This window comes from Primulina tabacum, chromosome 17 (genome assembly GCF_025594145.1).
Source record: "Primulina tabacum isolate GXHZ01 chromosome 17, ASM2559414v2, whole genome shotgun sequence".
NCBI lineage: Eukaryota > Viridiplantae > Streptophyta > Magnoliopsida > Lamiales > Gesneriaceae > Primulina > Primulina tabacum.
The window spans coordinates 723,408-795,496 of NC_134566.1; the positions used below are offsets into that span (position 1 = coordinate 723,408).

At 36.8% G+C, this 72,089-nt stretch overlaps 2 protein-coding genes across 3 annotated transcripts; both read left to right on the top strand.

The window, feature by feature from the left end:
* Nucleotides 1–40,141: 40,141 nt before the first annotated feature.
* On the top strand, nt 40,142–41,338 carry LOC142531741 (uncharacterized). The gene has a single exon (XM_075637991.1). It carries the CDS (start codon nt 40,142–40,144, stop codon nt 41,336–41,338), a length of 1,197 nt encoding a protein of 398 aa, XP_075494106.1.
* A 6,389-nt stretch (nt 41,339–47,727) lies between these two features.
* Nucleotides 47,728–51,616, top strand: LOC142531438 (E3 ubiquitin-protein ligase RGLG2-like). Of its 2 annotated transcripts, none has more exons than XM_075637553.1 (12): nt 47,728–47,864; nt 48,649–48,885; nt 49,026–49,110; nt 49,186–49,326; nt 49,409–49,522; nt 49,602–49,699; nt 49,909–49,988; nt 50,103–50,208; nt 50,318–50,445; nt 50,551–50,731; nt 51,132–51,188; nt 51,309–51,616. In XM_075637553.1, exons 2-12 carry the CDS (start codon nt 48,661–48,663, stop codon nt 51,387–51,389), a joined length of 1,296 nt encoding a protein of 431 aa, XP_075493668.1. In that variant the 5' UTR covers nt 47,728–47,864; nt 48,649–48,660; the 3' UTR covers nt 51,390–51,616. The 2 variants fall into 2 exon arrangements, with proteins under 2 accessions (XP_075493668.1, XP_075493669.1); XM_075637554.1 differs by lacking the exon at nt 47,728–47,864 and adding an exon at nt 47,887–48,026.
* The last annotated feature ends 20,473 nt before the right edge of the window (nt 51,617–72,089 follow it).

Sequence of the window (72,089 nt, forward strand, 5' to 3'; positions counted from 1 at the left end):
CAATCATTATTGTCCTTTGATTGGACAATTGTTTTTATACCGTTGTGCAAAATTGTATTCCACTTAGATAAGCTTGTCCTGCAAATTGATCGACTCCTAACTGATGTCTTGAACTGGCCAGTTGAACTAGTCTAGAACTGGTTTGGTGAAATCAGTTGGCTCGTTAGCTAAACTGATTTCACTGCTTCAGTTGAACTAGTCAGCTGAGCTCTTCATCAGTTGAGCTCTTCATCAGCTGGCCGGGCTTCTGAAGGTCTTCTGCTGAACTATTTATCATCTAGACAATCAATTGAACTGGTTCAGTTTGGGCAATCATTTGACGCTTTAAGTTTGTGTCTTGATAGCTTCAGTTTAGGCTCGGTAGCTTTCTGCGCACTTAGATAAATTTATTAGAAACAAAATAACAAGTTTTGTTAACATCAAAATCAAGATTGCGAACATGAAATGTTCCAACACAAGTGTTTATTTAAAATATAAGCCTTAAAACCCTAACCCAAAACCCCTAAAACTCACGCTCCAACCCTAGAAATTAATATGACTCTCCATCAGCAACACACATGAACACACACACGGTTTTGAGAGAAAATTCACGTAAGGTTTGAAGGAAATTCAGCAAGGTTTCATCCCACGTCTCTCCGTCGATGTTCTTCGCATCGCAAGTTGTATTTCGTGCGTGAATTATGCCAAGACACGCCTTTATCTTTCTTCACTCATCGTTCATACCATATTATTTGGTTTGATGCATATTTGCATGAAAAACATGATACACTTCTTATATTTTTGTTTTATGACATAACATGAATAAAAATAGAGTTTTCATCTTTTAAAATTCTTGCTTACGATGTACAAAGGGGCTGCCATCATAGAGCTATGGGAAGGGATGCATTTCAGTATATTTAAGAGTGGTTAAAGGCCAAGTTTAAGGACTGTATATGTAAGACATTATAGTCAACGAAAATTGGGATCAAATGGGGCTAGGGTTTTCGTTTTTAGTCCTAGGAGAGGGAGGCTGCTATCTGCTGTTTGGGATGTGTTCAAGGGTCTTAAGGGAGTCTAGTCATGGTCCTAGATGGGTTGTGCTAGGGCTGGAAAGGGAGCACATAGGCTGCATGTAACGCCCCAGATTTGACGACTGTCCTCACTGTATCAAGACGATTCTTTCCAGCGTGCTTATGTCCTCACTCACACGCACCCTGTGAAACTTCCCAAGAGGTCACTCATCCCAAAATTGCCCCAAGTCAAGCACGCTTAACTTTGGAGTTCTTATGTGATGAGCTACCGAAAAGAAGATGCACATTCGTGATATGAGTAGTACAAATCAAATCTTTTAAACCTTCTTCAACTGTACAGTCCATTACATTGAACAGTCTCGGAATCCATCTTATTCCCGTGTGGGTCGGTTCATTCATGTTCCCTCCACCTAGAAGCCTGCCAGGAGCAGCTTATTGTCCGTGCAACTGATGGCACCGGCGATCACCCCCCGCCCTCTTCGGCCCCGGGCCTCACATGCCCACCAGCTTCCGCTTGGTTCATCCCCGAACCACACCGTACTAAGAGAGGTCGGCTCTGATACCAACTTTAACGCCCCAGATTTGACGACTGTCCTCACTGTATCAAGACGAGTCTTTCCAGCGTGTTTATGTCCTCACTCACTCGCACCCTGGGAAACTTCCCAGGAGGTCACCCATCCCAAAATTGCCCCAAGTCAAGCACGCTTAACTTTGGAGTTCTTATGTAATGAGCTACCGAAAAGAAGATGCACCTTCGTGATATGAGTAGTACAAATCAAATCTTTTAAGCCCTCTTCAACTTTACAGTCCATTACATTGAACAGTCTCGGAATCCATCTCATTCCCGTGTGGGTCGGTTCATTCATGTTCCCTCCACCTAGAAGCCTGCCAGGAGCCGCTCATTGTCCGTGCAACTGATGGAACCGGCGATCACCTTCCGCCCTCTTCGGCCCCGGGCCTCACACTGCATGTCGTTTTGGGTTGGATAGGGCATGCAAGCGACGGGTTTGAGGACTGGTAATGTAAGGGCTGTAGAGGATGGTCCAATAGAGTCCTAAGGGTTTGATCATGGTCCTAGGAAGGGTACATAAGGACTGGTTGGGTCGGCCAAGTGCTAGGTTCGAGGAAACCTAGGGTTCGAACCAACTAGGGTTTTGAAAGATAAGTTCAGAAAATTCAGTAGCTTCCTAGGCTTGATCAAGGGTTATAAATGGTTTGATTTGGGTTGTATATGCTATGTTTAGGTGTTAATAAGCTATTAACAAGTTTGGTAAATTTTGGTTAAGTTTCGAGTCGATTCGGGTTAAAACTGAAACGTACGATTAAGATAGTAAAACGAATTGGGAAATTTGTCGAGAAACGTAAGTTTACGTCTAAGAAATATTTATGGGTGTACTTTAAGGTATTATGTTAAGTTTGGATGGATTTGGGTCATCGTTTTAAGGCCCAAAGATAAATTGGGAAAGTTAGAGTTTCAGGATCAAAACTGTCATTTTACACATGAAAAATTTTAGACGTCCTACCAGTGTCCTGAATGCTATAAGAGATGTTAAAATGTTTATTTTAAATGTTTATGCACTTTTATGATGAAATTTTAATGCTAAAAAAGTTTTGCATGCTTGGTTTAAAAGAAAAATGATATATATATATATATATATATATATATGAATTTTTAAAAGTGATGAAAGTTTGAAGGAGGTGACTTGATTGTGAATAATACAATGATATGCTGATATGTAAGGCCAATGCTCAGTTGACGGGTGAGAGTATCGCTGATGTCCCCGCCACCTGGTACCATGGTTATACGTAGATATATCCATCGAACTACAGCTGATACGAAATTCACTATTAATGATCTGAATTCAATAGAAGGAAAACGTATACATATATGATGATATGAAATATTTATGACGAAATGTTTAAAGTTATACATATTCATGAAAAGCTATTTTATTAAAAATATATTTCATTGTTGCTTATGAACGTATATGTGTTACTTGCTATCATGATTAAAGTGTACTGAATCAATAGATTCACTAAGTATGATCGATGCAGGTGAACATGATGTTGTTGATGATGGAGGACTTGATGGTTGAACTAGCTGGAATGATGTGCACATAACCCGAGAACCTTTGCTAGTATCAGCATTAAGATTACTTTAAAGATTTTATGACTTATATGCTTTTGAGTGGTTTTGAGAGATCTAAGAGTTTATGCTTTATTTGAAAATGTTACGTTTAGGTTTGGTTTGACGGTTTACGATTTGATGTGTTCAATTGCATTTTTGGATTTTCAAGTAATTAGTTGGTGAGTTTATTTTAAATGGTGCAAAAGTATTTTAGAGGTGTATATATGTATGTATCCATTTCGGCCGAAGCGAGTTTTAAGAAGAACAAAAAAATTCTAGCATATCTTAAAGAAAAATAAGTAGTGGATGTTTCAATGCAATTCATAAGATGAATACATGCTCTATCCTCAAAGTTTCGAACAACTCATTCACGATGGTTTCTGAATATTGGAAGCTGCACCCAAAAACTTCCTAAGGTCTGAAGCATCCAGCATCTTGAACATAGAAACCATGGCCTCATATATATATATATATATATATATATGATACGATATTATTTGATAGACATGACATGCCACAAGTAAATATTTCATTAATGTCATTTAAAAAATTTGAAAAGTCAAAAAATGAGTTTTGGCAGTTCATATATTTGTTTTAAATAATGAATTTAAGAATATATAATAACCATTAGGACAATAAATTCAAAGTAAAAATTTAAAAATATGTAAATAATTAAATTTAGACCGTTGAAAAATGATTAATATGTCTTAGGAAGAAACATTGAGAGCATATGATAAAATCAAACTTCCAGAGTTTCTAACCGAAGTGGTTAGAGTTGTATTCTAGTTTGATTAACCCTTTTTGTTAGCTCGACTTTTTTTCCCCTTGAATATATGCATTAACTCAAATCAATTAAACCAAGTACACTAAGGAAATAAGAAAACATAGAGTCTGGTAATTGTTATTTTTAAATATCAGCGGCTTGGTTGCCTATTCAAATGTATTCCAGCCTAATATCATTCTTCATTTTATGTTCTCAGATGAAATGATATTTGATATCAATGTATTTGGTCCAAAATGCAAGACAAGATTTTAGGTGATCATTATGACACTTGTAGTTCACATAATTTCGGAGACTCAACGACTTGAATTCAATAATCTCTTAATTGTAGTTGAATCTAAATTAGTTTTTCACAACAACAGCCAATGGCTAGATTTTCTGCTTTAGTCATTGATGTTGTGAGGCCCAGGGCCGAAGAGGGCGGGGGGTGATTGACGGTGCCATGAGGATGCACGAATAATGAGCGGCTCCTGGCAGGCTTCTAGGCGGAGGGAACATGAATGAACCGATCTTACACCGGAAGGAGAGGGATTCTGAAATTATTCAGGTATGAGACTGTGCAGTTGAGGAGGGCTTAAAATATTTGATTGTTACTACTCATATCAAGAAGGTGCATCTTCTTTTCGGTAGCTTATCGCATAGGTACTCCCAAGTTAAGCGTGCTTGACTTGGGGCAATTTTGAGATGGGTGACCCCCTGAGAAGTTTTCTTGGGTGCGCATGAGTGATGACATAAGCACGCTGAAAAGACTCGTTTTGGTATAGTGGGGACAATCGTTGAATCTGGGACGTTACAGATGTGGCAATATATGTTTGCTTCTTGTTCAACCAAAAGATCAGTCTGTCTCCTAAGAACTGACATGATCCACTGGTGTTTTGCTGATCGATCTTGCCACCTGCATAATCTGCATATGAATATCTAATAAGGTTAGAACTTGAGTATATGGGATAACAAAGACTCACACATAGAGTTCTTTTAAGATAGTAAGTATGTGTTTAGCAGCAATATAGTGATATTGCTTAGGATTAGCTTAAAAGCGAGCACATAAACAAAGAAAAAACATTATGTCTAGCCGGCTGACGATCAGATATAAAAGTGATCCAATTAACCCTCTGTACATTGTGATGTCTACTGAAATTTTTCCTTCATTTTTATCTAGTTTGATTGATGAACTCATCGGATTAGCAGCCACATTACAATTTTCCATGCCAAATTTCTGTAATAAGTCTTTGATATATTTGGCTTGTTGATGAAAATGTCTATTTCTAGCTATTTTACTTACAATCTAAGGAAGAATGTTAATTCTCTCATCATGCTCATATAAAACCATTTTTGCATAATCTTAGAGAATCTCTCACAAAGTTTAGGGTTAGTGGAACCAAATATTATATAATCAACATAAATTTGCACAAACAATAAATGATCAGCTTCAGTGAATCTAAACAATGTTCTATCTATGGTTCAAATTATAAATTCATACTCAAGAAAGAATTTAGTCAATACCATGCACGAGGAGTTTGCTTTAGACCATACACTATCTTATCATGTTTATAAACATAACATGGATGAATATGACTAACAAAACCAGGGCACTAATCAACACACACTTCTTCATTTAATAAACCGTTAAGAAATGTTGAGTTAACATCTATTTGATAGAATTTAAAGTCTTTAAATCCAGCAAATTCAAGAAATATTCTAATGGCCTCAAGTCTAATTGCAAGAGCAAATGATTCATCAAAATCTATGTCTTCTTATTGTCAATAACCTTGAGCTATAAATCTAACTTTATTTCTTAAAACCGATCCATTCTTTTCCATTTTATTCTTAAATAGCCAATTAGTTCCTATAACATTTAGATTGGTCAGTCGAGGAACTAGATGTCAAACCTTAATTTCCTCAAACTGATTAAGTTCTTCATGTATTGTACTTATCCAGTTAAAAAATCATAAGGCCTCATCAATTTTATCAGGTTCAAGTTGGGACACAAAGGCATCATGCATGAATTCATCTATAATTTGTTTTTAGTTCTAAAAGAAGTTGTCGTATTGCCGATAACCAACTCGAGTGGATAATTCTTGTTCCACTGGAGGCTTGGTCCAAATAGATTTGGATCTGGTTGTTGAACTATTGGATTTTCATTAGCTTCAGTGTCATCCTCTTCTTGATGTATTCCGAGCTGGTGATTAATCATTGGCTCGAATTCTTCAGTGGTCGGATTTTATGTATGTTCTTCATGGATTACTTGACTTGCTTGAGGGATGATTCCAACCGTTCTTCTTAAATATATCTCATGATCTCATTTAGAATAAAGGTTATTAGCAACAAATATGTTGCTCAAATCATGTATATTGCTACTACTATTATCATGACAGATAGAAGATTCATCAAATATTACATCCACAGATTATTCAACGATTAGAGTTCTATAATTATGTATTATATAAGCTTTGTTAACAAAATAATATCCTAAGAACATAGCTTAAGAACACACCAGAATAATATTTAGCATTAAAAGAGGTTAAATGAGTTTTTCCATTAATGTTAATGAAACACTTATAAAAAAATATGCGGAAATATGATATTTATGTTGTTTTACTGTCTAGATATCATAGAGAGTATTTTCATTATTAATGTTAATCACTACTCTGTTCTATATATAACATGCAATGTTGATAGATTTTGCCCAAATCCTTTGATAGATTTCAGATTTAGCTAGCATGGTTTGAGTCGCTTCTTAGAGTGTTTGTTCTGAGGCCATATTGTAGTTGAAAGATCATGCTTAATGTCATTGTCTTCTAGATTGGTTGAAAGGAGTCTATTAATGAATTCAGTGCCTCTGTCACTCCTTATCATATTCACCATGATGGTTCTTTCTATTTGTAATATTTTTAAGAACTTGATGAGTTGGGCAGTGGTCTAATCTTTAGAACATAGGAAGATCACCCATGTAAATCGTGAAAAATCAACAATAATTATCAGATTATAATTCTTTCTCCATAAGCTCATCACGGGTATTTTACCTAATATGTCCATGCGTCAGAGTTCCAGACATCAAGTAGTTGAGGTACTTTGTTTGTTCTTGAAAGTAGATATGACCTGTATAACTAACTGAAATGAAGAAAAAAAGCTTATCAATGTAGGCTACCCTAAGACCAAATTTTCTTTCTAAGATTGGCAATTGATTTGAAATTCGAATGATTAAATCGATTTTGCAAAAGACAATTCTTATTTCCATCCAAGGCAAAAAAACTTGTGGGAGCATTTAGGTTTTCATCATTCCATATAAATTTATAAGTATTTTTTTCTCTTAGTCTATTTAGCATAATATCACAATTTTCATATTTAGCAGTGCAATTGTGTTTATGAAATTCGACAGAGTAACAATTATCACAAAGTTGGCTAATACTATTCAAATTGTACCACAAATTTTCAATCAATAAAACATCTTCAATGATTACCTTGTCATGGATAATTTTACCCATAACCACGGCTTTACCCTTTGAGTTATCACCGAATGTGATTCTTTTACCTTTGTGGTCAATGACTCAGGATAATAACATGATGTCACCGGTCATGTGTCTGGAGCATCCAATGTCCATAAATTAGGAAGATTCTTTAAGAATCTTCTTTTTTATTACCTAAAATAATTGAAATAAGATTTTGGTATCCAAATCTAGTTGGGTCCTGAACAGATTAACCCTTTAAGGACCCACACTCTCTCACCTAATGTTGTTCAGGCCGTTCATTTTCCCATTTATTCTATATCTCTTTTGAATAGGTCTACAGTTGTGGTAATGACTAGACTTCACTTTCACAGATTAATGTCTGGCTGGACTTGGTTTTCTGCGAGACCAGTTCGAACCGTTGTGACGGCTTGACTTGATCATGTTTTAAACCATGTCCTATAGGACTTAGAACTCTCCGGTTCTATCTAACCTAAACCACGGTGCTTGCCCCTGTTTTCAAATCTTAAATTTTGTTTGGTTGAGCTTCTGGTTGATTATGTTCATATATCGTGCTAGATCGAACAAATTTTATCATCTTAGACTTGCCTTTGTTTAGACACGATTGAATATTTACCTTAAAAGGACTGCACTCATTGTTTCCGAACTCTATATTTTTGCAATGTGTTCATCTTCTTAGTGCAGGCAGAAGACTTGTTCCAAACATTGACTAGAAGTGTCAATTATTTACTTTCATTTAAAGTTGCTTGGAACACTCTTCGCATATTATCATTTTCAGCCCCTAGCAGATTGATTTTTACTTTCTGACCATCGACTTTTTTTGTGTGCTTCAAACAACTAGAATTTTTTGACTTATCTTTCGGTTTTTTTGCTTTTTAATTTAGCTTCATTGAATAATTACGAAAGCCTTTTATACTCATCTACCATATCATGTAGTTTCGTGACAAGATCCTTTGTGTACATCATTAGAATCAAAATCAAATACTATGTAATCAGAAGATTACAACTTGACTTCAATGGTCTCTGGATTGATATCTGGCATGAGACACTGGACCTTCTCACCATCACTCTCGCTGGTATATGTCTCTGAATTTGATCGTTTTGAGTCTGGATCAGCCCATTTGCTCATACTCTCTTCATCAACCAACACTTTCAGGTCCTTTTTCTAGTAAGATCTTTTCTCGTCTTTGGACCGTCTTCTCTCAAATGGTTTCTTATCGTCTTTCTTCAGCTGTTGCAATCTGCAATGTAATGACCTAGCTTTCCACGATTAAAGCAAGTTTGATTATAATCATATTGATCTTTTTTACGATATGAACTGAATTTTGACTGGTTTTCCTTCATAAATTTTCCAATTTTGTTTACAAATAAAGATATAGCCACATTGCTTATTTTTTCAACATATTTTATACTAAAAGCTTCTTCATTGGCGGTTGGAATTGGGGCTTTGGCGGCTAAATCTTTGGTTGGTTTTGAAGTGAATGACTCCTCTTCTGTCAAAATATCCAGCTCAAACTCATAGGCTTTAAGATGAGCAAACAAGTTGTGAAACTCAAGTTTTTTTAGACCCTTGGGCTTGAGTTTGTTGAGATCCTTGGACTCTCTCATAGCCATCGTCTTTACACACATTCTCTGAGCAGTACTCTCATAACCTTCAAAGTAATTTTGAGGTTAGAATATTTTTTACCAAGAGAATTCAATTCATTAATGATACTAAGAAACTGTTAATCAAACTCATTAAGTCTCGTTGGGTTTCTTCTTGGTATTATTGAACTTCTGGATTGCAACAGTCAACTAGTTCTCCTTGATTTGATTGTTGTCTTCACAAAGTTGGGTCAGCTTCTCCCATATTTCTTTAGTTGTTGAGGAAGTTTTGATTTTGTATTCCAACATGTTCTAGTTTAGGGACTTATAAAAGATGTCTTTGGCCACATTGTCAAGGTTTTCTTTCTTAATGTGATCTGCAGTCCATTCAGACAGTGATTTTCGTCCATCTGTGGTTCATCCTTGATCAGTGAAACTCTTGTATGGGCTTTCAAGATCTTGATTAGACCATCGGTTATGACATATCACATGTCATCATCTTGGGCTCTTAAGTGTGCCTGCATACGTATTTTTCAATCATCGTAGTCTTGTTTAAAAAACACTTAATCTTGTTAAAATATGTCATTTTAAAATGTAGCTATCAGAGTTCAAGAAAAAACCCGCTCTAATACCACTTACTCGGATTACATTAGAATTTAGAAGGGGTGAATAATCTCTTTTAATAATTTCTAAACTTTGAACCGTTCTTAACAAATGTTAGGTTGTAAAGAGATATTATTGAACGCCTAGTTTTGTTGTACAACTGAAAAATGAGTAAGTTTGTAAACGATTCTGCTTGATTAGTGATGAACTATATAAAGAAATTTGGTTATTTAACAAGAAATGGCTTTAAAAAATATTTGCAAGAATGTAAAGTGTTATGCAATAACACAAGTATTTTATGGATGTTCGGGGATAAAACTCTTACATCACTCCTTCTACTTAGGAAGATTTCCATTAAAAGATTTTGATTTTACAACATCTTATAACAAACCACTTCAACTAGAACTTATCACTGCCTAAGATGAAACTCTTAGTGACCACTTTACAAATCTGGATATTTAAAAACCTTCGGTTCACCTGAAAATAATACAATATCCCAACAGTCAGTCTTGACGGCTTGAGTTGTTGGTGTAGCACAAAACAATTGAAACGTCCCTTACTTTAATTTTAAAATCCTAATAATTTTTTTATAAACTATAAAATTAGCACGACTTATTTAAAATAACTCAACATTTAAAAATCTTAAATGCATAAAATTCCATAAAACATCAACCACCAAAATCATGTCAACTTTTAAAATTCTCCAAAACTAAACTGCAAAATAAAGCATAAAATCTCTAAATAAATAATCCTCAAAATCTTTACGTAAACTTTAAAATACTAAGAAAATGCGGAAATAAACGTCCCTCGATAGTGAACTGCCGGACTCGATCCATTCAAGCATCACCGCCTCCCTCAATATCATCCTCACATGCAACCATCCAAACCTAGTGAGTCTAATGACTCAGCACGTTCTAACCATGCGTAACAAATAATACATATACAGGCACATGCATAAAAATCATACTTTTATTTAAAATAAGCTAACATAAATTTGTAAGCGTAAATAAATCATAAACCATTAAATCGTAAAGATTTCCATCATCGTATATCATTTTGCGTTAAGTTTGATCCTTGAAAGTGACTAGATGTAATCACATCATCATGCGGTTGACTGATCAATCTTAGCTCACCAATGTGCATGGGGGCGGCGTCAGTAACTTTCATCACTGGGCCTCGGCCAAAAGTGGAAATACGATCTTCGGGCTCTTTCTGGGGCCTTCTCCCGTAAACAGGCTCTCTCTGGGGCCTTCTACTTCACGATATACCCAATCTTATTGTAGAACCCGTAACTTAGACTACGTATAAACCATGCATTATTGGTGGCTTGGTCCATGGTGCATCGGTTTTTAAATCAAACGCAAGAACAGCCCCTTTCCCCATTTCGGCCTTTCCTTGGTACAGCATATGAGTTTCGGTTTTGGTGGTTTGGTGTTGATCTTGGTTGGCCTATGGCCCTTAGCCATGGTTCATACCATACCCCTAGATGTCTAGGTTGTGCCATGGTCAATGAAATGGCCACTGGAACGACACGAGACAGCAAGCAAAGCAAAACACCACACGCGCATGCAAAGGTGCTCTCGGGTGAATCGTTTCGATTGTTGCTGGAATATTCCGAATTGTGGCTGGTCTAAAGCCCTTAGCCATGGTTCGAATCATTCCTTGGGACGTCGGTAAGAGGTGTTGGTCGGTGGTTCAAGCCCCAATGGCCATTAGCCTCGCAAACGACGCAAGCAAACCAAAGCACGGTTGCTGTATTTTTGGACAGCAACTTGCTGTGTCGGTTCGGAGGTTCGTTTGAGTTCTTGGTGGGCTTTTAGCCTATGGCCTTGGACTGGACAGTGCCTCATTGAGTTTGGAAGGTCATGTCTTTGACCTTTCTCATTCGGATCATTTTTGAGGTCGTACAATAAGATTGGGTATATCGTGAAGTAGAAGGCCTTATCCATGGTTCGAATCATTCACGGTTTTGCTTGTTTTTGTACCTTCAGTTGGTTGGCTCGATTCCAGGCTCCCAAGGCGACATCTAGACATGTTCTAGGATGGATTAGGATCACTTTAGTCCAGTACTTCAACCCCCATGCTTGCTGAAAATTCGAAAATGCCAGCAACTCCATTGGTGTCCATTTGTGTTCGAAAAAAAATTCAGTTTGCTGTCATGAGGAGAAAGGATCTGATCTTGGCTGCCCCAAGGGCCTATAGCCATGGTTAGATCACTTCCCTAGCATGTCTAAGACGTGAAGAAGTCGTCTTTTTGGTGGCTTGGTCCATGGTGCATCGGTTTTTAAATCAAACACAAGAACAGCCCCTTTCCCCATTTCGGCCTTTCCTTGGTACAGCATATGAGTTTCGGTTTTGGTGGTTTGGTGTTGATCTTGGTTGGCCTATGGCCCTTAGCCATGGTTCATACCATACCCCTAGATGTCTAGGTCGTGCCATGGTCAATGAAATGGCCACTGGAACGACACGAGACAGCAAGCAAAGCAAAACACCACACGCGCATGCAAAGGTGCTCTCGGGTGAATCGTTTCGATTGTTGCTGGAATATTCCGAATTGTGGCTGGTCTAAAGCCCTTAGCCATGGTTCGAATCATTCCTTGGAACGTTGGTAAGAGGTTTTAGTCCGTGGTTCAAGCCCCAATGGCCATTAGCCTCGCAAACGACGCAAGCAAACCAAAGCACGGTTGCTGTATTTTTGGACAGCAACTTGCTGTGTCGGTTCGGAGGTTCGTTTGAGATCTTGGTGGGCTTTTTGCCTATGGCCTTGGACTGGACAGTGCCTCATTGAGTTTGGAAGGTCATGTCTTTGACCGTTCTCATTCGGATCATTTTTGAGGTCGTACGAGAATTTACGGTGCGATGTGCCAAATTGACTCTCGAAAGAGCGTTTCATGTTTTGGCCTCCATTCACCTATATTTCGGCCTTCACCATTTTAGGAGCATTATTTTATCATTTTAGGCGTATTTTAATCATGACTACATGACGGTTCAGTGTTGGTTTGGGTTGGTTCGGAGTCATGATTAAATACGAAGTCGGTAGGCATAATTGTCACATTTTAGAATGTTATTGCATAGTTTGGTTCCATAAATCTATTGCATATTTTTCATGACATATTTAGGTTGCAGCGAGCCTGGGAGCGATCCAATCCAAGCAGTAAATTATTTCAGGATATTTAATTGTGTCATTTAATTATATTACATGCATAAATATATAAAATGTTCATTTTTGAGATTATGCGATATTGCTTGTGGCCATTACACTATCATGGGATTATTGCTAAATCCGGTCGTCAGTTACCGGTCAGTTGAGTTTGTTTCACTTAGTATACAGTGGCTACAGTCTGATCAGACGTTTACTATTTTACCCGGTCGCCAGTTACCGGTCATGGGAGCATTTTATTATCCGGTCGCCAGTTACCGGTCAGTTTCAGTGCAGGGGCCACTTGCGTATACCATAATCTCACCAGGAAAATTATTACAAGCTATTTCAGTACAGGGCTCCAAGGAGAAAACATTTTTACCATGATATTTTCAGTTCAGTTATGTACGTATTATAATTAATCATGACACGACACTTTTACGATATGCCTCATGACATGACATTTTTATTCCATGAAATTTTACTATAGTATTTACTCGTTATTTACGATATATGCATGTTGAGTCTTTAGACTCACTAGACTTGATTGTTGTAGGTTCTGATGATGCCGGGGCCGAGGGCGGGGACCAGTGAGCATGCTCGAGGCGGCAGTAGTAGGACCCGAAGACCTCAGTTCAGCATTTATTTTTAATTGATGGCTCAAACATTTTAATTATTGTTGGAAAAACTTTTTACTGTTATTTCAAAAATGTTAATTCTTCCGCTGCCACATTGAACATCAAACTTTATTGATAAGTTTATTTTATGATTGAGGTATTTTAATTATTTTATAAAGAAAAATTTTAAATTTTTCCGCAAATTTCCAAGTACGGATTTTTAGGCTCTTATAGATGGTATCAGAGCGGTGGTTTTGTATAGGGTTGTACTACTACTGACCACGAGAAGCTCATGAAGTCACGTCTTCTGTCTGTAAGTTTATATTTACGCATTTTCTTTAAAGTATGAATTATTTTCTTAACGGCATGATTTCATGAAGCATTTTATGTCCAGATTCATTTTATTTATTCAGTATTTAAATTTAAATAAATTATGGGATTATGCATGTTAGTTACGTATGGGTTATGTATGGAACAGTATGCCCCCTAGACGCACCCTTGAGCGCCCTACTGAGGATGAGCCTCGCCGAGAGGACAGAAAGGAGCCGAGGCAGGAGAGAGACTTACCACCTCCACCTCCACCGGACATGAATGCCCAGATGTTAGCTGGGATGACTCAGTTCTTTGCACAGTTTGCGGGGAACCATGCTGTGGCGACCAGGCCGACGGGGCCCGAGGCTGTCTACGAAAGATTCATGAAGATGCGTCCGAAAGAGTTCTCTGGGACGTCTGACCCCATGATTGCTGAGGGCTGGATCAAGTCCCTCGAGGTTATCTTCGAGTTCATGGAGCTTGGAGATGCAGACAGAGTCCGATGTGCCACATACTTATTCGGAGGAGATGCCCGCTTATGGTGGGAAGGAACATCGGTAGCCCTGAACATGGCTACGCTGAGTTGGGTACGCTTCACGGAGGTGTTCTACTCCAAATACTTTGCTGAGGAAGTGCGCACCAGGTTGACCACTGAGTTTATGAGCTTGAGGCAAGGAGATATGACTGTTACGGAGTTCATCCGTAAGTTCGAGAGGGGTTGTCATTTTGTACCCCTGATTGCAAACAATGCTAGAGCCAAGATGATGCATTTTCTGGTGGGTCTACGGCCGATCTTGCACCGTGATGTTAGGGTGTCGGACCCTACTTCTTATGAGGTCGCTGTCTCCAAAGCCCTAGCCGCAGAGCAGGATCAGTGTGACATCGAGAGAGATCGCTTGGGAAAGCGACCAGCCCAGGTACCGCACCGCCCTCCTCCTCAGCAGCATCAGCAGCAGAACAAGAGGCCTTTTCACGGACCGCCTAGAAACAGAGGCCAGCAGCAGCAGCAGCAGCAGCGGGGACGCCCAGCCCCGAGGGCTCCTGAGCGCCCAGTCTGTCCTAAGTGTTCACGTCGCCATCCTGGAGCATGTTTGTACGGCTCAGGAAAGTGTTATAGGTGTGGTAGTCCAGACCACTTATTTCTGCAGTGCCCTCAGAGGAACCTGCCTACCCAGGGCAGAGTGTTTGCTCTCCATGCTACGGAGACGAACCCCGATACTATGCTGATGACAGGTACCTTATGCTTTGAGTCAGCATTTGGAGCTTAATGTTTTGGGTTAATATTTTGAACATAGAATTGCGATAGGATTGCATGCCCTACTTTGTAATATTTTGGAAATTAAAGTTAGAATAACTTCAACCTTTGCATGTCTATAAGTTTAGTCTTTGTAACTATTGGGTTCAACTTAGAGTTCCGATCTTTCAGGGAGAATTTTTATATCCGGTTTCGCTACGAAGGCCTTGATAGATTCAGGGGCCACTCACTCATTCATTTCAGAGGTCTTTGCTAATTTCCTCAAAGTTAAGACCATTGGGCTAGATATAGCCTATTCCGTAGTACTGCCGTCTGGCGAGGAGATGGCAGCCACCAGTGTGATCCGAGACATAGATCTTGAGCTCCATGGCAACCTTGTTTATGCGGATCTGATCGTACTGCCGATGCCAGAGTTTGACATTATACTAGGGATGGATTGGCTACTGCGGAACAGAGATTTGATTGACTTCCAGCGGAGATCTGTTCTAGTCCGACCGCCTGGAATGACGCAGTTCTTATTTGAGCCAGACAGGTACTTTCCTCTACCACGTATTATTCCATATGTTCAGGCTAGGAATCTCATGCATAGAGGGTGTCGGGCATTTCTAGCAACTTTTGTATCTGTCCCCAAGGCGCCCAATCAGTCAGCCTCAGATGTTCCGATCGTTAGAGACTTCTTAGACGTTTTTCCTGAGGACGTCTCTGGTATGCCACCTGAGAGAGAGGTGGAGTTTTCCATCGAGCTTATGCCAGGTACATCTCCGATCTCAAAAACACCATACCGACTTGCACCGACAGAGATGGCAGAGCTTAAGAAGCAGATTCAGGAACTTCTTGACGAGGAGTTCATTCGCCCTAGTTTCTCACCTTGGGGCGCGCCAGTCTTGTTTGTTAAGAAGAAAGATGGCACGATGAGGCTTTGTATTGACTATCGGGAGTTGAACAGGGTTACAGTGAAGAATAAATACCCACTTCCGAGGATTGAGGATCTGTTTGACCAGTTGCAGGGAGCTTCAATTTTCTCCAAGATTGATCTGCGTTCCGGGTATCACCAGTTGAAGGTGAGAGATGCTGATGTTTCAAAGACAGCTTTCAGGGCTCGTTATGGTCACTACGAGTTTCTTGTGATGCCGTTCGGTTTGACGAATGCGCCAGCGATCTTCATTGATCTCATGAATCGCGTATTTTAGCCATACCTCGACCAGTTTTTGATAGTGTTCATAGATGAAATTCTTGTCTACTCCAAGAATCGGGAGGATCACAGCAGGCATCTGACCACAGTGTTGCAGACCTTGCAGAAACACAAATTATTCGCAAAGTTCAGTAAATGCGAATTCTGGTTAGAGAAGGTGGCGTTCTTAGGCCACATTGTTTCCAGCAGTGGCATTGAGGTAGACCCAGCGAAAGTTGCAGCAGTCAGAGATTGGGTTGTGCCGCAGAATGCATCAGAGATCCGCAGTTTTCTTGGCTTAGCAGGATATTATCGGAAGTTCATTAAGGGATTCTCTTCGATTGCAGTTCCACTCACAGCACTGACAAAGAAGAATGTGAAATTTGTTTGGAGCGAGGAGTGTCAGAAGAGCTTCGATACTTTGAAGCAAGCTCTTATCTCAGCACCAGTTTTGGCCGTTCCGTCAGGTTCCGGTGAGTTTGTTCTGTATACCGATGCTTCGAAGCTCGGTCTTGGCGCCGTATTGATGCAGCATGGGAAGGTGATAGCATATGCTTCCAGAGAGTTGAAGACTCATGAGAAGAACTACCCTACCCATGATCTAGTGTTGGCCGCAGTAGTTTTTGCCTTGAAGATTTGGAGGCATTATCTGTATGGAGAGAAGTGCCAGATCTTTACCGACCACAAGAGCCTCGAGTATTTCTTTACGTAGAAGGAGCTGAACATGCGTCAGAGGCGTTGGTTGGAGCTTGTGAAGGATTATGACTGTGACATTAGCTACCACCCGGGTAAAGCTAATGTAGTTGCGGATGCATTGAGCAGAAAAGTCGCAGTGATGGCTCATTTGACAGTGTCGAGACCTCTTCAGATTGAGATGCAGAGGTTTGATCTTGAGACTTATCCTAAAGTTAGAGTTCCCCGTCTATCTACCTTGACCATTCAGTCTTCCCTTTTGGACCGTAGTCGCAGTGGTCAGTCAGCAGATGAGCAGTTGGCCAAGTGGAAGCAGAGAGATGAGGCCAAGGGCAGTGTCTTGTATTCAGTCAGTGATGGTATTGTGAGGTACCGAGACAGGATGTGGGTTCCCAGCAGTGGTTCTATTCGAGCAGATATTCTATCGGAGGCCCACATGTCCCCATACTCCATTCATCCAGGGAGTACGAAGATGTACAAATATCTGCAGCTATTGTATTGGTGGCCAGGGATGAAGAAAGACATCAGACGATTTGTATCCGAGTGTCTGACTTGCCAGTTGGTGAAGACCGAGCATCAGAGACCAGCAGGTTTGCTCAAGCCTCTTCCTATTCCCGAGTGGAAGTGGGAGAATGTCACCATGGATTTTATGACCGGTTTGCCGAGGTCAGCCAGAGGATCGAATGCCATCTGGATGATTGTAGATCGTCTTACCAAATCATCGCATTTCTTGCCTATTAAGACGACTTTCACCATGGTTCAGTATGCGGAGTTGTATATCCGAGAGATAGTCCGACTTAATGGCATTCCAGTATCTATCGTATCTGATAGAGATCCCAGATTCACTTCCTCGTTTTGGAAGAGTTTACATTCGACTATGGGTACGAAGTTGCTGTTTAGCACAGCTTTCCATCCGCAGACAGATGGGCAGTCAGAGCGAGTCATTCAGATTTTGGAGGATCTTCTCCGTGCTTGCGTCATTGATTTCTCTGGGAGTTGGGAGTCGAACTTGCCACTGGTAGAGTTCACCTACAACAACAGCTTCCAGTCTTCCATTGGTATGGCTCCGTATGAAGCACTATATGGCCGCAAGTGTAGATCTCCTATTCATTGGGATGAAGTAGGAGAGAGAGCAGAGTTGGGTCCAGAGATTATTCAGCAGACTGTCGACGTAGTAACCCGGATCCGTGAGAGAATGAGGACTGCTCAGAGTCGACAGAAGAATTATGCAGATCAGAGGAGGAGAGATTTAGAGTTTGCTGTCGACGACCATGTCTTTGTGAAGGTGGCACCTATGAAGGGTGTCATGAGATTTGGCAAGAAAGGGAAGCTCAGTCCGAGATTCATTGGACCATTTGAGATCCTTGACAGAGTTGGGACGCTAGCTTATCGTGTGGCTCTTTCGTCGAATCTGGCCGGGGTACACAATGTCTTTCACGTCTCTATGCTAAGGAAGTACATGGCGAATCCTTCGCATGTCTTGAACTTCGAGCCGTTGCAGCTTACTCCGAACTTATCTTATGAGGAGAGACCAGTGCAGATCCTAGACAGGCAGGAGAAGAAGCTTCGGAACAAGCTGGTTAAGCGAGTCAAAGTCAGATGGCTCAACCATTCAGAGGAGGAAGCTACATGGGAGTCTGAGTTGGAGATGAGAGATCGTTACCCCGAGTTAGTCGGTGAGTTTTAATTTCGAGGACGAAATTTATTTTAAGGGGGGAAGGATTGTAGAACCCGTAACTTAGACTACGTATAAACCATGCATAATTCTAGTATTTAAATTAAAAATGATTTTTTTGTTGCATGAGTATTTAAAGTTAATTATTTTATTATTTCATGCAGTAGTTTGATTTTTACCATTTCAGTTATTTCAGTGAGGCCGGACTGGAGTTGGAGTTTTGAGATAAAATTTAAGATTCAAGAAACATTTCCAGAATTTATTTTAGCTAGCAAGTAAGTTCATTTAAGTTAATAAGGAAGTTTGAGGATTTAATTTAATTACTTGAGGTGAATAGGAAAATAAGCTCATTTAAGTTACTTAATTAAGAGATTAATTCAATAAATTAATTAAGGAATAGATAAGGCTCTTAAGGTGTTAATATTTAGTAACTAAACAATTTCTCCCCTTCATTTTATTGTGTATTTTCGGCCCTTAATAGATTAAGCATTACCATGCCAACTCATCACCCTTTTGACCCATTCTTTTTGGTGATTAACATGCTAATCTTTCTTTTATTATTAGTCCACCTTAATTAATTAATTATTGAGCATTATCCTAACCTCTCCTAGCCTTGCATGTTCGGCCACTTGCATTCTAGAATCATCCAACATATCATTTGATAGCAACCATAATTCAAATTTCAAAACTAGTAGACTTGGTTTTGCTTGTTCCCCATTATATGGCAACCACTCCCTCACTCCCCTAACCAATATTATCCTCCCCTCTCCACCAAATTCAGAGTGTATGTGAGAAGAAAAAAAAAATCATGAGGTTCATAGCTTTTAAGAGGAGAGAAATCGAGCAAGGTAGACAAGAAAGCTAGATCGCACCACTCCTTCGCGCCGCGTCGTCGTCGTTTCGTTCGTTTTCTTTCAAAACGAAACCAGGCATGCATATATTCTTCCTTGACTCTTCAGTCAAATCCTAATATCAATTATTTTCATTGCATGATCATGTTTTATTAATCAAAAACCGAAATACTTCAGCATTTTCAGAAAACTTCACATGCAGAATTTTCGAATTTCATGATGCAGCTTCACGGTTTTGCTTGTTTTTGTACCTTCAGGTGGCTGGCTCGATTCCAGGCTCCCAAGGCGACATCTAGACATGTTCTAGGATGGATTAGGATCACTTTAGTCCAGTACTTCAACCCCCATTCTTGCTGGAAATTCGAAAATGCCAGCAACTCCATTGGTGTCCATTTGTGTTCGAAAAAAAATTCAGTTTGCTGTCATGAGGAGAAAGGATCTGATCTTGGCTGTCCCAAGGGCCTATAGCCATGGTTAGATCACTTACCTAGAATTTCTAAGACGTGACTAAGTCGTCCTTTTGGTGGCTTGGTCCATGGTGCATCGGTTTTTAAATCAAACGAAAGAACAGCCCCTTTCCCCATTTCGGCCCTTCCTTGGTACAGCATATGAGTTTCGGTTTTGGTGGTTTGGTGTGGATCTTGGTTGGCCTATGGCCCTTAGCCATGGTTCATAACATACCCCTAGATGTCTAGGTCATGTCATGGTCAATCAAATGGCCACTGGAATGACACGAGACAGCAAGCAAAGCAAAACACCACACGCGCATGCAAAGGTGCTCTCGGGTGAATCTTTTTGATTGTTGCTGAAATATTCCGAATTGTGGCTGGTCTAAAGCCCTTAGCCATGGTTCGAATCATTCCTTGGAACGTTGGTAAGAGGTTTTGGTCGGTGGTTCAAGCCCCAATGGCCATTAGCCTCGCAAACGACGCAAGCAAACCAAAGCACGGTTGCTGTATTTTTGGACAGCAACTTGCTGTGTCGGTTCGGAGGTTCGTTTGAGTTCTTGGTGGGCTTTTAGCCTATGGACTTGGACTGGACAGTGTCTCATTGAGTTGGGAAGGTCATGTCTTCAACCGTTTGTCATTCGGATCATTTTTGAGGTCGTACGAGAATTTACGGTGCGATGTGCCAAATTGACTCTCGAAAGAGCGTTTCATGTTTTGGCCTCCATTCACCTAGATTTCGGCCCTCACCATTTTAGGAGCATTATTTTATCATTTTAGGCGTATTTTAATCATGACTACATGACGGTTCAGTGTTGGTTCGGGTTGATTCGGAGTCATGATTAAATACGAAGTCGGTAGGCATAATTGTCACATTTTAGAATGTTATTGCATAGTTTGGTTCCATAATTCTATTGCATATTTTTCATGACATATTTAGGTTACAGCGAGCCTGGGAGCGATCCAATCCAAGCAGTTAATTATTTCAGGATATTTAATTGTGTCATTTAATAATATTACGTGCATAAATATATAAAATGTTCATTTTTGATATTATGCGATATTGCTTGTGGCCATTACACTATCATGGGATTATTGCTAAATCCGGTCGCCAGTTATCGGTCAGTTGAGTTTGTTTCACCCAGTATACTGTGGCTACAGTCTGATCAGACGTTTACTATTTTACCCGATCGCCAGTTACCGGTCATGGGAGCATTTTATTATCCGGTCGCCAGTTACCGGTCAGTTTCAGTGTAGGGGCCACTTGCGTATACTATAATCTCACCAGGAAAATTATTACAGGCTATTTCAGTACAGGGCTCCAAGGAGCTAACATTTTTACCATGATATTTTCAGTTCAGTTATGCACGTATTATAATTAATCATGACACGACACTTTTACGATATGCCTCATGACATGACATTTTTATTCCATGAAATTTTACTATAGTATTTACTCGTTATTTACGATATATGCATGTTGAGTCTTTAGACTCACTAGACTTGATTGTTGTAGGTTTTGATGATGCCGGGGCCGAGGGCGGGGACCAGTGAGCATGCTCGAGTCGACAGTAGTAGGACCCGAGGACCTCAGTTCAGCATTTATTTTTAATTGATGGCTCAAACATTTTAATTATTGTTGGAAAAACTTTTTACTGTTATTTCAAAAATGTTAATTCTTCCGCTGCCACATTGAACATCAAACTTTATTGATCAGTTTATTTTATGATTGATGTATTTTAATTATTTTAAAAAGAAAAATTTTAAATTTTTCCGCAAATTTCCAAGTACGGACTTTTAAGCTCTTATACTTATCATATCATAATTGTCACAGTCAATTCACATCCTTCAAAATATTTTCCTTTCTTTTTATTTATAACTTATCGTATCCTTCAAAACTCGTAAAATAGTATTTTTCCGGAGAAATCGTACGGCTTTATCATATATCGTAAAATACCATATTTTCATCATAAATTTTTCAAAATATCATTTATCATGTACTATGATTTTTCGGGACATTGCCACCTTCGTACTACCCGGGACGTAAAATAACCATTTTACCCTTGGACTCTAAAATTCTCGATTTTGACTTTTTCTCACTTATATTGACTCGAGCCTATCCCAAATCATTTTATAAGCTTAAATTTTACTTGTAATATTTCTTAGAAATCCTCGATTTAATTAGTTACTAACGAAACCATGAAACGTTTTAAACCAGAATTAATTTCAAACTTAATATTTTTTCCCAAACGTTAAACATAAGCTTTTCATACCTAATCTACCCAGTGAGCCATGAACCACACCCCGTGGACCACGGTTCGAGCCACTGTTCACGCTAAGCCATAGCCGAGCCCTTCACAACCAAAAACCCATCGCGCCTTGTCAAATCCCCGAGCCACCTACGAGCCACTTCTGGCCATACCTTGACCAGACCCTGGCCTACTCTCCTAGACCCATTTTAACCATGCCTAGACCACTGAAACTAGTCAGGACCAGCCGTGCGCACACCATCATCATCACGCGAAGCTTGCGGCTCTTCTCCCTCTGACCAGCGGACCACCGGAGCTTAGCCACTCGTAACCTCACCCTTAGCCGCCCCTTCCAGACCCCTAATAACCCTCTAGTTCAAGCCTACATTGTGCGCCCTTTTACCTGCATCGAACGCTAGCTGCACACGCGCACGTACGCTCACGCCCTTAGGGCTCGTGTGGTGCCTACCTTCATCGAGCCATGAGTCCAGCATGTCGTGGACTTCTCCTAACGTCGAGTCAAAGCCAGCATAGGCCCCTGCCCAAGCCCTGGTGTGGTGGCCTCTTAACCGAGCCACCTTGTCACTTAATCCCCATGAATACCCCTAGAAACCCTAGGTTCGACTTCCTAGCCATGCACAGCCCCCAGCCTGAATCCACCCCTCGTCTTGTGCCTAAACTACATTTTTCCTGGCCCTTTAACATTTTATATTGGCAGCGCACCCATTAGAAATCATAACACGACTCATATACGTATAGAAACATCGCAATTTTGAAGAATATATGTCTAACATTAAATAATTTGATCTAAATAAATTTTCATGGTTAAAAACATAAATCATGTGAATTATGGATTGAATGGTGCAAAAAGAAGGATTAGAAGCGTGCATTTGCGTTTAAAATGCTCGAATATTAGATTGTTGGCGTGGGTTGCGAAGAAGGACGAACGGACGACAAAAATCCTTGAACTTTGCTCTCCAATTTTTCGAAAATTTGTGTATGTGTGGTGTGTGAAGTGGCTGGCTGCAATGAGGCTTTAGAACCCTAGGTTTGCTATTTAATTTTTTTCGAATTTTAGGTGTTAACATGTTAGGGTTTTAGGCTTTTAAGTTTATGAGTAATTAGGCCCAATAATATTAGATAAATTAGGCACATTAAGACATATTTATTTGTAAAATAAGAGTTTACAAAAATTTGTTTTCCAAATTATTAATTTTTGGGCCTTTAAAAGTCCTTCGTTTGCCTAAAATCGGCTTCTATGATAAAATCGAGCTCGTCTCGTAAAATAATTTTGATTCTAGCATTTTTAGAAAATTTTAATCATATTTAATCCTATTATCGAGTCTTAAAAACATTTATCGAAAAATATTTTCATATTGGTCGTCGGTCTCCTTTCCCCATCCTATTATCGAATGTCCGGATAAAATCTTTAATTTTCATGAAATCATGCAATCATACCTTCAATCACATATTATGTATCATTTAAGCATTTAAAATTAATTAAATAAATCAATTTAAATAAATTGCATGCATGCGGTTTACGTGGACTGATTTTTGGACGTTACAACAATACTTGATGATCTGATATAAACTTATAAAAGTGTGATAAGTGAGCAGCTTGAGATTGAAAGCTTGAGTGTGCTCGAATGTCTTAGAAAATATGTAGGCTTAAGGTAAATTTGTTGATTCAGATGTCTTCTTCTCTTTGAAATCTGCATATATATAGTTGAAAATCTCCAAGGGTCGGATTTAATTTTCAACGATCATCAATACAGTTACCTGCAAGAATAGAAATGTCACTTCAATCGCCCTACCCATCATTAAATGCTCATTAATGTTTCTTGTCCTTTTGCGATTTTTAAGTTCCTTGCTTCTGACAGATTCTATCATTCAGGAGTTTGTAAGATATTGCGTAATCATTGTAAATATTTCAGTCGTTTAATAGCTTGACTTGTAGTATCCTTTGTGAAATTATTCGATTCTAATCGAATGCAGTGTTTGTACCAAAATTTATGGTAATATAAATATTCTAACAAGGTGCGAGAGGACTTTGTGTCTCACTTCCCATGTTGTCTCAGTCTTTTGAGATCGGTCTAACCATTACCCTGGTGCTAGTATTGTTCCTAACAGAGACAGTTTTACACATTAAGATCTGACATCACTCTTTTACGGTCAGGGATACAATTTTGTCCATTAAGATCTAACATCCCTCTTTTACGGCCCACATGGCCAACATGATCAAATAGCGCAACGACAATAACATGATGCACAAGGGCCTTTCACAGGAGGTCAACCATCCTAGTATTTCTCTAATCCTTGCATATTTGACCCAACAATTCATCCAAAAAGCATAAATATGCTTCTTGGGAGATTCGAACACATGACCTCACTTTGATGCCAGTTGTTAGGATCAATCATTTAACATTGTGCATGTTACGTCTCACTCGTTTTTAAAGTTCTATTGGACATTTTTTTAAAAAATAAAAGCTCGCATTTAAAAATAACATTTAAAATAATCTTTTTAATTGAAAATAAAATTAATGTAGTTTAAAATAACTACCATCATCCAAAATCAACGTAAAAGTAAACGTGTAAAAATCCTAAAATAATCAACGTATGAAAATATTCATCTTCTCTCAATCTCATAAATCGTAATGAGGAAAACATGTGGTCCTCGGGTCGTGTCACCATACCAGGTCTGCCTACTCAGAGTTCGGCACCTCCAGTCTCCTCAACATTTAGCTCACCTGCATCACACACGCCTAGTGAGTCTAAAGACTCAACACGCCTGTACCAGAAATAACAAGTACATATACATAGCACACAGCAGTGAAAAATATCATACTCAACATACCTTTCATGAACTTAAAAACATGAACATAAACGTGTCGTGTAAAATCATGACGTGTCAAAACAGCTCATCGTTAATCATCATTGATCATTCATCGTTTATCATTTATCGTTCATCATTCATTCTTTATCGTTCATCATCTATCATTCATCCTTTATCATTCATCATTTATCGTTCATCATTTATCGTTCATCATTTATCATTTGTGAATTCAATTCATTAGAGGTGACTATCGTACATCTTCATTTACGATGGATCCATCATACATAGAACCGCGGTACCCGGCGGCTGTCGGACATCAGTGACAGGATCACCCATCCACTGTGCCTAGGCCTCATCATTAGAATTTACATATACGTCTTAAACATTTACATATACTTCGATAGCCACAACTAGTTCTCGTCATTCAAAACATTATCATTTTCATCACTTATAAAATTCATGTATAAATGCAATTTCCTTTAAATTCAAGCATGCAACGTATATTTTTATAAAATCTTAAAAATCATGAATCATGATGCGTGAACATTTAAAATATCATGAATTTGTGCTCAGGGCGTTGCCAGGACCAACGTCTCATTCCAGGTGCAAAATGACCATTTTGCCCCTGGAAACCCAAAAATTACCATTTTGCCCCTAGACGTAAAATTTCACGTTTTTTACATTTTCTTAATTCCATTGACTATAACATATCTCAAATAATTATTTAAGCCTACATGAATTTTTCCATATTTTTATTTGGCTTAATTCGACGACTTTTAAATTAATCTTTAACTATAACATATTAATGCGTTTTAATCCCGAATTAAACCAAACCTTAGCATACAATTACCAAATTAAAAACTTAGACTTCTAATAATTATTTGAGGGACTTTTTAAATAAATATTACAAATTTTAAATTTTTTTAAACAAATATAACATATTTAAAAATTTTGCAAAAATATAATAAAGTGTGGTTTCAAACCCCACTTTCTGCAGAAATTTCTGATTTCTTTTTGTATTCTCGAGGAGGTGGGTTTTGAAACCCCACTTTTTTTTTTATTTTTTTGCCTGCTACACTGTATATTTTTTATTATTGTCGTGGAATTATTCCGTGAAATCAATAAAAGAACATGCGTGAATCAGTTGTTGCAATATTATCTAAGAAACACTGCATTGTTTCACCATTTCTCATCCATTTTCAGGTAACAATTTTCTTTCTGCATTTCTTTGCTTCCTTCTCTTTTTTTTTTTGTTTTTTGCTTCTTTCAAGCTATTTTTTTCCTTCTCAAAACTAATTTTTTGTCTCGTATATGATATTATATTTAAGATGATTGTCACTTGATTTCTTAATTGCTTGCAAGTGCAATACGTCAAGTTGTAATAAAATGTATTTTCGAGTACAAGTGTCGATCCCACGAGGAGTACGTATTTAAATGTATATTAATGCTTGCAATTAAAATAGTCTCAATTTTATTTAGAAAAATCAATTGACAGATTTGTTTGCACCAATAACTAAATTGAAAATAAATTTAATTATATTATAACACCAAACTTTTTATAACAAATAACTATGAAATAAAAGATCTAGAGGTCCGATTTCACGCAACTATCCACCATGTGTTATTTTGTGTAGCTATATTATAAATGTCCTTATTATACATTAGCCAAGAATTCTAAATTATCTACTCCCTCTCCCGAGTGCTAAGTAGATACTAATTATCTAACAAAGGATTGTAACGTCCCCATCAACAATCTAATATTAAATAACACAATAAGCAATAACTTCTTTTAATGGCTTCAATAGCAATATATGTCCTCCCGAACTATATAAATACCATCGATGTATTTTTCCCTTTCTTGTTTATAAATTCCATTTTCCAAGTGATAAATTATAAACATAAGAATCATTCAAGATATGGCCAATAAAATGAAAGCATTAAGATTGGAAAAATACAAATGAACAATAAGGAAAACTTATATAGCATAATTCATAAATCCCAACACATGGTGTCTAGTTTTGTTCCACCATTCCTTTAGAAATAAGAATTAGTTCATAATAAAAATAACACAACAACACATGAATCTTAAACAAGACATATCAAATAAAAATAAAGAAAGAAGAACTTAGAACAAGAGATTTGGAGTGCAATGAAATTTCTGTCCAGAAATGTGCAATAGATTTCCAAGGATGATGAACTTGAGCTTCAATCCTTTCTTTGTAGCCTCCTCTCCTTTCCTTTGCTCCCCAATACCCTAGATGGTGAATAATAGAAGTCTTTTATAGTCCAGACAAACTTCCCCACGCAGCACACCATTTTCCTCTTCTTTTATTCGAAGTCCACAAAGTTACAGATTTTTCGGACTCTGTTTTGCGAAGGACCGCGGGTGCGGTGAAAGAAGGACCGCGGGTGCGGTGTTGTTTCGGAGAAACTTTCACTCTCGAAATTCAGTGACCGCGGGTGCGGTGAAAGAAGGACCGCGGGTGCGGTCATGCTTCGGCAGAATCTTTTATTTCTATCTTCAAGGACCGCGGGTGCGGTCCATATGATACCGCGGGTGCGGTCATACTTCGGCCATTTTATCTTTTGCACTACTCCAATTCAACAATTTGCTACTCCAAATTCTATTCTAAGCTTCCAAACTACAACAACAAAAACAACAACAAATCACATAAAACCTGCTCAAGAATAACAAAATTTCAAGTTAAAAACAAGTAATAAAAGTACAATAAATGCACTTATCAAATTCCCCCAAACTTAAGATTTTGCTAGTCCCGAGCAAAACCAAACACAAACAAACAAGTCATGAAATATTTTAAAAAACTTGGCCTCAAGATATTTTAACTAACTCTTCATGCATTCACAATTCAAATCAATCCAACCACTTGTATATCCGGATAAAATCATGCAATCGGTTAATTTTCTTAACTTCTAATCTCTTCAACTCATGTTTCAAAACATTCTCAATCAATTTCAATTTTTACAAACACAAATCAAGAGGTCTTTTCCGGTAAAAATTTGGTTCGAAGCAATATTCATTCAAGAAAGGGATACCCAATAAATATTTGATGCAATGAGGTGTGTGTAAAATTGATCAAGATTCTTACTCAATGAAAATGTTTATCGATTGTCCATAAGCTAGATCCTCCCAATCACTCTCCACTAGTATATTGGACAACTATGACTAGGTTAATAGGATTTTCAATGGTTATAATGTTAGGTCTTGGCTCATGGCTACAAATAAAGATTAGGAGTTCAAATAAGGGAGTAAGTTGAATTTTATTTCTTTTGCAAACTCCACTTTTTCTTTTATCTCCAATTTTTTTATTTATTTCATCTCTTTTTCTCCTCTTTTTCTCCAACTTCATCAATGTAACATCATTCATTTTTCTTTTCTTTTGTAGGAGAATTTTCATTTCTTTGATCCTTTGAATTCTTACTCCCTTGAGAAGGTAGGAAATTAATGTTTAAGATATTCAACGGGGTAGCAAATGTGGGATATTTGAAAGATAATCGAATGGTGGTCTTTTACACATATTAACGTGTGCCATTCGAATTCATTTAAGCTCAAAGAGGTGACAAATGATAAATTCTTTTTATTTGGTAGCTTGAAAGGCTCAATCGATCCAAAAATCACCTAAATCATTCATAAATCATAATTTGTCCGTATTTCGCCTTGAGTGATGTTTGGATAGTTCTAGACAAAATCTCAATTCACCAACACAAAGTAGAATCTAATCATCGTGAAAATGGTGTCTCAATGCATCTCAAAAGAAAAGTGCTTGGCTTCCAAGAAATTTCAAGAACACAATTCTTTTTTTCATATAGGCTCAAGAGGGCTTCAAATGAATATTTATGAACAATATAAATAGGCCCAAATAAAATCAAAGATTGCCTCAATCATATATGTGTTTGCAAAAATTTATTTCGATGTCAAATGAAAATCAAAGAGTTGTATAGAAATTATAAGTCTCAAACTTACCAAATCTCATGATTGTTCTCTAAATTTTTCAAATTGATCGATTAACATGAATGTAATACATGACTTTTCTTCTTAATGCAACATTTTTCTTTTCTCATCATTGGCCATTTTAAATAAAAATTTTCATGACTATAAACACACAAGCAAACAACTACAAAAATAAATAAACACAAAATAAATAAATAAACACACAAAAGAAAATAAACACACAAGCAAACATAAAATAAATCAAATCTCCCCCAAACTAAAACATGTGCATCATCCTCGATATAAATAAGCATGAAAATTAGGAGAATACACAAACTTCGGGCGACGACCGTCAGTGGTCATCGCCATCCTCATCATCTTCGTCATCTTGTGGTGGTTGGAACTCCGGCGGGTGGTATATGGGTGGCCACTGTGGAGGAGGTGGAAATGGATTGCCAGAGGTTGAAGCCGATGGAAATTGCTGAGCCAAGACAGATGTAAAATCCATCATATATCCCATAAATGTGTCGGTCCTAAACCGAAATGCATCCATTTCTTGGCGGTGTTGTTGCATATCTTCTTCCAACTGGGTCAACCTATCTCTCCTATTTCGTTGTTGCGGTTGTGGTTGTGGTTGTGGTTCTTGAGCTTGAGCCTGAGCACGTCTCTCTGCAGCTCTTCTGTTAAATTCCCTTTCTGCTCGACGTGCCGCAGCATGTTCACCTCTAACTACCCTATGTGGTTGAACTATCACAATGGGGTTTTTAGGCTTCAACAATTCTTCATTTACTGCCCAAGTCACTCCCGCATTTATGCATAAAGCAGTGATAAGAGAAGGGTGGAGGAGTCCACTAGGAGAGTTACCTCTTGCATATTCAAGCATCGAACTCTGAAGCAATTGACCTAAATCAATTGTCTTCCCCGTCATAATGCAAAAAGTAAGAATTGCCCTCTCCTTGATGACTGTGGTGGTATGCTCAGTAGGCTTAATCCTAGCAGAAATAAATGAATACCAATCTTTGGCAACACTTTTGAGATCAGACTTAGCTAGGATAACATGCACATCATCCCTCATTCTCCATTCCGCTCCCTCTATGCAAATTGTTTGAAGAATATTATTATAATTTACATGCTCAGCCCGGTATTCTTCATATTCATCGTGCATTACATGAGGGATATCATATAACGTACTGATCGTATGTGCATCAAAGGCTACCATTTTTCCTCGCACCAACACCTTCAACTGATCATGCCTAACCTTGAGGTTAGCATAAAATTCTCTCACCAACGAAATGACAGCATCTTGTGGCTGCCTGCCAAACTCATCCCAGTGCCAAGCAGTAAGCATTAGTCCAATTTCAGTTCGAGGGAAACTAAGATCAAATCCCCTTTCTTTTATAATGCTCTTGCTCAAAATCTTTCCATAGTTCTCCTCCGCTTGTTCGTCCCAAAACCTGTTTGCATCTTAATTCACAGATGATGATGCACCCTTAGATTGTTTTTTTCTTGGAGGCATTTTATCGAACACCTTTCAATCACCAACTTCTCCTCAATCCAATTCACTAAATTTAATGATTCTTGCACTCCCCCAAACTTAATACTCACAATATACACACCTCAACAATATACACAACAATCCAATCAACAATATCCACAATACCAAGAATGTACTTCACTAAACGTAATTTCCTTCCATAGCAAATAACACCTTCAATTTCGAAATTTCAACAAATATCCAATGGATTTGCTCACCTTGATTATGTTGAAATGTTTCTTGAAGAATAAAATCAAAGCTCCATCCAATTTGAAGAAATTTTCGAGCCCCTTTGAAACCCTAGGTTTGATGTTGATTTTTGTGGAAAGAAAAGTGATATTTGATGGAATGAATGAAGATATTTAGGTTGGAGTGGTAAATTTGTTGAAGAAATAACAAAAATTGAGTGTGAAAAGTTTGTTCTTGAGAAAGGATTTCGAAGGAAGGAGAGAAATTTGAGAGAGGTGTTCTTCGATTATGAAAATTTCTGCTCCATTTTGTTTGTAAAACTATCGACCGCGGGTGCGGTGTGCAAGAGACCGCGGGTGCGGTGTTCCTTTGGGAATTCTTATAATTTTTATCTTCGATGACCGCGGGTGCGGTGTACAAGAGACCGCGGGTGCGTTGTGCTCTCGAATTAATTTTGATATTCAGTATTCAATGACCGCGGGTGCGGTGTACAGGAGACCGCTGGTGCGGTGTGCTCTCGGCAAATGTAGCATAATCCAATATTAATCAACCGCGGCCGCGGTGCAAGAACAACCGCGGGTGCGGTATGCTTTAGGGACATGTTGCGCGGGTGCGCTCCAAAATATACCGCGGGTGCGGTTTTATATGTACCGCAGGTGCGGTATTCCTTCGGGAAAAAACTTTTTCTTCTTCATTTTTTTTTTTTTGAGTCCTGAGAATAAAACAAGTGGAATTCATTAGTTTTGAGAAGATATAAGCACACACTATATTAAAAAAAAATATAAACAACCTATAATAAGAATACTAGAATAAAAGCAAAACCGAAAACAAATTGCAAAAGAGAAACAAAAATTTGGGTTGCCTCCCAATAAGCGCTTGGTTTAACGTCTTCAGCCCGACTACCATAAGTTTACATCAAGTCGATCCGCCCAAAGGAATGTTGTCAAGTTGCCTTACTTCAGTTCCATAATATGGCTTAACTCGCTGCCCGTTCACCTTGAAGGTCCTCCCATCACTGCATTTTAGCTCAATCGTCCCATGAGGGTACACTGTCTCCACCAAAAATGGACCTGACCAACGTGATTTCAACTTACCAGGAAACAACTTCAGACGGGAGTTGAACAAGAGTACTTGTTGTCCTGGTTTGAGCTCCCTTCGTACAATGAGTTTATCGTGCCACTTCTTGGTCTGCTCTTTGTAAATCTTGGCATTTTCATATGCATCATTGCGGAACTCCTCCATTTCATTTAATTGTAGTTTTCTGCTATCGCCAGATTCTTTCAAATCAAAGTTCAACTTCTTAACTGCCCAAAATGCTCGATGCTCCAATTCTAGCGGCAAATGACAGGCTTTACCAAAAACCAGCCTATAGGGAGACATCCCAATAGGCGTCTTGAATGCGGTCCTATAAGCCCACAGTGCATCATCCAAATTTATAGCCCAATCCTTCTGGTTTGTATTGACAGTCTTTGCTAATATTTGTTTGATTTCCCGGTTGGATATTTCAGCTTGTCCATTCGATTGAGGATGATATGCTATTGTCACTTTGTGCTTCACACTGTATTTAGCCAAAAGTGAGTTGAAAATTTTATTGCAAAAATGCGTACCTTCATCACTTATGATGGCCCTCGGTGTTCCAAATCTGGTGAAGATGTTCTTGCGCACAAACTTAACTACAACACGAGCATCATTAGTACTGGTGGCGATTGCTTCCACCCATTTCGAAACATAATCTACAGCTAATAATATATAAGATTGACCAAAAGAAGAGGGAAAGGGTCCCATGAAATCTATGCCCCAAACATCAAAAAGTTCCACTTCCAAAATATTTGTCAGTGGCAATTCGTGACGCCTAGAGATGTTTCCTAATCTTTGGCACCTATCACATGATTTCACTAAGGTATAGCTATCCTTAAACAAAGTAGGCCAGAAAAACCTGATTGTAATACCTTAGCTGCAGTTCGTGTCGCTCCAAAATGTCCACCATATGCAGATGAATGACATAGCTCAAGAATTTGGTGTGCTTCGACATCGTCAACACATCTCCTAATCACTTGGTCAGCACATCTCTTATATACACAAGGATCATCCCAGAAGAAAATTTTGATATCATGAAAGAACTTCTTTTTCTGATGGTAGTTCAGATCTGGAGAAAGAATACCACAAGACAAAAAATTCGCAATGTCAGCAAACCAAGGGAGTATTGAACTTACCTCAAAAAGTTGTTCATCCGGAAATGTTTCCTGTATTGCTCCTTCTTCTTTCCTATCCTCTAGCTCAAGTCTTGACAAGTGGTCAGCCACTTGATTCTCACTTCCCTTCTTATCTTTGACCTCGAAGTCAAATTCTTGTAATAGCAGTATCCACCTTATCAAGCGTGGTTTCGCATCCTTCTTGGCAAATAGGTAGCGAATGGCTGCATAGGTAGCGAATGGCTGCATGGTCAGTAAAAACAATTACCTTTGTGCCGATCAGATATGGCCTGAATTTGTCGAATGCAAATACTACAGCAAGCATCTCCTTTTCAGTCGTGGTGTAATTTTGATGTGCAGCATCCATAGTACGGCTTGTATAATAGATTGCCCTAAACATCCTTTCTCTTCTTTGGCCCAACACTGCACCAACGGCATAATCACTTGAGTCACACATCAGCTCAAAGGGCTCCTTCCAGTCCGACACTATCATGATTGGAGCTGTCACCAATGCCCTCTTGATTTTCTCAAAAGCCTGCAAACAATCATCATCAAATATGAATGTGGAATCTTTTTCAAGCAAATTACATAAGGGTTTAGTGATCTTAGAAAATCTTTAATGAATCTCCGATAAAACCCCGCATGTCCTAGAAAGCTCCTTATTCCTTTGATGTTCTTTGGTGGAGGAAGTTTTTCAATTGCAACCACCTTGGCTCTATCCACCTCTAATCCCTTAGATGATACTTTATGTCCCAGGACAATGCCCTCTTGGACCATAAAGTGACATTTTTCCCAATTAAGAACTAGGTTCTTTTCTTGGCATCTCTGCAACACAAGAGATAAGTTATGTAAACAATGATCAAATGAAGAGCCAAATACCGAGAAGTCATCCATGAAGACTTCCATGATTTCCTCCACCATGTCTGCAAATATAGCCATCATACACCTCTGAAAAGTGGCCGGTGCATTGCATAGCCCAAAAGGCATTCTCCTAAAAGCGAACGTACCATAGTGACACGTAAAAGTAGTCTTCTCCTGATCCTCTGGTGCTATAGCTATCTGGTTATAACCTGAATAACCGTCTAAGAAGCAATAATGACAATAACCAGCAAGTCTATCTAGCATTTGATCAATAAAAGACAATGGAAAATGATCTTTTCGGGTGGCATTGTTCAATTTTCTATAATCCATACAAACTCGCCAACCAGTTACAGTACGAGTAGATATTAATTCATCATGTTCATTTTTAACCACAGTTATTCCACCCTTTTTCGGTACAACTTGTACAGGAGACACCCAATTACTATCAGAAATAGCATATATCACACCAGCATTCAACAATTTAAGCACCTCATTTTTCACAACTTCTTTCATTGCCGGATTTAATCTCCTCTGATGATCCACATAAGAAGTATACGACTCCTCCATTAAAATTTTATGCATGCATATAGTGGGGCTAATTCCCCTAATATCAGAAATCGACCATCCCAATGCAGTTTTATATTCCCTCAATACTCTCAATAATTTATCTTTTTCATCAATAGTAAGGGAGGAAGATATGATTACCGGATATGTCGACTTCTCTCCTAAGAATGCATTACATAGGTGGCTTGGCAATTCCTTCAGATCAGGAGAGAGTGATATTACCTCTATTTTCTCTTTGACGTTCAACTCCTCAATCAACACATTCGTTTTCTTTTCTTTATGCAATACTTCAAGAGCCACCAGTTGCTCTTTCACTTCCCAGTCGTCTTCACTAACAGCTTCAGCAGCTCCAACCAAGCAACTCTCCAAAGGGTTCCTAGTTCCTGCACAGTCAAAGGATACACATGAGTCTATAACATCAATGCTTTTACAAGTACTTACCTCATTTGATCCCCTCATGGCATGATAAATATTAAAAATGACTTCTTCTCCACCAACTCTCAAGGTGAGTTCACCCTTATGCACATCTATCAATGCCCTTCCAGTTGCAAGGAACGGTCTCCCAAAGATTAATGGAGCATCATTATCCTCTTCCATATCTAGAATCACAAAGTTTGCAGGAAAAATAAACTTATCCACTTTTACCAATACATCCTCGACGATCCCTCTTGGATATGTAAGACTTCTGTCTGCAAGCTGTAGGGTGATAGTGGTTGGTTTAATTTCTCCAAGCTCCAATTTCCTGAAAATAGAAAATGGCATCAAATTAATACTTGCTACTAAATCACAAAAAGCTTTACTACAATGAGAACCACCAATAAAGCAAGGAATAGTAAAACTCCCTGGATCTTTCAATTTTTGTGGTAATTTCTTTTGTAGGATGGCACTGCACTCCTCAGTAAGCTTCACTGTCTCAAACTCTTGCAGCTTCCTCTTTTTAGACATCACATCTTTAATGAACTTGGCATAGTTGGCCATTTGCTCCAATGCATCAGCAAATGGTATATTGATGTGTATCTTCTTAAAAATCTCAAGGAATTTTGCAAATTGATCATCTAAACTCTTCTTTTTGAACCTATGAGGGTATGGAATGGCAGGCTTTAATGCAGGAGGTTGTACAATTTTTGTCTTAGAGTCCTCAACCTTATTCTCTGTTATAACCTCAAACTCAACATCTTCCACCGACTTCTCATTTTCCACCATCTCCTTGGGACTTTGAACCTCCAATTCTTTTCCGCTCCTCAAAGTGACTGCCTTGCACTGCTCTTTTGGATTAACTTCCGTATTACTCGGAAATTGACCCCTGTTCTGATCTCTCAAAGCATTAGCCAACTGTCCAATTTGTGTCTCCAAAGATTTCATCGTAGCACCCATGTTTCCTATGTGAGTCTCCATGCTATCAAGCCGAGACTCAGTTCTAGCCATCCTCTTTCCAGATTCAGCCACAAATGTACCCACCAAATCCTCAAACGAAGGCTTTCCCTCCCCTTTTGATGTATTGAACCCCGGAGGAGGATTCAACACATTCTTATTGTTTGCATAAGAAAAATTTTCATGATTTCTCAAACCTGGATGATAAGTATTAGGAGGAGGGTTACCTCGATATCCTCCAAATCCACCAAAATTTCTGTTGTTGATATATTGGGCTTCTTCAAGAGAATGAGTTTCTTCAGCAACCACGGAAGGACCTTCAGTGTCAGGTATGCTCACTTTATTCATGGCTGCTAGTTGTGTGGTCAATGCAGAAACTTGGGCGGTTAGTGAAGTGATAGGATCCACGGCATAAATACCAGCTGTCTTCTTTACTCCTGACCTTTCAGATGGCCACTGATAACTGTTAATGGTCATCTGTTCAAGCAAATCATATGCTTGATCAGGTGATTTGGCAAATATCGTTCCACCAGCTGCTGCATCCACAGTGCCTCTTGTTTGTCCATTCAAACCATTATAAAACAATTCAATTTGTACCCAATCTTCAAAACCATGGTTTGGACACCTCCTCAACAACTCCTTATACCGTTCCCATGCCTCATATAATTGCTCAAAGTCAGTCTGCCTAAAAGTACTTATCTCTATCTTCAACTGTGCAGACTTCGCAGGTGGAAAATATTTAGCAAGGAACTTGGTTGCTACCTCCTGCCATGTAGTGGTACTCCCCAAAGGAAGCGATTGGAGCCATCCTCTTGCTTGATCCCTAAGAGAAAAAGGAAACAAACGCAATCGAATTATATCATCAGAAACACCATTTATTTTTACCGTGTCAGTAATTTCAAGGAATGTTCTAAGATGTAGATGAGGATCTGCAGTAGCGGCTCCCCCAAACTGATTCTGTTGAACCATGTTTATCAATGCGGGCTTAAGCTCAAAGTTGTTTGCATTAATAGTCCCTCGTGCTATGCCCGAGTAATGAGCATTTAGTACCGGCCTAAAATGATCTCTGATGGGTATTGCAGGGGGTGGATTTTCATTATCTCTGTTTTCAGCCATTGCTCGAATCTCTTCTCTTCTTGCCTTTCTTAATCTTCTTACGGTTCTTTCGATCTCAGGATCAAAGATAAGCAAGTCAAGATTTTGCGATCTTCGCATGCACTGTCAAACAAAGATAAGAAACAAATCAATGTTTAATGTATTACAATAAAAACAGCTCTAAATTAAAATAAAGACTAATTGGTAACAATACTAATATAAATTTAAAATAGACACTCCCCGGCAACGGCGCCAAAAACTTGTCGCGTGATTTCTTAATTGCTTGCAAGTGCACAACGTCAAGTTGTAATAAAATGTATTTTCGAGTACAAGTGTCGATCCCACGAGGAGTACGTATTTAAATGTATATTAATGCTTGCAATTAAAATAGTCTCAATTTTATTTAGAAAAATCAATTGACAGATTTGTTTGCACCAATAACTAAATTGAAAATAAATTTAATTATATTATAACACCAAACTTTTTATAACAAATAACTATGAAATAAAAGATCTAGAGGTCCGATTTCACGCAACTATCCACCATGTGTTATTTTGTGTAGCTATATTATAAATGTCCTTATTATACATTAGCCAAGAATTCTAAATTATCTACTCCCTCTCCCGAATTCTAAGTAGATACTAATTATCTAACAAAGGATTGTAACGTCCCCGTCAACAATCTAATATTAAATAACACAATAAGCAATAACTTCTTTTAATGGCTTCAATAGCAATATATGTCCTCCCGAACTATATAAATACCATCGATGTATTTTTCCCTTTCTTGTTTATAAATTCCCTTTTCCAAGTGATAAATTATAAACATAAGAATCATTCAAGATATGGCCAATAAAATGAAAGCATTAAGATTGGAAAAATACAAATGAACAATAAGGAAAACTTATATAGCATAATTCATAAATCCCAACACATGGTGTCTAGTTTTGTTCCATCATTCCTCTAGAAATAAGAATTAGTTCATAATAAAAATAACACAACAACACATGAATCTTAAACAAGACATATCAAATAAAAATAAAGAAAGAAGAACTTAGAACAAGAGATTTGGAGTGCAATGAAATTTCTGTCCAGAAATGTGCAATAGGTTTCCAAGGATGATGAACTTGAGCTTCAATCCTTTCTTTGTAGCCTCCTCTCCTTTCCTTTGTTCCCCAATACCCTAGATGGTGAATAATAGAAGCCTTTTATAGTCCAGACAAACTTCCCCACGCAGCACACCATTTTCCTCTTCTTTTATTCGAAGTCCACAAAGTTACAGATTTTTCGGACTCTGTTTTGCGAAGGACCGCGGGTGCGGTGAAAGAAGGACCGCGGGTGCGGTCATGCTTCGGCAGAATCTTTTATTTCTATCTTCAGGGACCGCGGGTGCGGTCATACTTCGGCCATTTTATCTTTTGCACTACTCCAATTCAACAATTTGCTACTCCAAATTCTATTCTAAGCTTCCAAACTACAACAACAAAAACAACAACAAATCACATAAAACCTGCTCAAGAATAACAAAATTTCAAGTTAAAAACAAGTAATGAAAGTACAATAAATTGCACTTATCAATGATCTAACAAGAAGCTTTGATTTTTATTTCAATTTTTTTTTGCAGATATTGAAAAATCAATAATTTGGAGTTACTCATCTATCTTAAAGTAAGTGATTTTTATTAAATTACAATTTTCAATATTATTAATTAAATTTACCATTGTTATGTTTCGTGTTATATCATTCATATTTTGTACTTCATACAATTTAAGATGATAATGTTTTTGAAGAGGTGACAAATTTTAATGTTAAAACGGATACAGATGTCTTTATATTCATATCGTGAAGAATTGTAGCAGTTGTAATCTTAAAATAATTATCGTATGAAAATATGATTTTTAAATTAATTATTTTTATATAAACCTTAAAATTATATTATACTTTAACCAAACATGTATTATATTATAATATATTATTCATTTTTAATAATTATAACAATGAGTTGTAAATTGATTCAATTTTTATTTATCAAAAACATAAAAGATCAATTTGAATTCGAATTTAAACTGTAATTTGAGTTATTTTGTTTGGTAATTATGACATAATGTTGTGTTGTGAGTAATTATATTCTCGTAACACAGAGAATGTGAAAATGGACACTATATCAGTGGCGTTGTATGTCAATGGTTACGTAGTTGTACAACAAGGAACTGTGGAATACAGCAAGCCTGCTGTTAAGATGGTGACGGTACCGCGTTCCATAACTTATTCTGATTTGATGAGGAGATTGTATAAAAAGTTAAATATTAACAACAAAGAATTCAAGCTGAAGGTGTCTACTAAATATGTCTACATGGAGATGACGTATAGAATAGAGTTTCAACTTTGTCTCGAAGATGACGAAAATTTACATTTTATGACATCTCAGATTGATCTACAGTGTTTACATTTGTATATTGAGTCTGAGCCAATACCAAATAATGTTTGTTCCAATAATCTAGAAGCCTACATCCCATGTATTACGCAAGGATTGAGTACAATGGGTTTCGATGATGGAGGAGGAACTTCAAATGTTGTTAGGGGTGAAGATGAACAACCAAATAATTGGGATCGATGTGTGAATAGTCATGTAGTTGAACAAACCATTCCATGGCCAGATGATGGGCATAGATGGGAGTCTAGTGCATATACACCATATGACGAACAAACGAGGTGCGATCTCTTTATGGATAGTTACCATGATGAGGATAGTGATGAAGATTCGCCTTCCAACGATTCTGAAGATGATAATGGTGATGAATATTATGACAATAATACATGTGAACATGATGTCAATAACCGACGAGTTCCAAATGAGGGTACATCATCTCAAGCATGGAGGCAAGGTACGGTGCTTGCCAATATTCAAACGGATAGGCCGATAACCTATAAAGATCCACCATTTTTCAGCCAAGTGTATGATGAACAAATTCCAAATTCTCCAGATCTCCCATATGCAAGTCGCACCACCTATTACAACCCTGAAAGAGGCGAGTTGTGCATTAACATGGTATTTAAGGACAAAAAAGAACTTATTGCAAGTGTTAAAGACTACTCTGTTAGGGTTACAAGACGAGAGTACCGTGTTGTCCAAAGCTCGCCAACGTTTTGGAAAGTTTGCTGCAAAAATAAGTCTTCAGCTATGCAATGTCAATGGGGTCTTCGAGCATCACTGAAGGTGAAATCGGGCTATTGGAAAATCACTAAGTATGGTGGGTCACACACATGTATCTCTAGTCATGTTGGCATTGACAATCATAATATGGACATGAACATGGTGGCAAATACTCTTGTGGGTATCGTTCGTTGTGACCCTTCATATGAAATCAAATATGTAATGCAACTAATTAAGGACAAATTTGGGTACAATATTTCGTATCACAAGGCATGGCATAGCTTGAGGCGAGCTGTTGAGAATGTTTATAGAACATGGGAAACTTCTGTTTGACGACTACTGAGATATATGGGCGCCTCGTGAAGCACAATCCAGGCTCTATTGTTGAGTGGAACCATATTGATACATATAACCCAACAATGAAGTTTTTGAACTATGTGTTTTGGGCATTCAGACCGTGCATCGATGGGTTTGAACATTGTCGTAGGGTTATTAGCATCGATGGAACCCATTTATATACCAAGTACAAGCACAAAATGTTGATAGCAGTTGGATTGGATGCAAAAAATCAGGTGTTGCCATTGGCTTTTGCGATTGTTGATGAAGAGACATACGACTCATGGAAATGGTTCCTTGATAATGTAAGCAAACATGTCATTCGTGGGGCTAGAGGTATATGTGTTATCTCTGATAGGCATCGGGCTATCGTAAGCGCTGTGGATGATATACCAACTTTCAAACCGCCTCGTGAGGTACACTGTTTTTGTTTGAGACATGTGTTCTCAAATTTCAACAATCAGTTTAAGAATGTTCATTTGAAAGATCTGTGTTGGCGAGCGGGAACTCAACATCAGATACGTAAGTTTGATGCCACAATGGATGTAATTAAAAACCATAACCCGAATGCTTATCGATACTTGTCTGGGATTTCACGTGAGAAGTGGACGATGGCCCATGATGGTGGGTGGCGTCGTGGTGTGATGACGACAAATATGTCCGAGTGTTTGAATGGTGTGTTGAAGGGTGCAAGACGTCTTCCTATTTCAGCAATTGTGCAGTTAACAATTGGACGTTGTGTAAAATATTTCTTTGACCGTAAAGAAAGAATTGCATGTATGGTGGCAAACAACCAACCGTGGCCTGATTTTGCATTCCACAAATACGAGCAATGGTCATTCAAATCAAGCAATCACAGTGTTAGCAGATACGAAATCAGTGACAAATCTGCATCCGTAGTAACACGGGGACGACTAGGACACAATGAACATGTACAAGTTGTGAACTTGAGTAATCGTGATTGCTCGTGCGGGAAATGGACAATTTTTGGAATACCTTGCTCTCATGCCATATGTACAGCAAAGTGGTACGGATTGGACCCGATGGAATTAATGCAGCCGTGGTTTAATATGCACCAATATGTTAAAACATATGAAGGAAGATTTATCCCAATACCAGATGAAGCATATTGGGATGCCGCAGAATTTGAATTAAACCATAATCAAGGTCGACATGAAAAACGAAGAGCTGGTAGACATAGAACATCAAGGTTGCATAATGAGATGGATCGACCAACAACAAGAGAGAGACAAACCTATGCACATGGTGGCATGTCATAATCATGGAGTTTCATGTGTGATTTATCATAATAATATTAATAATTGTGTTGCAAGTTAAGTGTGATTATATATTAAGTGTGTAATATCAACGGTCTTTAAATAATTGTAGTTGTTGCCTTGGTTGTAATTGATATTTGATTATTTGCTTTGGTCTTTGTTATTTATTTTGTCAATAAATTTATATAGCGTTATATGATTTATGTAAATATAAATCTGTATTAGAAAATACATTAAATTTTCAACTTGGTTACATATAAGTCAACATTTTGTAAATAAATTTTTTTATAGTATTTTTTAACAATATTTTCAAATATATGAATTGTAATTGTATAATATATATTATACAAATGCCATTATATATCATATTATTTTCAAACATAGAATTTTGTTTTCACGTTCAATAATACATTTAAAATAATAATACATTGCAAAACAATAAAAAATAGAAATAGTTACTTAAAAAATCCTTCAAACACAAATATTATAACAATCCAAAATAAAGGTGTGAAAACAAAATAACAAACTACGATTGACGAGAATATGAAATCAACATGCATAGATGATATACTAATATTAGTAGTAATAGAAATGGCCAGTGCCGCAACCGCGTAGTATACGCACTCGTACACTTCTTCGCAAGTTAAAATGTTCTGTTTCCATCTCTGTATTACGATATGTCTCTGTATTACGATCTCTGTTTAAATTGTCTGGAGCAAAACCAGATGAAGGGGCGGAAAATCCATGGAAAGGAATCGGTGAACTCAAATAGTTCGGACGCATTTCGTGATAAAATGAACGTACTTCATTATCAAACTGTCGATGGTCAGAATTTAGAAGCTCAGTGAGAGATACACTACTAGCAACATCTGGAGTGTGAAAACCATATTGCATCAATGGTCGATAGCCAACATTATACACTGCTGATGGCTGATGTAACGGTCCAGACATTTCATGAACACGTGACGGCCCATGCAAGTAATAAAAAAAAGATAAACAAAGAAAAATAAGAAAGGGGTGGGGTTTCAAAGCCACCTCCTCGAGAATGCAAAAAGAAGTCAGGATTCATTCATAACGTGGGGTTTGAAACCCCACTTTATTATATTTTTACAAAATTTTTATATATGTTATATTTTTTAAAAAAATTTTAAAATTTGTAATATTTATTTAAAAAAACTCATTTTTTGAGCTTAAATATACTTTTCCATAATTTTGTTAATCTTAAATCTAGGCGTTTCAACTAATTCTTTAATTTAACGTTTCGTGCGGCGATTAAATCTCAGATAAAACCAAAACTCATTATTTTGATCCGAAACTTACCAAACTCCTTAAAACATCCCAAAACATATTTATAATCATTCCTAGACGTAAACTCGAGTCCATGTCATAACTTAACCGAATTGTTTTAAAACTTAGACCGGGGTCCCGATTTTTATCTGAATCGACTCGAAACTTAACCAAAATTTCCCAAACTTAAATCGTGACTTAAACCCACTTGACCAGCCACTAAATCCTCCATTCCAGATCACTAATGACCCATGGAAACAAACTCAAATGTTGCTGGAAATTTCCAGCACACTTGCTTCCAACACTAACCCAACAAGGCTCGATTATTTCCTTCCTAGCTCGACTCCGGGCTGGACCAGCCTTGAACTAAACCATCCTAGGACCAAGACTAGCTCACAGACCTCCCCTTGGACCGACCCAACCATGCCCTAAGCCCCCAAACTCACGGACGTGCCCACAACTCAAACCACTCCACCTTCGAATTGTCCACGTCCAACCGTGCACTAACCCCGTCGAACCACTTAAGGGTCAAGACCAGCAACTTCCAGCCTTCACCCAGCCCCGTCACAGACCCACAAGGGTCGGCTCCTTGGCTGGGATCGAGCCACGGCGTGGTTCAGTCCATGCTCAACCGATCTCTCCCAAACCATACACACAAATCACGCAAGACCCTAGCCACATGCATGAAGCCATCGGCCTTCACCCATAGCCGAGTGTTCCATAGACTTCCTTTACCATTTCACCTTAAACACAGCAAGATCGCCCCCAAAAACACAGATCGACAGTCCCCTTGCAACCCTTAAAAAAACGTGAGATGCCAAGAAGATGCAAGCTTAAATCATGAAAACCGAAGCCATGAGAATTTATCATGAAATACCGAGCCAAGCATAAATAATACACACATGACAGCATATAACGACGTGAATGATGCAGAAATAATGATACAATACGTGCCTGCTGATGTTTCACGCAAGAACAACGAAGATCGAACGCGCTGGGGAACTGTTTGATGCAAGAACAAGTGAAAGCCAATGGAACCGATGGCTATGCTGGAAATGGTTGCTGTAAACCAGCTGCTGAAAGTGCGAGAATGGAGTGATTGGAGAGGAGTGTCGGTTGCTTCAATTTATTAGGTGTAGGGTAGGTTTAGGTTATTAGTTAATTAATAGATAATGGGTCCTAAATTGTCATTTAAGATTTTAAAAAGAATTTTAAGTCCAATAAACTTAAAAGTAGGTCCATTGAATCTAAACATACTCCCGAAAAATATTTCGTGTTGGAAAGATTTTGAAAATATTAGCCGAACCCTCAAAAAGTCCCCCGATTTGATAAAATTTACGTACCGGTTAAAATAAAATCATGCGGGTCAAAATACCCAATAAAATCTCATTTCTTGAAAAATACCTTTAAAACACCTTATATTAATTAATAAAAATTAATCATGTAATAAAATAATTTTTCTTGAAAATTCTCCGGTCTCCGTTCCTCGTTCGAGCGCGAAATGAAACTTAAAAATCTTTAATGAATGAACCTTTAAAATTTCATGAATTAAATTCTACCATACATGAATTATGCATAAAATGCATAAAAATATTTAAACACAAATTAACGAAATAAAAATGCTTTTAAAACCTTAAAACAATTTATTAAAATACCAAAGAAATTTAACAACTTGCATGCATGTGGTTTACGTGACCATTCAAATTCTCGGGACGTTACAGTGCAACTTTTTTTCATTATACTTTTGACAGCGTCGAGCCTCGTACTAAGCGATAGGTGGACACGAGAGGTTGCACTGATGTGGGTGCCAATTACCGGACTGTTAGGCAAGTGAGTTCGAGAACACACTACAACAAAAACGCTAAAAGACAACGGATTTTATCCGTTGTCGTATGTCATTTAAAACTCTTGTAACTGACAGTGTTTTTGAAATTGCGTTTTACGACAACGGTTTTAAACAGTTGTCGTAGCTATCATATTGCGACGATTTTTCAAAAGTCGTCACCATCGCTAATTACATACCGTCGCTCAAATTAGCGACGATTTATCTTAAACGGTTGCTAAAATTAGCGACGGTTTTCGACTAAGCCATCGCTAATTAGCGATGGTTTAGAGAAACATCTTCGCTAATTAGCGATGGTTTAGAGAAACATCTTCGCTAATTAGCGATGGTTTAGACATAATTCGTCGTTAATGTTTTCAGTAAAATAAAAAAAAATTACTTTTATAATTTAATGAATCTACCAAAAAACATACAATCTGACTAAGCTAACAATATTCATGATTTTAACTAACACTTAGAAATTTACCAAGAATTGAAGCGAAAAAATTTACCTTAAATCGAAACTAAAATCGTCTAAGAGAGAAAAATTTATTGTAGATATGAAGTAGTGTGGAGGAAATTGGACCAAAAACACGAATATTTATAGACAATTTGCGACGGTTAATCAAAAATCGTCGCTATTAGCGATGGTTTTTGTTTAAACCGTCGTTATTATCTATGGTTTTTGTTTAAACCGTCGCTATTTTACAAATTACGACGGTTTTAATAAAACGTCGCTAAATATTCTCTAAAACCGTCGCTAATTAACAATCGTTCGCTAAAACCGTTGTCTTTTCTCAAAAAAAAAAACACGGTAATCAACAACGGTTAGCTAAAACCATTGTCGTTTGTCCAAAAAACACGCTAATCCACAACTGTTTTCTAAAACCGTTGTTTGTCCAAAAAACACGCTAATCCACAACGGTTTTAACAAAAACCATTGTTGTATGTCCAAAAAATACTCTAATCCACAAGTGTTTTTGTTAAAACCGTTGTTAAAAGTAAAAACACAACGGTTTTTCAATAAAACGGTTGTCTTTTGAGTGTTGTTGAAGGCATATTTCCTTGTAGAGACATCTTTGGGGTCGTGCGTCACACTGGTGATATCTCAGTCCCTCGAGATCAGCCTTACCATTACCCTGCCGCTAAAATTATGCCCAAAAGAGACAGTTTTATCCATTAAATCGGACATCCCTCTTTTTACTATTCACATGGTCAACTAGATCAAACGGTGCAGCTTTAACAACATAATAAGTTCCCAAGAGTTCAACCATCATAATACTTGTGTCAACCTTGCACACTTAAACAAATACTTAGAAAAGGGAATTAAAGTTAATTAAATATATTTCACATATTTTTTTCTACTTCATAAAACACGAGTTCGAAATTTCAGATATAGCATGTGTTTGAACCTCTAAAAACATGATTTTTAGATTTTATTAAATTTGAATAGACAAAAATAAATATTTTGAAAATTAGTAAAAAAAAAATTTTGAAAATGAGTAAAAGTCTATTTGAAACACAAGCTATTGATAAATTATCAAATTGATATATGAACTATTAAAAATAGTTTCATTGGTATATGATCAAGTTATAAAGTCAATTTTACGTTTTGTTTAAATTATTTTTAAGTCTGTTATTATTATTGAATTCAACTAGATACAATTTTTCTTTTCAAAATTATTGTATTGATTAAAATTATAAAAATAAATTTATATTTATTTAAAAATATATTATAATAAATATATCATACTCATTACATAAACATGTTATAAATATTAATTTAAAAAAACACACACACACACATATATATAAACTCAAAAATCATATATGTATTATTTTGTTTAACATAATTTATATTAATTAAAATTATAAGTAAAAACAATGAAATTAATAAAAAAATGTCTAAACTAAATACAAAAAGTTTCGACAAGCAGAATCATACAAGTAGATTCAATGAGCGAAATCAAGTGCTATTGTTTTGTGTTTTTGCCTACACACGCTATCATTTTTTTTCAAAGAGATGTATCTTTTTCATTTCACTGACACATTTTTCTAGATATATGATATATAACTTTCTTCTTATTCATTATTTATTATAATAAAATTTTAATCAATAAAATAATAATGAAAAATTGATTATTCTAGTCTATTTCAAAGTCATAATTTTAAAAATGATCTTTTTTATTGCACATTTTGCATTATGTCTTATTTAATTAAAAAAAAAATCCTAAAATACATTTTTTCTATGAACACACATGTTCCATTTTCGTGATTCATTTGTTTAATTATCTATTTTTCTTTAAGAGTTGATTTAACAGTTGTTCTATTTAATTTAATTTATAATATATTAAATTTTTTAATACTACTTACTTATATCAATAAACATATTTTAATAAAATTATGAATTGTTAGTTTGAATTAGTGCATACGAAACCACCAAGGTTATAATAATATAATTACGATTGTTGCTCATCTAAAATAATATAAACAAAATCACCAATCACCATGATTATGAAACATAATAATTATATCAATGTGAGTTTACACAAATATAAACAAAAATATGATGATCTCAATTAAGTCTCTACTTTATTCCATGCTAACAATTTATGAGTATGCACAACAAACCTTCAAAAAAATAAAATTCATAAAAATGATACTCGACAAAAGAATTATATCAAATTATCACCACTCTATGTCAAAATGCATGAAATTAATAAGATTATTCGAGAAATTGCGAAAATCAAATAAAGAGTTTGAGATAAAGAAATTGATGGTGAATAGAGTTTAAATAATACGTCATATCTATGTAATTTGATATGATAAAAAGACTATTTTGATAAATTAATTTAACTGAAGACTAAAATTGATTATAGTAATTGTGTGAAGTAAAATAATCTTGAAAAATAAAATTTATATTTAGTTGAATTTAAAGAAGATATTGAATTTAATGCTAATTAAACAAAGTGTAACATTGATTTTCTAGTTTGATCTTTTACCAATTAAGCTATTTTCAATTGATTATGCATTAATTTGATAAGTGTAAAATTGATTTTCTAGTTTGATCTTTTACCAATTAAGCTATTTTCATTTGATTATGCATTAATTTGATAATTTATCTTCGAATACCGGAATAACTCTTTTGAAAATAATTAATATGGAAAATGCACGACTCAAATTTGAAAAGTTTATTTGAATTTATTGAAAGTAATTTTTCTTTGTTGCAGATTTATATGAGAGGTAAAAAAAACGTTTACCATCAGTAGTTTTATTTGTGAAACTTCTGAGAAAAAGCCAGTAGTGGTGAAATCGCATGTGACTCCCCACTGCCCTTCGACAAAACCATGTACCCTCCACTCTCCACCAACTAGTGCTTCTATCGTTTCACTTACAAAAGTGCAAGTGCTGGGCAACAAGGTAAAGAAATTTCTCTTTTTCAAAGAAAAAGAGAGAACAAGATTTTGGCCTCTTCTATTTCTTGTTTTTTCTTATGTTTCTGTGTTTTGGCAGAAGTTTTATAATTCAATCTATTGGGTTTATCTTTTTATTGGATTTTCGTTGAATTCCTGCGTGATTTCCGTATAAATTTTGGTTCTTTATGCCTCTATTGTTCTTTTTCTAGTAATGTGGGAAATTTCAACTTTTATTGGATACTCAAGAAGTTAAAAGGAGTAATCTTTGTAGTGTTTTTCTAATGCTCCGTAATAATGTTCACTTTTGTTATTGTTTTTACTTTTCAGTTGGGATTTGGTTTATGGCTTATCATTATATTTGGGGAGTTAATAGCTCTATTTCTTCAGCATGATTGTTGACAGAAATATGATTTTATAATTTTATTTTTTTAAGATTCAAATTAATTTATTATGATGTATTTGAACCATGGTTGTCAAAACATGGATGCATGTGATTCAAGAAGTGGAAGCTAATTAGATAAGTTTTATCCAATACCTAAACTCATATTAGACCAAAACTCCAATACCTTGTACTTGAAACAACATGATCAGCATCATCAGAACATTGATTATTATAGTTTCTTCTTTTGATGTTTCTATTAACCGTGTAGTACTGATGTTTTCTTTAGGCAAAGCTAGCTACAAAAGTCACTTCAAAATGTGGCCCTTGTTGCTTTGGCTGCTAAGCGTGAAAATGTTGTTCCGTAAAATTTTATTTTTGTTCCTTTCATAACAATCTACTTCTATAGGTTCAAGAGCTCATGGGTGGCAAGAGTTCAAAGAGATCGATTTCTGGTCGGTATACATCTTATGTATCCAGTTCAAATTCATTGACACATCAAAGATGTCAACATACTTCACATGCTCAACCGGGTCACAGCTACGAATATCCACATTCAACCTACGGCGGTCCACCACCCCATGAATCTAAAGGAAATCCGGGGAAGTACTTGAGAATAGATGACAACTACAGCAACTTAGATCAGGTAGAACTATGCTGTTAAAATCCCCGTACTGACATAAAATGTTGTGACATTGCTGGTTTGAGAATTTGAATTATTTTCTATTGTTGAGATATGAAACTATCTGTTGCATCATTCAACCATTAGAATGTTGAGTTCTGTAGGTCACTGAGGCCTTAGCACGTGCGGGTCTGGAATCCTCTAACTTAATCATTGGTATTGATTTCACCAAGAGCAATGAGTGGACAGGTATGTCATCTGTGCCCAAAAAAAGTGCTTTTGAAGAATTTACAATGCGGTGTAATTGAAATTCATTAATTTCAGGTGCGAAATCATTTCACCGGAGAAGTTTGCATCACATTGCAGATGAGCAAAATCCTTATGAAGAAGCCATATCAATAATTGGAAGAACACTTTCCAAATTCGATGAAGATAATTTAATTCCTTGTTTTGGTTTCGGAGATGGTGTTTTTCTTTTCAGAACTCTTTTTTTGAACTCTTTTATCACTCTAGAAAATGGAGAACTTACCATTCTTAACATTGACAGCTTCAACACATGACCAAGAAGTATTCAGCTTCTTTCCTGATGGAAGATTTTGTGATGGGTTTGAGGAAGTGTTGACTCGATATAGAGAACTAGTTCCTCAGTTACGACTAGCAGGTTTGAGTTCAATTTCAGCCTTTTTTATTCATGTGCTCGTTTTGGGTGCTCATTTTAAGTTGTCATCTTGTCTCTGTAGGACCAACATCATTTGCTCCTGTCATTGAAATGGCTATAAGTATTGTAGAGCAAAGTGGCGGCCAATACCACGTTTTACTGATTATAGCTGATGGACAGGTAGCATATTATGTAGGACAAGATCAAATGTGTAATTTGATTCTCCGAGACTTCATACATACGCTTATTTGTGTCTATTTTATGCAAGTGTCTAGTTACGTCTGAATGTTTCTACACCTGATATCCATTCATCTCCAGACGTAACTGCCATTGAGAAGTAGATGGCTCACCTTGTAAATCTTTATTTTTCAAGGTTATTTGATTTACAGGTCACAAGAAGTGTTGACACTGATCATGGACAATTAAGTCCTCAAGAAAAGAAAACTGTGGATGCAATAGTCAAAGCAAGGTACTTTCATCCTTGTCTATGGTTCGGTGTCAGATAAATATTTTCTTGTAACTTCTGTGCTAAAATTGTGATCTAAAACTAGCCATTTTTCAACATCCTATTGTTCGACTGCAGTAAGTACCCGTTGTCCATTATATTAGTGGGAGTTGGTGATGGGCCATGGGATATGATGAAAGAATTTGATGATAATATTCCTGCTCGAGCGTTTGACAATTTCCAGGCTAGTTACTTCACCCCATCTCATTGTTTCTTGGTTACAAGTAGAAAATAAAGATATATGTTGCTAAGACCTTAGTCTGATCCCCTCTCATTTCTTGCCTATTTTCTAGTTCGTAAACTTCACAGAAATAATGTCGAAAAACATGGAGCCATCCAGAAAAGAGACCGCGTTTTCACTTGCTGCCTTAATGGAAATACCTTCACAGTATAAAGCCACTCTGGAGCTGAACATTCTTGGGTAAATTGTTTAGCCCGAGTCAATTGCTTTCTTTATTTACTTCCTCTTTCATGAGAATTTATTCATGTTGCAATCTTCTATTTTTCTTTAACTTTTCTGGTTCAGTGCTTCTCGAGTCAAGGACGCAGATAGGGTTCCTCTCCCTCCTCCTCTCTACGGGACAGCTGCTTTTGCCGCATCTAAGCCATCTCGTTCTAGTAGTTTCCAACCAAGTGCACCTTCTTCTACTGGGAATGTTTCAGTTGCTAGTTCCAGCCAATCTATGAACTACACTTCGGATAACCATGTAATATGCTTCTTATTTTCTCTACCAAAAGGATTTCAAACTGCTCTTTACTCTGTTGTGAGTTACCTGCTCTTGTATGATTGTCACTCTTCATAATCTTTCATCTAATTCGATGAGCACATTTAGAAAGTATATCACGGTTCTTGAATGGCTGAAACATTCTGGCTGGGGGAGTTGTTTGTCTTGTCTTCGTAAGCCAAAATCTATTAATTTGGATAGAAACATTTTTTTACATGTTATCCTCTCGTTTGCAATCCATGACGTTGACTCATATATTTGTGGAACAAAAATCTTGCTTTCATAATCTGAAAATTGACGATTTTGCCTGCTTGAGAAATTCTATAATCCAAATACAATTATATAGAATATTTTCTCATAATTTCTTGTCGACCTTTGACAGCTTTGCCCCATCTGCATTACCGACCCAAAGGATATGGCCTTTGGCTGTGGACACCAGGTATAAAAAAACTGCTCGTACTTTACTCATTACTAACATTGAGAGCTAAATTAACTAAATTCTTCGACTCCACATTCGTTCTTCGGTCTCGCCCTATCGCTCCTCTCTTGTCGTCAACAGACATGCTGTGAATGTGCACAAGACCTTTCGTCATGCCCAATCTGCCGACAACCCATTGAGACGAGGATAAAGCTCTACTAGATAGAGCTCTCTCTCTGTGTAAATTCTTCAATCGCTTTTAATCAATCCTCGTACTGGTAATTATACAGCTCATGATCTGGATAGTTGTTTTCAATCAAACATTTTCTTGAAGCGTTCTATCTTATTTTTCTCACAAATAAGAAGTAACACATCCCTTGTCGAACTTGTATCTAACATTAATTATGTAATTGGATTTTACGTTGTTTAATGAATTCTTGCTTGCCTTACATACTTGAACTTTGCCTCATGTTTCTTCCTGCTTGATTCTTGATTCCCCAAAAGAATGACGACTATTTATATAATCATATCAATTCGATTGTGATGATACCAAAAATTGTATATCTTAGAGTTCGGTCTGGTGAGCCAAATACTTCAGTATTCCTTGCAGTTTTAATGCTATCCGAGCAGAGACGTTTTGGTAATGAGGTGATCGATCTGAATATGGCCGAGCTAATTGTGGTCCGGCTGAATCCTGCGCGGATGAACAAACGTTAGAGGGTAACATAATTGTTTTTGGTGTAGTCTTTTTGATGTTTAAGTCAGTTCGGTGATCAAACTTAAGAGTTTAAATATAACAGTATTCGTGTAAGTAATAAGTAAATGAATCAAAGTTCAAAGAATACTTGGTAATTTTAGGGTTGAAACTATGTACATTGTATGTTAAGAATTCTAATATAAATGGTTTTTGATAGGGTAAATTAATGTGAATATGAAATTTTGTTAATATTTTCTTATATCATAAATTAAATAAAATAGCCATGACTTTTGGGGATTCTTCTTTATCACGAAAGATTTGTTCAAAAATGTTATTAAAAAAAGACTTTATTCATTTTCGTTTAGATATCTATCCGATTCCGAGATCTCTTAATCCGAGTGCCCGGTAACCCCGTGTTCGGCTATTTAATAACAATGTGCTAGGATGTCTAGGCTTTACCTGGCAGAAATATTCTCGAGAAGAGAGACATGAGCCGCACCCGGTGTAGGTTATTGAACCTTTCTACCTTGGGCTAATGGTATTTAACATGGACCCTTAGCTTTGATTAATGGGCTACATCACTTATCGGGTTTGTTTAATTCGGATATGGGTTGGCTCGGCTTGTGAGAGTATCAATTTAGCTTCCAGAGGTAATGATTCTAACTCCCACTTAAATTTATATCATGCGATTATTTTGATCGTCTTACCAGGATTGCTTGTGCTCAGCTATAAATACTCGACCCCTTCTCGTCATTTTCACGTTTTTTCACACTATCTTGTCGTGACTCTGTCAAATTGTCTTCTCGTTTTCGACCAAAAAACTTTTGTGCTCAGACATATTGCTTTTTATCTTGGCAAGTTATTTGCATTTTTCTAAAATGTCTAGCTCTAACCTCGAGCTGTTAGTGAGATAGCTAAGTTTTCATATGCTTCCCCTTCTCCCGATCAGACTCAGTCCGAGTCAGGTGATAGACTCATAATAGTTGGCATTTTTTTGTCATATCTCTCCTTGTTACCACTTTCAACGTGCTTAATTGACATATTTTTGTGTGATTTTATTGTATGATGAAATTTTCTGCTCTTGCGATAAATTTGGGCTAAAAAAGTGATTTTATATCACAATTAAAGTTGCCGATTTGATCTTACTGTAAAACGTGAATAATCAGAAGTGGTTTTTGGACAAGGCGTGATCATGACTTATGACTATTCTTCGGCTGCCTAATGAGATAAGGAATTTTCATATCAAAGAAGAAATAAAAGATAGAGTTTTTTCCATAAAAAAATTCTATATTCTTGGAAGATATTTTGGAGGCAGCAAGATAAGATTTTTTCAACAAACACAATCTTCAAAATAAACAACTCACGTGGAAGGGGGAGATTTTTGACACGAAAAGAAGATTTTCACAATAAAAAAAAGCGAAAGGATAACCTACCTAACACACGTGAAAGGAGGGCAGAAGGAATTCTCCAATAGCCAATAAGCACACACGCATAATAAGGGAAAAAAAAGAAAAGATTTCTCCCTCTACCTCTTCACAGTGAAGAACAAGAAGAATACGTTAGAGTTTCTCATATTCTATCTACACTTTTAGGCTAAGTTTTATTTATGATTAAAGAGATAATTCTACTATTTCAAATTTATCACTGTGAGGATTTTTGCACTTTAATATAATATTCGTGTTTTGTTCAAGTATTTGTTGATTTATGATTTATTTATACGAAAGTTGTATCTCGATTAATCTGGCAATTTAATTCGATATATAATTTTCTACTGCTAACCATGAATTCAGTGATCCGTAATTGTCATGAACGATTGGTACATGAGTAGCGATAGATTAGGTGTGTTGTGCTATCATAGCATATTTAATCTAAATAAATCAACAAAACTCGATCTATCAATCGTTGCTATCTCGGTTGTTAGAGTTTAGGATTAACTGTTTTCACAAAACGAAAATGCTATTTTTAATTAATATGGAATGCTATCGTGCCCAGTTAATTATTGATAAGTTTTGACTGTATGCTGGGTTTGGTCAATTATATTAGGAAAACACAATAATTTTAGCGGTTATCCCTATAATTCTAAAGTTAATTACTTGTAACTGCATGAATAAATAATATGTTAGTCGATGAACAGTGATACAATTGAGCTTCGTAATATTAATTTACATTTCATTAGTTATTCATCTTGATTAGTTATTTCTTCTTGCATTTTAAATTTAGTTTAGTATTTTATTAAATTCATATTCTAAAATCCCCCCTTTATTTGCATTTTACTCGAAAGGAATTATCCCCCTTTCCCTGTGGATTCGACCATACTCACCATTACACTAGTTTTATTTAAAAAGTAGGAATTTAAGTTTGGTAGTACAACGACAGCACACCATCAGGAGACTCCCAATTAGAAGCATTTTAGGTTGACCAAGGCCTGAGAAGCTGAATTGTCTAGGACTGGTCTGAAGTGGTACGAGGTGGCTGTTTAAGGTCCAGAAATTTAATTTATGTAACCTGAATGCATGCAATCAATGGTTTTATTTAAAAGATGTGTTTATTTATTTTTGTGCATTTAATGCATAAATATTGCATGATATGATTCATTTCATGATTATTTTAAAAATTCACGCATTAAGGTTTCTAAATACATTTCGCGCTCGATCGAGGAACGGAGACCGGGGAATTATCAGGAAAATTATTTTAATTTCATGATTAATTTTTATTATTAATATGAGGTGTTTTAAGTGTGTTTTTCAAGAAATTGGCTTTATTGGGTATTTTTACCCGTCAGAGCATATTTTTAATCTGTACGTAAATTTTAACGATTCAGATGAATTTTTGAGGGTTCGGGCAATATTTTTAAAAACATATCAAAACGAAATATTTTTCGAGAATGTTTATGGGTTTGTTGGGTTTTTTTATTGCTAAATGAGCTCAAAATCATTTTTTAATCCTTTTAAAAATTAATTAAGGCTCATTAGTGGTTTGTTTTGTACATAATTACCACTTAAACCTAACCCTAACCCCACTTATGTGTCTCGACCGCCCCTCCCCCTCACATAGCAGCCTCACCTTCGGTTTTACAGCAAGAAACATAGCAGCCACCTTGGTTTCTCCATTAAAAATCGAAGCAAGATCCTTCCCAGCTCCTCCGGCGCTTCCCCTACGCGTTCTTCTTCAAGTTTTCGAGCATAATTCATCAAGGCACACATGTTCTTCCTTTTTGCATCATATACAATGATATTATGCGTAAAGTTCGTGTAAAAGCATGTAAAATTTTTGATCCATGAATGTTTGCGTTTTGTTGAAGGTTTACATGAAAAATATTGCATCTTTTGTTGGTTGCTCACGTTTTCTTGAATGCTGTTGCAAGGGGGCTATCGAGGGTTGTTGCTGAAGGTTTTATTGTCGAGATTAATGCTGTCACTAGGCTGGGATCGATGGAGGGCAGGTATGGGGTGAGGGCCGAGAGTTGGTGTCCTAGGCGGCTAGGGTTTTGGGGAGATAGCATGCAAGGAGTTGGGGCTGGCGGTGCAAGAGCCGATCCAAGGCTTATACCAGACCCTGATGGGTCTAAGACATGGCTGAGTATGGCTCAAACGCTGCTGGAGCCACCCCTAAAGCCGATCGATCGTGGAGAATGAAGGGTAGTCGCGCGTGTGCTTTTCTTGGGGACTAGTGATTGAAGGTGGGTTGCGGCTTGCATGGGAGTATAGCCATGGGTTCATCAGGACCAGAGGGAGCCTAGGGTGGTCTAAGAGAGGTTGTTTAGTGGCTGGTCCACTTGATCGTAGGCTAGGTGTGAGATAATGGAGCTTGGTTGCATTCCGGACGCGTTATGGGCACTATGAGTTTATGGCCAGTGCCTAAGAGCGTGACAGAGATCCGTAACTTCTTGGGATTGGCTGGGTACTACAGAAAATTCATTCAGGGCTTCTCTTCTATTGCGTTGCCTATGACCGCCTTGACGAAGAAGAATGTCAAGTTTTTATGGGAACCTGAGTGCCAGAAGAGCTTTGACAGACTGAAGCTAACATTGACCACAACACCAGTTCTAGCTATGCCATCAGGGCAGGGAGAGTTTGTGGTTTACACAGATGCATCGAAGCTCGGGTATGGCACGGTTCTGATGCAGTATGATAGAGTTATAGCATACGCCTCCAGACAGCTGAAGGTCCATAAGAAGAATTATCCGACTCATGATCTTGAGTTAGCAGCAGTAGTATTTTCCCTGAAGATTTAGAGACACTATCTGTATGAAGAGAAGTGCAATATCTTTAGTGATCATAAGAGCCTGAAGTACTTCTTCACGTAGAAAGAGCTGAACATGAGACAGAGGAGATGTCTTGAACTAGTGAAGGATTATGCTTGTGATATTAACTACCATCCGGGTAAGGCTAATGTGGTTGCAGACGCTCTGAGCAGGAAGCACGCAGTGATTGCTCAATTGTCGGTACAGAAGCCGCTACAAGCGGAGATTCAGAGATTTGAGCTTGTAGTGTATGCCAGGGGCGATGCCCCAAATCTTGCTACACTGACAGTACAACCGACGTTGAGAGACAGAATTCGGGCAGGACAGACTTTTGACGAGCAGTTGCAGAAGTGGAGACAAAGGGACAAGGCTAAGGGCCAGAGACTGTATACAGTTGTGGTCGGCATAGTCAGATATAGGGACCGTCTATGGGTTCCTGACAGTGATTTCCTAAGAGCAGATATCTTGAGCGAGGCCCACAGCACCCCATACTCCATCCATCCAAGGAGTACGAAGATGTATAAAGACCTTCAGATTCTTATTGTTGGTAGAACATGAAGCGATCTGAGATTCGTTTCTGAGTGTTTGACTTGTAAGCAGGTCAAGGCAGAGCATCAGAGACCTGCAGGGAAGCTGAGACCACTCCCTATTCCCGTGTGGAAATGTGAGAACATCACCATGGACTTTGTCACATAGCTTCCGAGGACTACGTGAGGATATAATGCTATCTGGGTGATTGTTGATCGGCTCACTAAATCAGCTCATTTCCTACCGATCAGGAATACTTTCACCATGGCTCGGTACGCAGAGCCGCACATCAGGGAGATAGCCAGGCTGAACGGGATTCCAGTGTCCATTGTGTCAAACAGGGATCCGAGGTTCACGTCTGCGTTCTGGAAGAGTCTACATCAGGCGTTGGGTACTAAGTTACTGTTCAGTACTGTTTTCCATCCTCAGAAAGACGGACAGTCAGAGATGGTGATTCAGATTCTAGAGGACCTACTCCGAACTTGCATTATTGACTTCCAGGGCAGCTGGGAGCCGAAGTTACCTCTTGTAGAGTTCTTATACAACAACAGTTATCGGGCATCGATTGGTATGGGTCCATACGAGGCACTGTACAGGAGGAAGTGTAGGTCGTCAGTGTATTGGGATGAGGTAAGAGAAAGAGCACTGTTTGGTCCGGATATTGTCAGGCAAACAGCAGAGTTAGTGGGCACGATTCGAGACAGTATGAGGACCGCTCAAAGTCGTTAGAAAAGTTATGCAGATCAGATGCGTCGAGATCTTGAGTTTGCAGTAGGGGATCATGTGTTTGTGAACATCGCACCGATGAAGGGTGTGATGAGGTTCAGGAAGAAGGGCAAGCTTAGCCCTAGATTCATCGGACCATTCGAGATCCTAGAGAGAGTTTGGACACTCGCATACAGAGTTTCTTTCCTATCGAATCTGGCGGGAGTTCATAATGTGTTCCACGTCTCTATGCTGCGGAAGTACATGTCAAACCCTTCGCATGTGCTGAACTATGAGCCACTATAGCTGACGCCGCACCTGTCATTTGAGGAGAAACCCACACAGATACTGGACAGACAGGAGAAGAGGCTCCGGAACAAGGTGATCCACATGGTCAAAGTCAAGTGACTGAATCATTCCGAGGAAGAAGCCACATAGGAGACGGAGATCGAGATGAAGAGTCGGTACCCAGAGTTATTCGGTATGTTTTAATTTCGAGGACGAAATTTTATTTAAAGGGGGGAGAGTTGTAAGGTCCAAGAATTTAATTTACGTAACATGAATGCATGCAATCTAGGGTTTTATTTAAAAGATGTATTTATTTATTTTTATGCATTTAATGCATAAATATTGAATGATATGATTCATTTCATGATTATTTTAAAAGTTCACGCATTAGGGTTTCTATATGCATTTCGCGCTCGATCAAGGAACGAAGACCGGGGAATTATCAGGAAAATTATTTTAATTTCATGATTAATTTTTATTAATTAATATGAGGTGTTTTAAGTGTGTTTTTCAAGAAATGGGCTTTTATTGAGTATTTTTACCCGCCATAGCAAAGTTTTAATCGGTATGCAAATTTTAACGATTCAGAGGATTTTTTGAGGATTCGGGCAATATTTTTAAATACATATCAAAATGAAATATTTTTCGAGAATGTTTATGGGTTTGTTGGGTTTTTTCTATTGCTAAATGAGCTCAAAATCATTTTTTAATCCTTTTAAAAATTAATTAAGGCCCATTAGTGGTTTGTTTTGTACCTAATTACCACTTAAACCTAATCCTAACCCTACTTATGTGTCTCGGCCGCCCCTCCCCCTCACATAGCAGCCTCCCATTCAGTTTTACAGCAAGAAACATAGCAGCCACCTTGGTTTCTCCATTAAAAATCGATGCAAGCTCCTTCCCCGCTCCTCCGGCGCTTCCCCGACGCGTTCTTCTTCATGTTTTCGAGCATAATTCATCAAGCACTCATTTTCCTCATTTGTGCATCATATACGCTGATATTATGCGTAAAGTTTGAGTAAAATCATGTAAAATTTTCGATCCATGCATGTGTGCGTTTCGTTGAGGGTTTACATGAAAAATATTGCATCTTTTGTTGGTTGCTCACGTTTTCTTGAATGTTCTGCAAGGCGGCTGTCAAGGGTTGTTGCTGAAGGTTTTATGGTGTAGAGTAATGTTGTCACTAGGCTGGAATCGTTGGAGGACAAGTATGGTGTGAGGTCCGAGAGTTGGTTTCCTAGGCGGCTAGGGTTTTGGGGAGATAGCGTGCAAGGAGTTGGGGCTGGTGGTGCAAGAGCCGATCCTAGGCTTATACCAGACCTTGATGGGTCTAAGACATGGCTGAGGATGGATCAAATGCTGCTGGATCCACCTCTGAAGCCGATCGATCGTGGAGAATGAAGGGTAGTCGCGAGTGTGCTTTTCTTGGGGATTAGTGACTGAAGGTGGGTTGCGGCTTGCATGGGAGCATAGCCTTGGGTTCAGCAGGACCAGAGGGAGCTTAGGGTGGTCTAAGTGAGGTTGGTTAGTGGCTGGTCCGCTTGATCGTGGGCTAGGTGCGAGATAATGGAGCTTGGTTGCATTAGGGTTCGGTCATGGCACTTGCTGGAAATTCCAGCAACGTGTGGCCTCGTTTTTGGGGGTCGTAATATGCTGGAATGTGAGTTTTAGGGGCTGGTATGATGTATTTTTGGCATGGTTTAAAGTTGGATTAATTTGGTTATAGTTCGGGTCGATTCGTGTCAAAACCGGGACCCTAGTCTAAGTTTTAAAACGAATCGGTTAAGTTTTGTAACGGGCTCTAGTTTACGTCTATGAAACACTTTTTAATACGTTTGGGATGTTTTAAGGAGTTTGGTATGCTTCGGGTCAAAATTTAGAGGTTCAGGGGTAAAATGGTCATTTTGGGTTCCAGGGGCAAAATGGTCATTTTGCACCCGAGTCGAGATTTTTGTAATGGAAGTGCCTTGAGCACAAATTTATCATGTTTTTAAATGTTTATGCATCATGACCATGATTTTTATAAATCTATGAAATATACGTTGCATGCTTGGTTTTAAGAAAATTTACGCATGTGCATGATTTTGATAAGTGATGAAAATGATGATGTTTTGAAGGATGAGAATTAATTGTGGATATCAAAGTATATGTAAATGCTTAAGATGTATATATAAATGGTGATGATGAGGCTTAGGCACAGTGGATGGGTAATACTGTCACTGATGTCCGACAGCCGCCAGGCACCGCGGTTCTATGTAGATAGATATATCGTAAATGATGAATGATGTACGAGAGTCACAATAATGAACTGAATTCACCAAAGGTAATAATGTATAAGGATATGATGATAATGACGAGCTGTTTTGACATGTTACGATTTCATATGACAAGTTTACATTTACGTTTTTAAAGTTTATGAAAGGTATGTTGATTACTGTATATTTTCACTGTTGTGTGCTATGTATATGTACTTGTTATTTCTAGTACATGTGTGTTGAGTCTTTAGACTCATTGGACGTGTGTGATGCAGGTGAGCATGTTTACGAGGGGACTGAAAGTGCCGAACTCTGAGTCGGCAGGACTGGATTTGCGTGCACGACCCGAGGACCACGTTTCTTCCACACATGATTTTTTTATGATTTTTGAGAGGACATGAGTATTTTATACATTTGTTTTGTACGTTACTGATTTCAAGATTTTTACTCCTTATGTTACGCTTTTACCGTTGGTCGAGTTTAGCCATTTTAACTGCACTGTTTTAAGTTGTTAAACATTTACGATTATTTTTAAATGGTTTGTTTTCAGTAGAGTTGTATACATGCAAAATATTTAAAGTGCATATTTCGAAAAGAGGAGCTTTTACAATATATATATATATATATATATATATATATATATTTCCGCATTATAAATAAGTAGATGTTTTAGGCTGGGTCCACCTCGACCATACGCTAGCTGACACTTTTAGGGAGAGAGCGAAAAAACCTGAGGGTCTCGAGCTGGCTATGCCCTGGCCGAGGGATCAAGCCCACAATCCCGCTCTTGGGTACCATACCTTCTACAAAGATCAAGTAGACATAGGTGTTAGGTTTCCCGTCCCTATGGTAATTCAAAGAGTATGTAAAAACTATGGGGTTAGCCCGATCTAGTTAGCCACGAACTGTTACTCGACCCTCCTCTCCTCAGCTATTCTTTTAAAAAAAATTTAAGTTCTTGATTACCATGATCTGTACTTACCTCTTTCAAATCAATAAAAATTGTCATTGTTGTATATGTACGAATATGTACATTATTTTATCTACAATCAATTTGTCTATCATCAGTTCAGGAAATCTAAGTTTTGTTAAACACCGAAAAGGGAGAAATTTTTGGAATATTATAGGTTTCGGAGTTTGAGAAATTAATTTAAAGGAACTGAAGAATCCATCTGATTGAACAGACGCAATTGAAGAATTCCCTTTGAACTGAACTGAAAAACCTTATCAACTGAAGTTTTCGTAACTGATTTAAGGAACTGAAGAATCCAGCTGATTGAACAGACGTAATTGAAGACTTCCCTTTGAAATGAACAGAAAAACCTTATCAACTGAAGTTTTCACAACTGATTGGAAATCAGTTACAACTGATAATTCCCAGCTGAACTACTCAGCTGATCAGTTGATCTATCATCAGTAGGCATCTACATCACTTAAAAGATCAGCAGGGCAATCTGACATGTCGTGCCAAAGCAGAATAGCTGTATCAGAACAAGGCAGTCTGAAAATCTTGTACTACTGTCAGATAAAGCTACTACACGATGAATCAACGGATAATTGTCATTAAATGAGCATTAAATGCATTTAATATGATTGTTGAGATCAACGACTATATATAGCTGAACGAATCAGTTGAAAGAAGGCGTTGATCGAGCTTTTAAAAGCGAATATTCAAAGTAATAAAATCAATCAGTTGCAATACACTATATTCTAAAGATTTCTGATTGCCTACTCAAGTTCTACATTCATTGTGTTTATCAGTAGCATGCAGGCAACGAATTAGAGCATATTTCAGTTTTGAAAATTGTATAAGAAGTGTTATACTAAGAGTTTTAGTTTGACAATGTGTAAGACCAACTGAAGTGGATTATTACAAACTGTTGTAATACATCAAAGTATTTTAGTGAAATCCTATCATTGTGATAGAAGAGGTGACGTAAGAGCATTTCAAGTCTCCGAACATCCAGAAAAATTTTCATGTTCATTTCAATTATCAGTTATATCCATTTAAAGTATTCAATCTATATTTCAATCTTTTTCCGCACTTGTTTAATTTGACTGATTTATATCGACGCACAAGATTCTCGGACCAGTTCCTCATAGAACTGATTCATACTTTTATAAAAGAATTCTAAAAGCTAAAGTGTTTATTCAACCCCCTTCTAAACACTTTATCAACTCAAATCGATCCTAACACTCCTGCCTAGGGGTGTTGGATCATTTCAAGTGCTTGTAATGATGAATGACAATTCCTCCAAACTAGACTTACTAGGTGAGTACAACGTCTACTTTTAATGTTAGTGATACTTCGTTGTTTGATGTAGGAGATGATCAAGATTTGATGACAAATCCTGTTTAAGAAGAGGAGTATGATGTGATCGTGGTTGATCAAGCTCCAAAGAAGGCATGTGATCCGCTAGAGTTGTCAGAAGGAACTATAAAGAGGGGACGAAGCAAGAAGTTTAAAGAAGCAGTTCAAGGACTCATGGTGAGCTAACAAGAAGGGCCTACAAACATGAAGTCCCCAATTAGAGGAGTTTAAGGAACATGGCAACAATGTTGGAGGTCATTGGAACATCCTTCAAGTACTAAATGATCAAGAGGACATTAACACCCACGCGCGCATAGTCGGACCTCTTATGAGGCCAACCAAGCGGTTGCCTCAGGGCCCGGCCAAATAAGGGGTCCAAATTTATATACATATATATATATGTATATATACACACACACATATATATATATGTGTATATAAATTTTATGATCTCCTACTTCTCTTAAGCCTAAGGTAAGTAATTTTCTTCATGAATTATGTTTTATTTCTATTTCAAATCTTCTTTATAAATACACATTTATATTTGTATTTGTAGATTAATCTACCAAAGGATCTTCAATGAAAATGAAATTTAAAAATAGATTTAAATATTAAAGTTATAATATTATAAGAATATTGGGTTGGGTTTTTGAAGGTAGATGACCCAACAGGTCTTGTGTTGTCAAATGAAATTCTGAACCCGCTAATTAAAGTTGAACTTGAGATTGATGACAAAGGTGTGCAAAAAAGATTGCTTGAAATAAATCCTAGAGCTTTTTACACACTGTGTGGTTTCCATATTCTTAATTTGGCTTTAGTTGATATGGTGGAATGTTGTCCTAAAGCTAAATCCTTCTTCGGAATGGTACAACGCGTCTACACATTGTTTTCATCCTCTACAAAGAGATGGAACTTTTTTAAAGACAATGTGCCTGGTTTGACCGTGAAGCCATTGTCACATACTCGATGGGAAAGTCATGTTGAAAGTGTAAAAGCCATAAAAGAGCAAGTTGTACATATAACAGATGTTTTACCGAAGATAGAGGAAGTTGCTGAAGATTCTAAAACAAAGAGTGATGCTGAGACCTTGGCACTATATGATCTTTAGAGTTTTGAGTTTGAGTTCACGCTTGGAATGATCATCCAGTATAACCTGTTACATGCAATAAATGTTGTTAATAAGTTTATTCAATCTGTAAAAATGGATATTGATATTGCGATCGATCTTTTACAAGGACTTGTTCAATTTCTTGACGAGTTTAGATAACAAGGTTTTGTTAGTGTTGTAGATGAAGCTACACAAATGACAAGTAAAATGGGGATCGAACCTAAATTTCAAGAAAAACGTATCATTCGAAGAAAAAAAACAATTTGATGAAAGTGACAGTGATAATGTGACACAATCAAGTGAAGATGCTTTTAGAGTTGAATATTTTCTGTTTATAATTGATCAAGCTCGATCTTCTCTTAAAGTTAGGTTTGAACAATTTAAACAATAACAAAAGTATTTTTGTTTTTTATTGAATTTGAACAAGTTAAAGAGTGAGCCTTTAAATAGCTTGATGGAGTCTTGTATGGAGCTTCAACAATTTCTGAGTCATGGTGAACATTCAGACATTAATAGTGATGAGTTGTATTTGGAGTTGATGGTCATGAGATGTTATATAACAAATGAAAAAAGAGCAATTGATATGATGCAGTGCTTGGCGAAACTGCATGGTTTATTTTCAAATACTTATATTGCTTATAAGATTTTGTTAATCATACCAGTAACAATTGCATCGGCAAAAAAAAACTTCTCGAAGTTGAAGTTAATCAAGAATTATCTTCGATAAACAGTGTCACAAGATAGACTAAATAGGCTAGCTATGTTGTCGATTGAGAAAAAAATGGTCCAACAATTAGATTACACAGATTTGATAAATATTTTCGCCTATAAAACAGCTAGACGAGTAGTATTTATGTAGTTATTTTAAATATTTGTTGAGTTGTTACTGATGTAATATATTGGTTTTGGTATATTTATTTATTATTAGTATATTTGTTATTTGAAAATTGAATTTTATATTTATTACTGCAACAAGAGGGCCCATTTTTTAATTTTAGTTTCAGGTCTCATTCAACACAGGTGCGGCTCTGCATGCGCGCAATGCATTACAGTACAGAAGCTCCAGCGCACTTGCTTGAGAGCAAATTATTTGTTCAAGAGTTTTATACAAATAGGATTTTATTCACCTTCGTTCAGATATCTATCCGGGTCGGAGAGCTCTTAATCTGGATGCTCGGTAACCCTGTGCTCGGATATTTAATAACAATGTTTTCGGATGTCTAGACTTTAGCTGGCATAAACATTCCAAAGCAAAGAGATAAATGAGTCGAACCCTGTGTAGGCTATTGAGCCTCATACCTTGGGCCTAATGGTATTTAACATGGACTTGTCACTTTGATTAATGGGCTACAACATTGATCGGATTGGGTTAACTCGGATCCGTGTCGGGTTGATTTTATAGGGGTATCAGATTGGTTCTTTTATCCAATCTTGTGGAATCTATGCATGCTAGAATTTTATGTTGATTAGCAGGGCAATTATGTAGCTAAAAAATCCAGAAAGGTGTAATGCATGATTGTATGAAAACAAGGGAACATTAACTATCAATATTAGATCACTATATAATAATTTAGAAATACAAGAAGTCAAAACTCAAGAAAATTTATCAGATCATTAACATTAATGTAAAATCATAAATTGTACCAAATTTAGCATCATTTTCGTGACAAATACACATAACTATCGTAAATACACATAACTATCGTCGCTAAATCGTGCTGGCCGGAACTGTTTTGGAGAACCACCAAAGAACCAGAGCACATGAAATCAAAACCAGAGGGATTAAATGAACAGCTTTCTCTGCTGGTAGCGATCTCGAATGAGCATTCTTCTTTGTGTTCACATCGGATATAAGATTATTATTAGTACTAAAACTCGGCAAAATAGCTTCAGAGACCGGATTCTTTGAATAACGTGGAATGAAGTTCTCCAAGAAATCATCAGATACCCGAGAAGATGAATAACTTGTCGATCGATGCATAGTTTCGTGTGAGATATTAATAAACGTATTTAAAATTTGTTCTCACACGAGTGATATGATCAGTATAGTTTGGAAAGAAGGAGTTTTATGGTGTTAGATAAGGTACATGGCAAGTGGGAATGAATGAATAACTTTGCTTCTGGTTTTCATAAAGCTGCAGCTTCAAAGTGGAGCAAGATATGGCTTAATTTTGGATTTGTACGAGAAATTGCTTTGACTTTTTAAAGTGGAAGGCACCCTAATATTTTATGCCAAAATTCTTTGCAAATTTTGCAATGTTTTCCGTTCCATAACACGAGCATCCAAGAAATATAATAAATAAAAAATACAGTTTATCTGTTTTAGTAAAATCAGCTAACGATAAAATCCTCAAATTCAAACATGAGTTGTCAGTCCCTCTTTCACATTTTTTCTTCGTTTGAGCTTCATGTGAGACTCAAAAATACTAGAATGTTTTTGTATTATATATGAATCCAATGATACCATCTATATTTATATCATGTATTCTTTTTTTATAATATTTCTTCCTTCACGACGACACTCACGCTCAAACATGAGAAAGCAACAAGAAACCTTCCAATTCAAAGAAACCATTTATGTTCAAGTGCAATAATTGGAGAAACAGTTTGTGTTCAAGTACTCTTAATTACACGTTCACTCAAAAAGTATATATTAGTATCAAGATAGAATTTAGAGGTTTATTTAAAATTTTATGCTTAACTTGAGTTGGCTTTAATAGTTAGCGGCGATTTATGTATTTTCTCAACTAGCGCGATATAAGTGACCTTCAAAGGGCGGAAATGGATGGCTGGTACCAGTGAGCTATTATATTCTCTTGGTTTGATCTTTAAACAAGTTAGAAAGGTAAATAGATGCAGCAGTCAAAGAGTATAATGTGTAAGGTAAATAACACATGATTTTATGGAAGTTTGAAGGAAAATCTTTCTTCTTATATATTCTTCCAACAAGAAAATAATATACTAGAAGAATTTGATTTTACAACTTTTGTAACAATCAACTTCAGTTAGGGCTTATTCGATGCTTATACTGAAACTCCTGGTATCCAATTCAACAACAAATACAAACATTGGTTGTCTTTTGAATCATAAATTCTGACATAAAACACAACACTCCAACAGATAGATTTGAGAGAACATCCTAGTGAATTTGTCTAAACAAACAAATGAATTTGTTATCATAGATTTGCTAACTTCAAATCTATTTATCAAAATGCAACATAAGTGTGTGTGAATGTGTTTTGGAATATGACTATTTGTTGCTCAAATTTTAGGGTTTTACCGTTGAAATTGATCTTTTATTATTGACAAAAACTTGAGTGAGACGGTCTCACGAGTCGTATTTTGTGAGACAGATCTCTTATTTGGGTCATCTATAAAAAAATATTACTTTTTATTGTGAATATCGTTAGGATTGACCCGTCTCACAGATAAATATTCGTGAGCTCGTTTCAAAAGAAACCTACTCTTTATTATTATGTTAGTATTTTATATTTTCATTTAAATGATTCTATGAGATTTGTAAATTTTGTAGATCAATTTTTAAAATTAAGAAATATTACTCGATTATTGCATTTCGATACTCAAAATTTAGGGTTCTAATTTAGAAACCGGAAAATCTTCTATGTATTTCAATGTTTACACCAAATAGTTTATATCCATCGAGGACTCAATTCTAATAGTGCCCACTTTTTAGGGTTTAGTTATTGAAACCGAAAATTTATTTATGCTATAAATAATTGTGCACTGATGATCTGAAATCTGTTGATCGCTAATGCTTTGTCTTCGGTTGATGAAGCTTCATACCTTCAATTTTTATGTTTTTGAGTTGAATAGTATGTTTTGCATAGATGACTATTTGTATGGGTGTCGATTTGGGTGGATCGGTTGGGTTGGATTGACGCATAGTACTATTTAAAAAGTACTCAACTTGAATCCGAAAACCCACAACCCGAACCCGATTCAACCCGATCTATCTATTTTATTTTTATTTTTAAAATTTGTTTAAAAATAAAATAAAAGTAAAAATAATAATAATAATAATAATAATAATAATAATAATAATAATAATAATAATAAATTTTAATTTAGACACATAATAAAAAAAATCTCTTTTATATAATATTTTAAATTTGAAAGTTTAATTGTAGAAAATTGAAGTATATTTATTAAATTAAGTAAACAATTTTTTTAAAACTAAAAAAAGTCTAAAATAAATACTAAATTATGAAAATTTATGATATAAATATACAATAAATATTTTTTCAAATATGTAATATATAAAAATGTAGGCAATATTTATTAATTTCATTATTTTTTTTAAAAAAATTCGAGTCAACCAGGACTGACCCTAACAAGAGTATTTTTCCGGGTCATATATCCGGTCCAACTCGACCTACCGAACCCGAAAAACCCAAACTCAAACCTTATTTTTCGGGTCGAACCGTGTCGAGTTAACGAGTGGGGTCCAATTTTGATACCCCTGAGGATTTGTAGTCTATGGTCTAAACAATAAAGTGGTTTTTTGGATTTTTTTTTTTATGTTTTTGATGCAGAATTGGTTAGAAAAGATCAAAAGGTTGAGGAGAATGATGAAAGTAGCAGGGATAATAAAGAATCACTTTTATAGTATCTGCCGACCTTCTTCAAATTTATAATGAATGAAGTGGTATCCAAACTAGGAGCAAAAGGGCATTTAAAACATGGCTCGTGATGCCTAAACTCTGCATTATGAGTGCAAGAGTTGATCAAATTTTAAAAATATTTTATTAATGCATTTTTGCTCGTAATGGTTTGGATATTGTCGAAAATTTTGTTAGGATGTGTTTGAGCTAAAATTATGCAAGTCCAATTAATTTAGCCTAAGTCAAAGAGGATGGATTAGCCAAAAAAATTTATACAGGAAAGCCCATCGAAGATTCAAATTAATTTGAATGGTTTAGAAAACAGACAAGAAGAAGGAGATCATGGATAGTTGCAGGAAGTCGGTAGAAAGAGGAACACAACACATCGCTCAAATAATAAGCAAACTCATTGTAAAAAATCATTAGCTTTAGTTGAAGCATGTTTCACTTTTTTCATCAGAATTCTGGCACTAAAGCTAAGTCTGCGGGCCGCTTTAGTACGTATAATCTATTTTCTATTTTATAAGTTGCAATGTCTTTTAAAAGGGGCTTATGGACTCTTGGTTTTTTACGAAGTCGTATCTTAAGAAATTTTAGTTGATCTCTTCAGACTCATTTATAAAATTTTAATGAATCCTTCTGTGTTGATATCAAGTCTGTCTGCTGCAATTCTCATAATCGATGTCCAGTCATCTATGAGATCTTCTCTGTTTTTGAAATCTATATCATAGTTAAGAATAACTCCATAAAAATGTATTGGTTTTATAACAGAATTCCTATAGGGTGTCTGGTGCAAGGGAATTTGATTTCCCTTGACCTTGTTCTAGTTGCATGTGCTTTTCCACCTACTAGGAAATTTTTTTGAGGTTCTCTCATATTTGTATTATGAGATATCGCCCTTTCTCTTAGTGATTTATGAGAAAATGACCAAGTTATTGAAGGAGGTTCACCCATGTTGTATTCATCTTCATATCTACGACCTTGAGATTTGTAAAATATTCTGCAAGATCTTGAAGATCTTCTAGACCAATCATTTCTATAGTTGTCATGAGTTTAATTTCTTTTCTCAGACATTTTTAATCAGCTTGATAATTTTTCTTCGGCGGTTAAAGGTTTAACCTTTGTCTCCCTCTTTGATGTAACAATGGTTCGGTACCAAAATATGATGGTAACCTTCCTCCTGAGATCTTTTTACTAGAACTTAGTTGTTGTTCTAGAGTTTGGATTCTTTTTTTATTAACCTTTAATGCTCCAAGAATTTCTTCTTGTTTTTTCAAGGATTTCCTCGATTTTATGTGGTACATGATATAGCTGATTCTCATAGTTTTGTACCGTCTTTGGATCTCTCTAAGATCTCCGAAGAGTCTAGAGGAGTCCAGGACTATTTTTAAGAATCTATTACTTTGAATCATAAGTTTACCATATGACTCTGATGTGTTCCTCTTTGCACCCGATGTCTAAAGTGATTAGCTCTTCTTTTAAATATTCCAAAATATTAGAATAAAAATTGTAAATATTTAATCTCGAACATATGTTCAGATCCATAATTTTTAAGAAATTATCCTCCTGAAACATTTAATTACATAGTAATTGTAAAGTTCAAAATGCGATAACGCAATTCAACTATATATATATCTAAAAAAAATGAAAAATGCCTAATTAAATTATTTTAATTGCATTAATTAAATGTGATATGCTTGTTTACATGTTAAAATATGGTTTTCTATTAAAATGCATAAAACTGTGTTTTTAAGAGCTATTCGAGACGTGATCGAGGAACGGAGACCGGAGACTATAAAGGAAAAATATTTTTATTATTATTTTTAATTATTTAATATATGTTATATTTTATGTTATTTTCGAAAATGGTATCTTTTGAGGTGTTTTTACCCGTCAAAACATATTTTAAACCGATAATCGATTTTTAACGAAAATAGGGACTTTTTGGAGGCTCGATTAATATTTTCGAAAACTTCCCTAAATGAAATAATTTTCTTGCATTCTAATGGGCCTATTATACTAAGGTTATTGGCCTAAATTTCTACCCAATTATTTATATCAAAACTTGATTTCTCCAAGCCCTAGTTTCACTCAAACTCACACCTCACCTCCTAGAAACCTAAGGTTTCTTCCCTAGCCACACACACGCCCACACACACGCCCACACACACACACACACATGTTCCCTAGAGCCAGTTTCACGTGAATTATAAGGAAGTAAATGCAGCAAGTTCCTCATCTCTCTCCGCCAATGTTCTTCGAATCTAAAATTATTTTTCGTGCGTGAAACACGCAAAGACACGCTTTAATATTTTCATGCTCATTGTTCATACCATTTATGTGTGATTATACATGTTTGCATGAAAAAATATGATGCCCAAATATTTATTTTCGTTTTTGTGCCTTATACATGATCTAACTATCTAACTTTGATTTTCTTGCTTTCAAACTCATGTTATTGATGCACAAAGGGGCTACCATGGTAGGACCATTAGAAGGGATAAATTTCAGAGGGTTTAGGGACCCCTAGAAGCATGGTTAAGAGCTGAAAAATAAGGATGGAAGAGCTGCAAGAAAATTTGCTCTTTAAGGGACTAGGATTTTGGGTTTGGTTGCTTGGAAGGGCCAGACTGTGAGCCACATTTGGGTCACGTCCAGAGGTCCTAAGAACGTCTAGTCATGGTCCTAGATGGGTGGTACCATACCTGGTACAAGGGTAAAGGCTGGGGGCGAGTTTCCTTGGGCATGCGAGTCGTGTAAGTTGCGGGTGGAGGGCTGCTCGCACATGGTTTGCTAGGTCTGGTCCAGCAGCTTGTTAAGTGTTCGGTCTAGGTCCTAGGAGGGTTGGTCAGGGTCAGGTCGACTCGGTTAGTGTCTAGGATCGAAGGAATTGATGGCTTGTTAGGGCTAGGGTTTGTTCAACAAGGACATAAATTTCCAGCAGCTTCCTAGGCTTTTCTATGGTCTTAAATTGGTTGATTTGGGCTGAAAAGGGGTTAGTTATGTGCTAGTAAGCTATGGTTAAAGTTTGGTTAATTCGAATTGATTCGTGTTAAAACCGGACTTCGGTTTAATTTTTAAAAACGAACGAAGAAATTAGTCGAGGGGCTTAATTTTATGTCTAAGAAATTTTTATTGGTGTTATGGTTAGTTTGGATTGATTTGGGTCGTCGTTTTAAGGTCCAAGGGTAAATTGAGAAAGTTAGGATTGCAGAGGCAAAACAGTCATTTCACACCTGAAAATTGTTAGACGTCCTGGCAATGTCTTGAATGATGTAATGAATGTTAAAATTTTTATTTTGAAAGATTATGGGATTTTATGTTTGAAAACAGTAAATATTAAAAGATGCGTTGCATGCTTTGTTTAAAAGAAAAATGATATATATGCATGAATTTTTATAGTGATGGATATGTTAAAAGGTTTTGAAGGAGGTGAATTGATTGTAACTAATACGAACACGAATACGAAAGAATATGATGACATGTAAGGTCAAGGCTCAGTTGACAAGTGAGAGTGTTGCTGATGTCCCCGCCACCTAGTACCACAGCAATACGTAAGATTGATCAAAATCTACAAACAACTGATATGAAAGTCACAATTTATGATTTTATATTTTGCACCCTGCTTTTGGATTTTTAAATAATAAGTTGGTTGGTTTATTTTAAATGGTACCAAGTATATATATATATATATATATATATATATATATATATATTTGGCCGAAACCATATAGAAATAAAAATTCTAATATATTTTAAAGAAAGCAGTAGATGTTTCAGTAATAATAACATTGTATGTTTGAAATAATTTTATCTCGATTTTGATAAGGTTTCTAGCTTAGTTATAACATCAAAGATATTTTTGATCAATTTGTGTTGAAACTTGAATTGACCTCTAAATAACCTAGATTGAGGAATTAAGGAAGGAGAAAGTGCACATAGGAAAAGATGAAAAAATAAGGATAAAGAAGTAAATATCGCATTACAAGCAGCTAAAACAAATTAATCAGGTTTGTCAGATTCTTGATTCCTAATTTCACATTCGCTACACACAATATCTCTATTTCAAAGAAGGGGAGGGAGCGATATGTTTTAAAGAATAAAATTTGGCAACAAGTATCTTTTGATCTCACAAGTTTTACTAAAAAATTATAACATTTCTCCA

Excerpts from the sequence above, each read along its gene's own strand:
- LOC142531741 (XM_075637991.1), top strand. The coding sequence starts at position 40,142 with ATGAAGTTTTTGAACTATGTGTTTTGGGCATTCAGACCGTGCATCGAT.
- LOC142531438 (XM_075637553.1), top strand. The coding sequence starts at position 48,661 with ATGGGTGGCAAGAGTTCAAAGAGATCGATTTCTGGTCGGTATACATCT. Across the intron at positions 49,111-49,185 it reads CAAGAGCAATGAGTGGACAG|GTGCGAAATCATTTCACCGG; the intron begins GTATGTCATCTG and ends CATTAATTTCAG. Across the intron at positions 50,446-50,550 it reads CTGGAGCTGAACATTCTTGG|TGCTTCTCGAGTCAAGGACG; the intron begins GTAAATTGTTTA and ends TTTCTGGTTCAG.